We start from the raw sequence: 72,089 nt of genomic DNA, 5'->3' as shown, positions 1-72,089 counted from the left end.
GGGACTGTCAGAATAGCATACAGTCTGTCGAGAAAATCATAGAATATCTGATTGGAAGTACAAAATTGATATACATCATAAGAGAGAATTTTCATACTGGTAGGAATATAAATTTAGCATTGTAGCTGAAGCCAATAGCTATTAATAACTATTAAGTTCTTTGTTGTCTACAATTTCTCCTTCCTTTCTCTTTTTTCCCATTCATATCGCTGGATAGTACCTTTGATAAACACATTACATAGCCCCCAAAAATCTCTTGTTATTTATGCTTCTCTTGAGTTTAGTTGTACACTGGCATCATTCATTGCATTTCTAAGCAAGAGTTGTGGTTAAAGTTTTGGCAGCTGTCCCAGAGGCCAGGAGTTCAGTTCTTAATTCTATGGCTCCCGATTCCATTTAGACTGTCTCACAGTGAAAGATCTCTTACCCTTATTGTGGCTAAGTGCAAATTCCCTTGGCCTTTGATTCCACTTTTCTCCTCCTAAAACTCATGACTGTGGATTTGGCTGACTATTTAGCACTTTGCCCTTTTCTATTAATCTTGCTCTGCAAACCAAGACCTGCTTTCTAAATTCGGGTGCAAGTCTTTCAGGGTGAGCTTGCATCTGCTCTATGCAGAGATCTCTTCAGTTGACATAGCCATAAAGAAATCCATGTGACCTTCAGAACTGCTGAGGCTGGCAATGGAAAGAATCTTTGTTAGGCCAATTCGATCTCTAATCAGATTTCTCTGGCTGGCAGTTGGAATGGGGAATTATTACTAGCTTGATGATCATGTAGGCAGAGGAAACCCAAGGGAAGTGAATGCTTCTGTCCCTTCACCCTATTTTGTACCTAATATCTCCTACTCATTACCCTACTGTCTTGCCTGTGCCTATTGTTAAGTTTTTCTCTCTTCAGTTCAGGCATCTTCTTCTAAAAGCATTATACTGTTTAAAAAAATAAATCTTTGTTTCCAAATATTACAGAATCCTCACTTTCTTTGCAAAAGTCATTTAAAGTTCCTCTTTGAGACTATCCTTAATAAAATGAGGCTATTACATCCAAGCTTCAACATGCTCTTTAAAATGCAGTTATACTAAAGTAAGGTAATTCCTTGATTGTTCAACTGCAAATGGCACATGGCTTCCAGGCACTGTGGAGTGTTCTGCGAATACTGTAAGACGTGCTATGGGTGAATTTTTACTTTTAGAAATATTAAAGAATTACATATGCCAAATGTGGTTTGCATTGCAAGAAATCCAGCTAAATGATGGAACTCTGAGTCTAAAACAAGATTCCTATTTTAAAACATGATTGAGGCATAAATTGCTATTAGTCACTTGTGTGTCATCATTTCTGAAACTGCATCCCATCCCCAACATGGCATCTGTAGATCTCATGCCTTCATAATATACTATGTACTACAAGGAGTACGCTGGTATGATAGCACATATTGCATTGTGTCCTAATATTTTTAAAATATCTTTCTCTTGATACTGACATTAATGTCCTAGAATAGAGAGAATGTGTCATAGTCATCTTTGCACAATGTTTGGCAAATAAAGTTTATAATAAACATTTAGTCATTGTAGAAAGAAACAACTGAGGGTAACTTCTCAAGCAGATTTAAATAGACCTATGAGAAGTATTCTAAATGAGTGTGTGCAACTTTGTTTATTTCTGGAACTTACTGTCATTCTATAATTTCCAAATTTTCTAAAAGAAGCAAGGATTACTTTTAAGTCAGAGAACAGAAAGCTAAATATTAAAAAAAAAAGTGTAGCAATGTTAACAGTTTTATTCACCATGCCCACAATTAAGAAAAAAATGTCTAAAACAAAATAGGATCAGTTTAGAAATGTGCAGCTTGCCACTTATTTTCTCTCTGCATGGCATTTACTATACAAACATTCTCAAAACACATGATCCAAAAGTGAAAGTGTCTAGAGAAGAATGATTATTGCACGAGAAACTTATTTTTCTACGGTGGTTCAAGCCTGACTACTCAAAAATTTCATGTATCTCCTCAAAAGACCCTCCCACACAGCAATAAATGAAATGATTTCAGCTCATTTATAACTGAGACTTAACCCAGATAAGACCACTGAAAAGCTGACCCTTTATGGGAAATACTTTTGCATCCATCTCTGACTCAAGTCATTCTTTGCCTTGGAGGGACAGTGTACAACTCGCCCCTGCATGAAATGAAGAGCCCCATTTCTATGTGCCCTCTTACCTCAGTCATCAACACAGTGACTCACCCTGAAAACCGAACATAATATTCATATGGGAAGTTTTGTGGTAGTTTGTTATTCTGGTTAGAGAGCACTTACACTTTACAAAGACTTTGCAAAATGTTCTTTTAGCAAACATAACAAGTATAGGGCTGAGGCCAACCAAGATGGCTAGAGCCCCACCAGACTTTGCAGCCCGTGTTTTTTGTTTGTTTATCTTTTTGCTTTGCTTTTTTTTATTTAATTAATAAATAAACTAGTTTTTAAATGAAAAAGAATAAAAGTGACACATAATTTCAAAACAAAATAATAGGAGATTGCCACTGCTCAATATGTTGCAAATTGTTATCTTCAAAGTCGTTCAGATAACAGCATATAAGCATGAAAAACTGATCAAACAATTTAACAATAAAATCGCAAACTGTTCTTTTTGATTAACTAATAGGTTAGTAGTATAGTTATCTCTATTGCATGTATTTCAGTGTTCTTATCCTGAAACTGTGCCTCTTTTAAAACCACATGATTTCCCAAATCACTCACATTTCCACTCATAGGACATGTTTTCAGTTGTGCATGGGGTTAGCTCATTCTTACACTTATGAGGATTAGTGAGCAAGGATTAATGTTCTAACCTTTGGGTACATGAATTGTCCTTGGAATTCTTGGTCTCAGAATAAATTCTGTTTCAGTTTTTTACTCAGGAATTCAAAGATTTTCCAGTGTTCATGAAATAAAGCTTGGCGATCTAAACAGTTGGCCCAAAGGAAGCTCTCAATCCTATTTTCCAGATTGCCTCTTTCTCTTATCTGCTGTCCAATTCTCAGAGTGCTTAATATTCCTTGAAATAATCACTCACTCATGTGTTTTCATGTTTCCCCTTCAACACTAGTATTTTAACTTCTTATTTACTAATACAAACACATTTCATTTCAGCTCAAATGCTAGAACATTTTATTAGCTTTTCTCTTATTTTCCAAACACCACAGAAAACATGCCTTCTTTTATACAAAAGCCCTTTTATTTTTGACACTCTACACTCATTGAATTGAGTCATAATTATATAGGTGTCTAAATCTATACTAAATTTTAAATTTACAGGAAGCAAAACTATTTCCTTATATCTATTCAAAGATTAATACAGTAGCTTCCTTGTATACAGAGTACAAAGAAATTTTAGATGCATTCAGAAGTATTTAAATTTTTTCATAAAGGAGTTAACACCTATTCGATAGTGTCCAAAAATGGGAAATATCTTGGGGCTAGTTACGTTTTCCATTTTATGATCAAAGAAGTTTTATTGTGAGTAAATTTTTCCCTTCTAAACTATAAATGCAAAAACTACACTAATATGGATATACAGTCTTTGTTAGGCAGCTAATGGGACTACACAGAAGCGGAAAGGCAGGTAAAGGAAGAAAAGGTAAAAAAAGTTTCCAAGATTGTACGGCTCTATGTCCCTAAGTGTTGTATGAGTGCAAATAAAGAATAACATGAAATTGCCCTTTAACTAATAAATCAGAAGATACATCACTATAGAACATAATGTTTTTAGATTCAGGTATGAACTCAATGATTTGAGTTCAAAAATGAAAGAAATAATAACAATAATATTTGAAAATAGCTTTAACTAGTGGTTAATAGAGAGTAAGCACTATATGCATTTGTAAAATAACAAAATAACTGATTTGGAATTTGAAATAATGTTATTCTTAACCTCTTTCATGGTTTACTAGTCTTTTCTGCTTTATTAGATACAGTAAGAGGCATGATTACTCCAGGGTGCTAGATCAAAACTTTTCATGACTTGAATATAGTAAAGGGATGTAAGAATTTTATAGTAAAGGGATGTAAAAATTTGAGGTTATTAAGGCAGTCATATTGGCTAGATAAAGTATCTACATTGAAGTTCTTTAATAAGCTGGAAATCTAAGCTAGAGCTATGTTATGGAAAACTGAACTGACCATTACTAACAGTACTGAGTATAGGTTTCTGAAATCACATACATGTGTGTTTGGCTCAAACTCACAACCTTGTGCTTGTTAGGCAGGAGCTTATGCCACTGAGCTGAACTCCCAGCCCCACGTTCATGCTTTTATACATGAATAAAAGAATTTGTGAAATAGAAGAAGACAGTAGGAAAAATATTTTGGAACAAGCCTTTCCAATGCACTGAAGGAAATAGTTTTTAAAACTTGACTGGGTGAAGATTATGCAAAAGTGAAAAAGTGAAAACCAAGCCAAAATTTTAGTCCTTATCAAGTATTAGGAAATTTGTTTATGTAAACATTTCTAACAAAGCCAGTGATAGTTGAATGAGCCCATCTTTAATCACACTTATAATTCCCAACCTATGTTCTGTGTTAAAGATGGGTATGAGGATTTCTTAGCAAAATGATAATAATGGTATGATAGTAAAATTGATGTAATTTCTTTCATATGAATGGATAAGACAATGCATTAGTCACAAATATAAGAAAAAAGATAAAAAGTATAAGAAAAATCTCACACATCCTAATTTGTGTAATTAAACTGTCTTGGTTTACTGTTTACACACATATTCACAACCAAGATCACCTCTTGTCTTTTAGATATTTCTAATGGTTATTGTATCCTGCCATTGCCCAATAAGGAAACTAATCATAAATATTAAAATAGTTTCATTTTTAAAACTAGCAAGAGCCAGGTGTGGTGGCACATGTCTCTAATCCCAGCACCAAGTAGGGCTGGGGGCTGATGCAGGGGGATCTTTGTTTTAAGTTTGAGGACAGCCTGGGCTACAAAGTGAATTCAAGACTAACCTGAACTGCACTGTGAGAACCTTTCACAAAAAGGCAAAAGAAAATGAGGAAGAAGAAGAAATAGAAGAAGAAGAGGAATAAAAGAAAAAGAAAAAGAAAAAGAAGAAGAAGAAGAAGAAGAAGAAGAGGAGGAGGAGGAAGAAGAAGACTAACAATGCATAATCTAAGAAAAAAACCTAAGATTCATTTCTAAATTGCAAACATATCCAATGTTCTAACTTTAATCTCTCTTAGTAATGTCAATTATTAGAACAATTATCACAATTATCACTAAAACGTGGCTCCTCCCACTGTAGATTCTTGCCAAAATCTACTCGTGGCTCATTATACCCTTTTCATTACATGTGTGTAGTGACAAGTAAATCAATGACTCTCTTGGCTTTGTAAAACTTAAAAAAGTGTACTTACATGTCACATTTAAAAGTAAAATTCAAAAATAACAGTTAAAGAAGTAACTTTATTTTGGCATTAGAAACTTACTTTTTACTTACAGAAACTATTTCCCATAGTTAGGCTGCAGTATGAAAAATTCTAGGTTACTTTAAATGTATGATAATGATGTTCCTATCCAGCACATGTTTACTGATGGTAACTAGTCCAGTCAAATGATAAATCTGGTCAATTTAACAGATACAAGGGCTTGTTACTGACTTACATATGAGTATGTGTAACCATATTCCACTTTAATAAATTCAATAAATGCATGTTACATTGAGAATAAATTTCAGTGACTTTTTCTTTTGACTTTCAGCCATAGACAAGGACAGAATATAGAAATTAATCCTGTAATTCAACTACTATAGATGGTCAATTAGACGAGGAATCTTACAATTAAATAAACCTGTGATACAGAAAATATTCAAAGATAACTAACACCTTAAATCAGCTGAAGGCTGAAGACACTATAAATGTGATGAAAGCTGGGTGAAGGGATATTTCAGCCTTGGGTAGAACTCCAGAAAGGCAGAAACTGTAAGTTTATTTAAAAAAAAAAAAAAAAAAGACTTCTCGATGAAAACTAGCATGATCAGAAGGGAAGAATTATGTCTACGGCCCTAAGATGTGACTAGTATGAGTGATGCAGAGGATATGGTTTAGAAAATAAGTTCAGATTCTCTGTGACACAATATGCAAATATGACAAGGTCATGTATGGAGGCATGATCGTGTTCAAAAAGCCAGGCTGTCAGCTGTTTCTCCATCCTTGCAAAAGAGCAGACCTGGCAGGGAGTTGCAAATAAGTTGAATTTGCCTGAAGTGTGTGCAGCCCACGGACTTGGAAACAACACAAAGTGTGATATCAAAGCTCCTCATCCATGGCTTTCTTATGCTCTGTGTTATTTTGTGAACAGTTTCCAACTTGTGCTCTGATTATCTTCTCTGTTCAAACTTTAAAAGCCTTCTCCTCAGGGTTCTCTTCCCTATCTCTCCTACCTTCAATAACCTCCCCATTTTCTGAATGTCACGATTTTGATACTTGATTTTAAGAGAGTTGAGATGGCTTAGGGTGTGAGACATTGCCTGAAAAGGAAGGAAATATAGATTGACATGGAGGCCATTGAGAAAATTTTGTCTATGTATGTATTTTAAGACATAAGAAGATGACTGTGAATAGGAGTGAAAAGAAAAAAAATGTGTAAAACAATAACCATGAATTTGCTACTAGATAAAAGAGAATTGAGTGAAGAAAATATAATTAAAGTTCTGAATTTGGGAAATTACTATAATAACATTATGAGAATCCCTAAGGAAAGCAGAATCTAGGAGAATGTACTTGAAGAACTGATTGGAGGTGGAGGTCTGGAGCATCAAAAGAAGATACTTAGAGGAGTGGGACAGGTGAAATCTTCATGATAACAGGTTAGAAAGAAATGAACAGAAGGTCTTGTGAGAGTATTATGCTTATAGAAGTAACAGCTACAGTTTTAAAATGTGAAACTTCTATTGTCTAAATGTTTGTGCCCTCAGAATTCATTATGGTGAAATTTAATACCCAAAAGGATGCTATTAAACCTTGACATCTCTTTAGGAGGGGAGCATGTCATTCAGGCTCTGTCCCCACAGAAAGAATTAATAACGACATCTGTGAAGACTTTCCTCACTCTCAAATTTGCTGGTATCTTGGCCTTTGACTTCAAAGTCTCTAGAAATGTAAGAGATAAATTCTATGTCTATAAATTACCTAAGTATTCTGTTATAGCAGCCCAAAGAGAGTAAGGCAGCAGGTTATCAGGAAAATGAACTAGTCACCTAATTATAGATATTAATCAATTGATGACTATGACAAAAGTGTGACCGACAATACCTTCAATATAAGGAGAAAACCTCACTCCTCTCTATGGGTTATTAAACTCCAGCCTGCAACAATCTCAACACTAACACGTCCTTTTTCTTTGTTCCAAATTCAGTGATTGCTGGAGTTTTTATTCCAGAAAAATTATTTTTCACAACTCAAAAAGTTCAATGTGTAATTTTGATATATTTGAGGATTAAATATATGCTTTTAAAATAAACAGTTTTTTTCTATTATTTTCACTTATGATGAGGGCTTCTGGTTATGTCTAACAAGAATGCTTAGGCAGGTGACATAATTATTGGTTTCTTTAAGCCATTTCTTTCTTTGGATCTATGCACTTTTCTATCTTCTGTTCTAAATATTAATATACTTTTCACATACACAAAATACCGACATACAAATAATAAATAAGCAGTTCCAAACTTGAAGCTTTTGGGGGATTTCAATTTGATTGTTTTAAAAATAAAACTGCTGTCAGCTTTGTTTGTGGAGAGGGCTTAGCAGCTCTGTTTACTCTAAAAGTAATCACTTCTTGATTCAAACCGCTTCACCAGTAAATAGAATATCTTAGGACATTAATTATATGGGAGAGAAGTCAGCAAGAAGTAGCTGTTACAATTCATTACTGTACAAGAAATAGCAAGAGATGGGAGAAAATGTAAAGACGGAGATAATTGTTATTGCTTGGCTGTGAATAGGATTGGGGTAGATGGATTGGAATTGGTTTATCTTTCTTCTTCATAATAAACTAAAACATAGGCCAGAGAGTGAAGCTGAGAAAGAGAGCCAGTTTTCCACAGGTTTAAGACTGAAATACAGCAGACAAATGAAACAGCAGGCAGTATTTTTTTTTTTGATAAAAATGTACGAATTAAAGTTTTTATGCAAAATAATTTATTTCAGTTCATAGCATATGCAAAGTCTCCTATATTGTACTACTTTGGCTTGTTATTTACAAACTTCCGTTTACAGAGATCCTTGTGAAATAGGAGTCTGCTGATGAGCATAAAGCATGAAACCCGCTTGGGGTGACATGGAAGCTCACTTAGTCTTTAGCTCGATTCCTGCATGCCTTTTCCTGTCTTTCCCTGTTTCTGGAGTCTTGACAGATCTCTCGGGAATTCTTCCATGCCTCCGAACACAATATAAAGGTTCGTCATCTGAGTTTTTTTCATTTTATCCATGCTAAAATCAAGACCCAGAAAGAATCAGCTCTTCACTGTAACTTACACACCATTGGATGGTGGGGAAGTTGAAAAATGATGGTCTGTTGACTCAGGTATACTGTCCTGGGCTGTAATTCTCTTCTGATTTAAAGGCAATAATGTCTGAGTATGATATTGATATGAGTGCATAAGTTTTCACCATTATCCTCAACTAACCCTCCTTTCATATTGTCTCACACTTATATACTACCATAAGTAACTTTAGATATTAATATCAAGTTTATTGTAAGCATTAAGATTTTGATATATCACTGACTTGTTCTTGATTTTAGGCCAGTTCTTTCAATGTGTGTAACAATACATAACTTACCAATGCCATGGAGTTATTTCTAGAATCAACTTATGTAATGGTAATAGGATATTTTTGGAAAAGTATAGAAAATATATCCATATAAAGACAATTTATATAATCAGGTTAAATATTTTTATATAAAATAGAATTCATTATTCACTTTTAGGTTATTTATGCAAATGCTGCAATTTCTCAACTTTGTGGTGGTGCAAAAATGCTAAAAATTCATAAAAAACATACTTTAAATACTGAAATTTGACCTTTTTAACAGCTAGCCACATGCAGTATGATACTGTTTTGTGATTGTGGACCTCGGAAATTTACAATCAAGCAGAAAGAATTGGCTTTCTACAGTGCATTGCTTCACTAAACTAGGCTTTTCAACAGGTTGTATGCATTGATGTATTTTAAACATGTGACATTTTCAACTTACAATGGATCTGTCAGGACAAAACACTACCATCAGTGAATTGTAAATTATAATTGTATAATACAGCAAATTATTGCAATGCAATTTAATTTTCAAGCATTTTTGGTTGAACAAATTTATAAAACATAAAAAACATATACAGTTTACAGTGGAAGAATCCATAAACACATATACTTCTTTTAAAATTATATGGATTAGAAATATAGAAATATCTTAATCATCACCCAGAGTCATTAATTTATTTAACAATCACACAGTCCCTAAAATATTTTTCAAATTTGAAACTTTCCTGAAATAGCTGCTGTGTTAGGTTTGTATTATTAAGTACCTTGTTTGTGAATCAAAGTGGCAAATTATTACAATAAAAATTGACAAATTTTGAAACATAACAAAATATTAATACCACAAATTTTCATTTTGCTTATTAAGTGGCAATTTGGTATCTTTAATTACAGTCATGCTATATGATATTTAAGAATAAAAATTTTTCTAAACTCCAAACACAAATTATGTATTCCATACGCAAAATGCCTTGGTAACCTCTAAGCTATTTTCTGTAACTCAGAATATGCACATTCTAAATTTTTCATATAAATGGAATCACAATATATATCTCTTTGTAGATTGGGAATTCAATATTTAACTTTTTGAGGAAATGCCAAAGTATTTTTCAATAACTAAACCAAATTATATTAGTTCCAGACGTTCAACTTTCTTTCCCACTTATTTTTAATTTTGGGGTATTTTTATTACAGCTTTCCTAATAAGTGTGAAGAATAATATATGACTTTGATATGCATTTTCCTTATGACTTATGATCTTCAGCACCTTCTTATGTCTTTGCCATCAATTTGCATATTGTTTTGAGAAATACTTTTTTAACGTCATGAGCCTCCTTGTAATTTATGTTGTTATTCTTTGTGTTATTGAATTATAGTTTTTATGTATCATTAGAATTCTCACAAAGTTTGTGCTGAATCTGAAAATGAAGTGGAATAGTATTGAGATCTCAGTCATATTGTTTGTCAGTCCATAACGTAGGATAACTTTCAATTTATTTATGCATTCTTTAATATGTGCATTAATTTTTATAATTATAAACGTACTCAGGAGTATTTTATTTTTAAAGCTATCATAAATGGGATTGATTTCTTAGTGGCCTTTCAGTTTGTTCATTGCGAGCATATAAAAATAGAAATATTTTTGTCTTTTTCTTCTAATTTAGAAATTTGCTGAATTTGATAACTTTTTGTGGGGTTCAAAAACCTTTATATATAAGATCATATCACCTGCAAATGTAAATTCTTGTAGCTATTTGTTTTCAACTTGTTACGTTTTATTATCATTTCTTCACTAATTTATCAGGTTAAAACTTCCAGTACATGTTTGAAGTAGTGGTTTAAGTGACAAATGTGATTTGAAGTAGTGGTTTAAGTGACAGTGCATGTTCTGTTTTCATCGAAGGGGCAAATATTTTAGTCAACACTGAATATACTGTGAGATATATATTTCTATAGCTGTCCTGATCATGTTGGAAATTGTATTGCTCTTCTTAGTTTTGCATCATGACATGTCATGGACTTTGTCATATGCCTTCTTCTTTGGCAGTTAAGTAGATTGTGTTATTTTACGTTTGTTCTATTAGAATGATACATTACACTAATTGGTTTCCATATGTGAGACACATTTTAATTCTATCAATGCTCTTTCTCTTTTCCTGTTTATCTTTGTTTCATTACTTCTTAATAATTTTTATATTTTTATATTTTGTCTTGGTTTCACCAGTGGCGACTGCAATACCTGTAATGATAGAAAGTTTAAGTTCTGTTATTACAGCGATATTTAGTAGGGTTCTGACCATCAAACATGAATGCCAATTTGACTGGTTGAAATATGCTTGGCGGGTTCTTGAGGCACACATCTGGAAATGTCTGGAGGGTCATAGAGGTGTGACACTGGACTCTATATGTAATTCCTTACCCCTTCTTCTCTTACACTATTCTCTTGCTTTTTTTTTTTCCCCTGGGTACTAAGAACTAAATATTTTGCTCGGCCATGCCTCTCCACCAGGAAATTTAAGCGCAGAGCCAGCTGATTTTTAACTGCATCCTCTGAAACTATTACCAAGCAAAATTGTCCTTTAAATTGTGGATATCAAGCATTTGTCTCAGGAACAAGAAATTTGATAAATACAATGCCAAATAGTACTATTGCTTATAGAATTATTTATTGAGAAAGGTAGGTATAGTAGATTGAGTAAGCTAAAATTATGCAATAATGGAAGAACCTTGAGAGAAGACAGCATATGCAACATAATTTTGACTTCGTGTGGCTACTGTACATGTATTGTCTGCCCTAACCTAGATCAGGTCTAGTAATACTAATTACATACTGGAGACCATATAAAATCTTATAACATTAACATTTTCCTATACATAGAAATGTCTTGACAATTACACATATTGACTGACCACATTAATCCTTGCCAGTTGTTATAAAACTTTTAAAAGTAGAGAAAAGTGATTTAAGAAAGGCAAAATAAACTAGTGTATAGTAAAATAATGTAATTTATGTTTATATTGAAATGAAAAATGTCTTTCAGGAACATACATTAAAAAATAGGTGTAGATAGGAAAGGAGAGACATTCTAATAATAGAAACAATTGAAAAATAAATAACTTAGAAATTATGCAAACTAAAAATTCTTTTTTAAAATAATGAAGGGGATGTCTCTAAATTCAAGAGTGGTAGATGAATATGCATGTCCACATCAAAAGATTTTAACCATATTTTAGAGACATTAGTAACAGAAATTACAAGTTGATAAATGTTGGAAATTATTTTCATTACAAAAACATGAAACCATATGGCAAGACATTACGGCAGTCATTGTTGATTCTTATTATCTTGTTTTGAAGTCCTATAATGCTTTTATTCTTTTGTCTTGATTGGTTTTATTCTGTTGTGTTTTATTTATTATGTGTGATAGTATGGATGACTGCTTTGAAGAAAATGAGACATTACAGTAACCATTGTTCATTTCTCCTTATCTAGTTTTGAAGGCTTGTAATGCTTTCATTATTTTATTTTGATTGGTTTTAGTCTGTTTTTGTTTTCTATTATTTGTTTTCAATATGTGTGAAGGTATGGACAGCTACTTTGAAGAAATCAGGTGACATTATGATGGTCATTATTAATTTTCTGTTGTCTTGTTTTGAAGTCCCATAATGTTTTCATTCTTTTGTTTTTATTGGTTTTATACTATTTTGTTTTTTTTAAATTTACTGTGTTTGAAAGTATTGACAATTATCACACAGAAAATAAGAGACATTATGGTAGTCATTGTTAATTTCCTGTTGTCTTGTTTTGAAGTCCTATATTGTTTGCATTGTTCTGTTCTGATTTGCTTTGTTTTATCCTCTTTAAAATAAGTTTAAAAATTAAAAAAAAACATGAAACCATTTATGCAAAAGGCCATGTTGAGGAAAAACTTAAACATAATGGTACCTGCCTATTCATCGTTAATTCACTCTGGAAGGCAGGATAAATATCCAAATTGATGACTATCAAGCCAATTATTTTGCCTGGAAAAGTTAGTAACAAGGAGCTGACAAGTAATAAACAAAAAATGAGTACTGGAACAAAATGAGTTGACTGGGACAAATTTTGACTAGTTTCAAGGCAGTTAGGGTCCAGGTATGACTGTACTAAATGCCAGTAATTACTGGTATCAGGTTTCTCCTCTCCAATATTAAGTTTTGGAAGATGACAGAGTTATATTCTATCAATTTTATCAGTTCATGAAAATAACTCTTGTATTTCAAATGACCAAGAGAGTATGCAAATATTGAGAAAATAGAAAGTTACAACAATGGGAAGATTAAAACTTTACCCAGTATTACTAAATTGACTGATACATGAAACAAGATTAAGACCTGAAGGTCAAAGATAACTGGTTATAAAATTTTGTACATCTTATGTATTTCTTTCTGATTCGCAGCTTGCAAATTCACTTGGATAATACCATATATTATAGGATTACCAGGTAAATGGTGGTATTCCAAAATAAAACTCTCTTTTATACACTCCCAGAATCATAAATATACCCAGTAAAATAGCCAAGCATAACTTTGGTATAAACAAAAACTGAAGAATTTGAGAGATGAATTAACATTATAGTTGAAAAATCTCTATCATAAAAGAAGAATGTATATACATTTATCTTTAAATATTTTATGTTGTTTAGTGTTCATAGAATTTGTATTTTTGTTGTAGAGAGCACACTGCAATGTTAGAGACATAATGTGAGCAGAAACAGGTGTTTCCTGATTTCTGGTGCAGGTTTCATCTTTTAATACACAAGTGACAGCTGTACAAGTCATTTTAAATCACATAATGTTTAATATTCGTTTTCAAAGAAAACATTCAAATCAACAACATGATACCATTTTATGACATATTAATAATCTCATACATATTGTTAATTATAGCTAGTCATCATAATTCTATTAGTTTTTCCATAAATAATATACAAATATATATTAATAGCTACAATTTTCAGTTTCATTATAATTCAGTTTCCAAAGTCATTTAACTCATTATCTAGAAATATGAACTTATCAGAATTTGATTCTCTGGAATTTATGAATTGTATCTAGAAACTACAGAACAGCAATTGATCTATTTTTATTTCCTTGAAGAAAACCCATCTGCATATTGATTCTCCTATCTGTGATATTCATGAGGCCAGGTGTAGGTGTTTCAACTTCTATACTAATTGCTTTTAAATAGTTTGATATATCAAATATAGCCTGAGATTATAGGTTTTTTTCTAGAGTATTGGAGAATAATTTAAAATGTAGGCAGTGGTTTGTTGTTAACGTCCAAATGAGTTGTTCAAATAATGCTATGCTAATTGCAGTTGTTAATTTGGGAAATTAGCAGCGATATATTTGAAATTCTTCTTGACAACTTCAGGAAAACTATTTTCTCTTTAGAGATCATCTTTGCAAGCAATAACTAAAATGTTTTAGTAGACTGTAGGAAACAAATTTAAAATAAAAAATCAACTTTCTCAATGGCATTTCCAATGCTTAAAATTTTATGTAAACTTTAGCGTGAAGTTTTTGAATGAGGTTATGAGTATTCAGGGATTATTTAATTTTTTCAGCTTTATTTCCTTATGAGCCAGGAATAAACCACACTTCTGAGTGTATGTGAGTAGGTTATGGAGACATGACCTTGGATCCCCAGTTGCTTCAAATTTGTCACTGACCTTCTGCTGTGCTTCCTGGCTAGTTTGACCTAAGCATCTTTGCTTGTCCATGCTATTCCCTCATTATATTTCTGTCTCAGAGTTAGTCGACAACAGAATAAATCTTCTGAAACTGTGACCCAACTTCAACATCCTTTTCTCTAAGTTATGAATGTTGAATATTATTTTTCAGTAGGGGGAACTCTAATAGAGAAACTTAGTGTTAGGTTACTATGATTTTGCTTGGTCAGTAGATTTAGAAGTTTTTGGGATTGGTTTGAGGAAGGAGTTTGGAAAGGCTGTGGGAAGTGAGCTGGCAAAGTAATAGAATACTGTAAGCAGAACCTGGTTGGTGATTCTGGTCAGAGCTCAGAAGAAAATCATCCTGATAAGAATGAAACATTAAAGGCCAGACCCAGAAAAAAGAACTTATTTAGAAATTGTATAAGAAACTATTTGTGTTAAACTCTGGCAAGACGAATTGTTTAAATTTTTCCCAGAACCAAGACTGTGCTCAAAGACTGTTATTTTTGGTGGCTGATGGATTGTTCTTGGAGAGGACAATGCAAAGCAGGTCAACATTTAAGATATGGTACAAGAACTGCTGCCTGAATCACTTAGGGAGGCCCTGTCTGAAAAAAAAAAAAAATAAATAAAAGTTAGCAGGATTTGAGGAAGAAATCCAGTGCTAGATCCAAAAAAAAAAAAAAAAATGTTGGAGGGCAATCCAATAATTTTGGTTTACATACAAAAATATGTATAAGGATAATAAATTTAACTCCATTTGTTTTCAATCTCACTTTATATCATCTTTACCACGTAGTCTCTTACATAATTATCCTATACTTTATGTGCAAATTCTTTACTATAAATTATTTGGGTGTTTTCAATTTTCTCAATTAAAAACAAAGGAAACATCAGTTTTGTATTAATGCAGTAGAGCTTATGGCATTGTGTAATAAGCATTTACTTATTCATTTAATCATTTCATATTTTATATTTTGATTTTTCTTTCCCTATGACCACTGTTATTGAAACTGTGTTGTCCTAATATCCTTAAACATAAAAGAGAGAATTTAGAGGCAAAAAGCTGAGTAGATAACATAAAAACTTGAATTTTAGCCCAAAATGAACTACGTGAAAAAGAGAAGTTAAAAGTAGTTAGGCAAGTGAATATACTAACTCTATTAGCAAGAAAAAAAGTACTTTGTATAGGAACAAGAAAAAAACATTCTCAAGGGCATCTATGGAATCAGCAAGACCTCAACTACTGCAAATTCAAGATGGAAAAGTGGCAATCTGTTATTTGAGAAAAAAATCTCCCAGATTCCTGCTTGAGAAAACTCCCTCAGGAATTATTTAAATGTGGTTGTCCATTCTTGTACTCAGAGGCCAGTACAATCATGTTCCAAGGGGGACTGGCTATTACTTCTTCTGACAACACACATCAGTGCTATCCATATGGTGTTGAATTTGGTGCCATGCAGGATGCAAGGGTTGTGAGGTCAAGGAAGCTTCCACCTATAGTTCAATGGAAGGCATAGGCCTATCAAAAAGCCTCTCAGGGGACAGTGTGTAAGAATAAAGCCAAATATGCAGTTGAAACCCCAATTTAGACATTCAAAAACTTGGAACATAGGTGGTTGATAGCTATGGGTCGTACATATGGGCCAGCCTGAGACAGCCCAGCTGTGCTTCAAACGTTCATGCCATAAGGGTGGGGCCATCAAGCTCTTTGGAACTCACATCTCATCACCATGTTCCCTGGATGAAAGACACAATGCAGGATTAAATATTTTCTCTGCTGGGCTTTTATCTTACTTTGCTGTGATTTTTTTCTGTCCTCCAATTTCTCCCAATTGGAATGAAAATGTTTACTCTGTACTAAGATACCTTGAAATTACATAATTTAGTATTTTTTTTATAGATCTAAGTGTTTACTTTGAGTCTCATGAAAATATGATGAACTTTTGAAACATTCTGGAACAGTTGATATTTTGTGAAGAGATTTTTGCCTTTTTGATTGTACATAAAATTAGGTGGAATTATTAATTTATTGTTAGGTTTATTGAGTAAATATGGTTTAAGGAAATGTATTTGGGTGTGAGATTGACACTGGGTAAAATGTGATTAAACTTAATTGTATCACTTGATTGATTTAGAAATAATTTACTGTGGACTGAATCTTCTGAAACCATGAGCAGAATTAAACTCCTCCTTTAAATTATGTTAGTCATTTTGTTCCAGAGCTGTGAAAGCTGACTGATACAGTGAAACAGATATGTAGTTGATTGCTTCTCCTTATTATATATACATTATCATTTTAATGGGATTCTGTAACTGAATCTGAACCCTAATGTCTCAGATATAGGCAGAGAGAGTAGGACCAAGTCTGTTGTTTAAAACTTTAATAGCATTTTAATTAAGTAAAGGTTAGTGATGATCTAAAAAAATTAGCAAACTGTTTTAGGATTATAAGTCATAGGCAATATCAATGATTCTAGGAAGAGAAACATTTCATTTTAAATTGGGAAAACGGTAGAAAAGATTTTTTTCAACTTTTTAATTTTTTTTTTTTTTTTTTTTATCGGTACCAGGGAGCAAACCCACAGCCGCCTGCTTGCAAGGCAAGTACTTATGCCACTGTGCTAAATCCACAGCCCTAGAAAAGATTTTTGTAAAAAATTGTAAATAATTTCTCTTCCTTGTAAAAACTAAGACTGCTGTTGAAGAAACAGATAAATTTCATTTTTTTTCCCTTCCCACTGGTTTGAAGAAGTTTGAGGTGAGAGTTCAAACCAGGCAGAGATCGAAGACTAGAGGTACATGTTTTAGGAAAAAGTTCTTCTCCGTGCTTGACATCGAGATAAGGAAACAAAGCAAAAGAGGAGGCGGTGAGAGACAACTCTGAAAAGACGATGACTTGAAACTCTAGCAAGTTGTATCTAGTAATCAACAGAGGGTTTAATTTCGTACCTTTTAATTCCCTACTGTTATTCCCAAATCCTCAGTGAAGCTTTCTTGTTTTCAATGATCTGGTTTTAACTCTGCCTTAGGATGTCCACAGGGTCTGGATCCAGCTATATTGAGAAGTGATAGAGATAAACAGAAGGGGAGAGCTAGACGAAACATGATTGCAGGTATCTTCTGAGGATAGACGACTATACATGCAAAACATCTACTTGTCTTGATCTATGATGCATATATCAGATTGTTAGCTGTGTAAACATTCCTTAGTGATATCCAGAAATATGTGGGAAATTGTGTGAAAGGAATTCTATCAAAGATAAACTTCTTATTGACACATGGATGTGGAGTCAAAGTGGATTTATTGTAATACTAAAGACACAAGAGCCTGAAAAGCAATATAAATAAGTTGGCAAAGAAAGTTGCTGAAAAATTTAACTTGCTGACTTCAAGACTGAGTGTGATACGTCTTTCATCGCCAATTCATGTTTCTCAGATGAAGTTATATAGGATTGCATAAAGAATGATATGTGAATTCAAGTACAAAGATAATTCACTTAAGTGATACACATTTATTCAGGATTGGAGCTGTATTTTCTAGGCATATTTCTTTTTCATTCTAGCATAGTACATAAACTAAAGTACACACTTTATTTGTAATAAAAATATACTATCTTTGAGTAAAACTACAAATACTTTTGCTAACACACAAGGGATTATTTCTGCTGTTAGGAGGAAAACGTCATAGGATTTAACTGTTAGAGAATTACTCAGGAATAGAAAATTCACCATTGTTCAAGACTAGCCATGACCTTATCTTTCAATTCCTGAAGTTCAATTTGGTTCCACTTATCTACTCATCAGATATTTTTTAAACATGATGTTTTCCCACACATTGCAAAAGGCAATAAGGTTTTAAGAGGAATGAGGAATTCTCTCTGCCCTTAAATGACTCTAAATCTAACTGAGGATGATAATATTCTTAGTTGATATTTATTGTCTACTTGTGTGTGTTAGGCGCAGTCCTAAATGTTAGCCCAAAGGCAGGGAAGAGCTAGTTCTCCACAGGTGATGAAGAAGAGAGAAAATTTGAAGTCAATCTTGAAAGGACAAGCAGGACTTTGACAAATGGAGAGGGGATGGAATACATATTCAGAAGGAATAGCATGTATGCGTCTATGTGTATGAAGATATAGTTCTGTAATGGTAACAGGGAAGTCAGTATAAGTCACTGGAAATGTGGAGTGACGAACAACATAGTCTGGGACAGGTGATAAGTAAATGAATGTGAATGTACTGGAAATTCAGAATTAAACCTGTTCTGCAGCAGCTACAATACTAGAAGGACTACTTATGTTATTTAAATCCTAAAAATACTACAAAGCATCTATTATTGCAACTTTCATTCAAGAACAGCATAATTAATAGTAATGTAAAGTAGGAAGTACCTTATTTCAGTTTATATAACCAAAAAGGGGAAGAGGGTTCAAATTTTTTTCTTCCATTTGACCATCATACATAAAGGGACACATGTGACAGATTTAGGTGATGGTGAGCTCTTTTACTGGCCACTACTTAGAATCAAAATAGCCATCTTTATGGTACATCCACTTATGCATTGAAAAGTAATTATATTCCTATTATATGATCTATGAATCCTGGGATATTTTTTGCATAGTCTACTAGAGGAAGCTTGGTATATAAAACTGTACATTCAATGAGATAGTGTAAGAAACATTTTGATGTATGAATGTGGTATAAAAGATGAAGTGATAAAGATCACCATAGAAGCACAACTGGAATTTGGTAGGAATGACTTCACAATAAATGATGCTTGAGAAAATTATTCGTAACATATAAGTAGGGATTACAAAATTCCTGGCAAAGACAGAAAAAAATATTGAAGTGCATGTAATTCAGTGTAAGTAGGTTGGAGCTATAGATATATGGCTAATATAGTCAGAAACTGTATTATAGAAGATCTTTGCAAACCGCAGATGGCAGATGAAACTCAGAAAAATTTATTTTTCTTTTATTGCCTATATACATAATTTTTCCTCCTAAAGTTAGTTGCAATCAAGGAAAAGCAGGAAATTTCATATAAGATTCAAACTTTTGCTTCTCTTAAAAAATCAGGAAAATGACCACATTGTGCCTGAATTTCTGGATAATAAAAATTATTTGGCACTGAAGAACAGTTTTCTTTTTGAAATGGACATGTTTATTTCCCAAACTACTATTTTTCTGCTAATTGGCTGTCCTTTATTGGCTTCTATTTATAGGACTTCATGTAGGCCTTGGGTTTGTTTCAAGATCATTCATGTCTCTTCCCATTTGGCCTCAAAACTCTTTTATAACTATTTAAAACCTAGGCCCTCTGGCTGGACAATTTTTACCAAAGCAGAAATTTTGAATTTGGTTTTCTAAAGAAGACCTAAATCAGGTAATCAAACTAGAAGTAGAAATAAAGACAGTACTATAGTCAGGGTTTACAAAAAATACCAATATACTATAGGGAACATAATGTATAGAATTATTTTATAACAGTCACCCAAAGAGTCAAACATAAATAAATGAAGGAAATCTGTCCACACACTAAAGATTCCGAAAATATAGCGTAGGGCTTCGATCCCATGGCAACATCTTGGATGAGTTCAGCTGAAAGGTAGAGTCCATGGCAATGTCTCATGCAGGTCTGTTTTACAGATCTGCTCTGGAAGGGCCCACAGGTCATCAGTGGAAGCTAGAAAGTCTATGCCAGCAGGATGAAGAATTTGTGCCAATAGATCGAAGGCTCTGCACTGGAGCCAGAAAGCCATGCTGAAAGGAAGGACCAGGGCTTCCCCAAAAAGTATCACAGCCACCCTCAGTAACAAAGAGGTTCCAAGATCCTCCAACAGTGAGAACAGCAGAGTACATATCAAGAAGCCAGAGGGCCAAGTTTCTCCTGAAGACTGAATAGCACATCATCTTTCCTTCTGGAGCCAGGAAGGAGTAAATTAAGGACCAGAGTTCTCCCAAAATGAACTGCAGTCATTCTCAGAGACAAGATCTTGAGCTCCTCTGACAATGAGAACAGCCAAGTTCTTAACATGAAAGAAGCTCAACAAGTTCCTCCAGGAGAACCAGTAGCAACAGGAGAACCAACAGTGATCCGGCCTGCAGATCAACAAGTTCGGAACTCCTGGAGGAGAAACGGGGATTAAACAAAAGACATGGGGGAGACAAAAAGAGACAAAGGCAAGTTGATGTAACCCAATCAAGCCTCCGGTTTATTGAGAAAATAATCACACCTTTTATAGGCTAAGGGCGGGAGCTGGGACAGGAAGAGGTTAAACAGATGAATACAACAGGGTTACCATCACATCCGGATAAGTGACGTAAGCAGAAAAGGATTATGGTTAATGTAGGCAGACGCAGTGCCCATAGAAGAGAGAGAGAGAGACATCTAGGCAGCAATGCCTGTCACTCGGCTCCCTACACAACAGCACCATCTCTTTCTCTCCAGTTCTCCCTTTCATATTGGCAAAAGTCCTCAAGTGGGCCATCCACACAGTATCATGGTGATTCAGTTCAGCTAGTATTACAAATTGACCACCAGTTACCAATCCACTACAACAGGAGCTAAAGGTACTGAGACAAATAGAATACTGACTGACTAGCATTTAAATGTTTTAGTTCTATTTATTTAATTATAAGTGTATAGCCCCAAGTTAGGTGCAGACTACTATGTTGAATATATGAAGGTTTTTTATAAGATGTTTTCTAAAAGTGGGTACCAATTACTACAAGAGTCTATGTTATTCTGAAGTACAGAATTTAAGCATAAACTGGTAATTGGTAAATATTTAATTTGTTTCTACTAATGATTTTCAACATACGATGGTAATCCTAGAAGCTATACCTTGTCTAACAACACGAAATTCCCAGACACCAAATGGTTGTTCAATAATTCTGTCCAATTCTTACACTACCGAAACTCAGTACAGACATTAAAGCCTGGGATTCTGTCCTGCACGACTGCTTCCATTTGAGATACAGGATGCAAGATCGGTTGTGCCAAGTTACCTGTGTTTTGTCCAGTAGATTATAGGTTTTGAGGTTACCATAACGCTCCATGTTCAGGTTGCATGAGTTCATAAAATGACTGATACCATTTAAGGAGGTTCCACATTGAAAATTACAGTTTTATTGGAAAGCATACAAACAAAAGGAAGGGATGCACAAGTGCACAGAACAATATCAGGGGAGAGGGGTGCACAGTTCCCACCATGCTCGCTTGAAGTGTGCCAGCCCTGAAACTCCACTCTATCAGCAAATTCAGAAACTCCACAAACCTTATCAGTCATGGGGACCCAACATACAGGAATCCAAAACTCATTTTAGCAAAATAAGCTACTCCTCTCATTCAAGAAATTTCAGTTTTTAAAGGTCTGGGACAGACCCTGAAACCAGGAATAAAGAATATGTAAAGTTTTTATTATGTCACAGAAGCTTTTTAGAAAACAGATGTATTTTGTTTAACCTATAGTTACAGAATTTTCTTATGCAGACTTCATGGATTACAATTTTGTGTTACATGAAACAAACTTTTGAAAATATCAATTTACAAAATATCGAAGGAACTGATGTAACATGCAGAAAATGTTTCCTTTATAAAATTAAGCGCAGAAAGAACAAGAAAATTTGGTTGTGCATCTGAATTCAACCATTTCCAGATATTACTAAATGGTGCTGTAGAGCTAAAAATATTTACCTCCGGTGCTTTCTGATTTCCAGCTATTTGTAAAAGAAAAATAGAGATTAAAAAGACATTTTTTTCGGGTTTTCCTGTTGTGCTTTCAGATTTACAGGCAGGGATAGAGTAGGCAGCAGCCCAGGGATCTTGAGTTGGCTTTCTGATATGTTTTTCCCTCTAGCCTGGTCAGAACATGCCAACCGATGTTAGGATATTTTCTCATTTCTGCAGTGTACTCAAAGATTAATAACCCATCGGGGGCTACAGAACATACACATATCAAACCCACGCTAACTGCAGCCAATGTCCACCATACTGAGAGCCCCTTTTGCCTCCCAGGTAGCAGGGAGGCTTGGAGAACTGGGCCAAGAGTTCTGGAGAGCTATGTGCAGCCGGGAGCAGCCCTTGGCATGCCTGCTACATGCTGCTGTGCTTGGTGACACGGATGCATTACTCACCACCAGACATAGGAAGGCTTAACATATACAGTAAGTGGTTTTGTTCTGAAATCCATTAGATTATCTTCTTAATGTCTGTGTAGACTATTATTTAAATATGAATAGATGTTCTTCTTTTACTTTCTTTTGTATTTCAATTTCTTTCTTGTAATATTTGTTCCTTTTTTCATTCCTATTGCACACTATCATTATATCTCCACATAACCAATAGCAGAATAACTGGCTTAGGACTAGAGAGGGTTTATTAAGAAAGCAAGAAGCACAGTCCATAAATACATATCACCGCAAGTAATAACATCTAATAATCAGTCTTTATTGAGAAAAGGTTGATTTACATGATCCTTCTTTTTGTACTGTACATACAATTAGCTCATTTAATAAAAAGCAAAGTATATAGGTACTTGTATTATTGCACTTTTACAGGAAAAATAGCACAAAATCTTAAGTAACTTGTTCTGGGTCACCTAGTTGATGGTTGTTATAGCTTGTGTCTAAATGACCCTTAAAACTGCACATGGTGATAGGTGGTACATTTTAGAGATGACTGGATTTAGAGTATGTGATGCTGGGATCAAGGGTGTGTGATTAACTTAGTTTATCATAGATCTGGGAGTGGATAATGGGAAGATATTCCCTTGGTGTAAGTGCTACCTGATCTAAGAGAATGCACTCCGGGTAAATTATAAGGGACAGAAAGAGGGGTGGTGTGGTTTCTTGTAACTTTCTGGTTGCTATTTTGTTGCTTTCTATCTGCTATGAACTATTTCTCCTCTGGGATGGCCCTTTGCTATTCTACCCTTTCTGGAGCCAGCCAACTATGGGCTGAAATGTCAATAAACTATGAGCTGAAAAGGTTTTCTGCTTTAACTTTTGGTGCACAGTAATTTGTCTCACCAATGAGAAAAGTAACTAAGACAATAGCAAAGTTAGAATTCAAGCTCAGTGATTCTTACTCCATCATCAATATTTTTAGTATGACCCTTAAATAGATGTTCTTCTTTTACTTTCTTTTGTATTTCAATTTCTTTCTTGTAATATTTGTTCCTTTTATCATTCCTGTTGCACACTATCATTATATCCCAAAAGCTTCCTTTATGAGAATTATGAGGAAGAGAAGAGACCAAAAATCTTTGGGAAGTGTAAGCTTTTGTTATGCATTACCAATGTATTACAAAACAGCTTGTGTGTGTGTGCATTTATAGATGTATGTGTATATGTCTACACATCCACATATACGTAAATATGTGTGTATGTACATATATATAAATTGTGTGTATGTGATTTAAAAATAAGCCAATTGGCCTAAGATCTAGTACTACTTTAAATGTATTAGTAGATCCAGTATTAGCGTACTGTACAAATGTACGTTTGGGTTGAATACAACAGTGCCACACCATTATGTAAATTTTATATAAATTAATAAAAGTTTTGTTTTTACAATAATCTAAATTCAAATTGAGATGAATCTTCTGCAGCATCTTTAATTAAATTGGCTTTTCTTCTTGATTTTAAAATCTGATCCTTCCATGCGTATTTGAATCACTTATCCCTTGGGTACCTCTACACTAGAAGTTGGTCACTTCGCTAGGGTAGCAGGAGGGGCCCATCAACCCCAGGAGCCTCGTGTCTATCCATGTTCCGCAGCTGTAGCATCTGCACAGCCTTCCTTGGATATTTCCTAGGCTACCTGCTCTGCTGATTTGCCTTCCTGTGTACACTTCACAGAGGCTCCTAACTATGTGTATGTCGGTTTTCTTTCACAGCCCCACGTTGCCTGAAGACTGGGACTTTCTTTTCACTCTGAATGCTATAGCAGATAGAATATAAATAAAAAGCTCACAACAAACAATAGCCTTATTACTGATCTTCCAGTTCCCTATTGTGACAGTGTAGGCAAGGCAGCCACTTGCTTTTCTATCGGAGCTTTGATGATCCTCTCTGTAAAATGAAAGGGTAAAACTATAGGTTGTCCCACTCTGAAGGTCTGTGTGGGGAGTCACAGAACAAGTCACAACAAAGCAGAGGAAGCTCCATGATGGCTGGTTGGTCCACATCTCGTGCCAGTGCTATGTTCCACTGAAATCCTAAATCCCTTGATAGAAGTTACTACCCTTTGGGAGAAAATTGCTCTAATGGTGGAGTCCCAGACTGGCTCATTACTGTAAAAATTGACAGTGGCCTAGATCTCATCACCTATAGGACTCCTGAGTTTTATCTGCTGTAAAGCACAGTCATAAAGGGATAAAATCAAGAAGGTAACTAGTACTTACAAAATGTTGAATATGGCCTGGACAGTATGCTAGGAGCTTTCAACGCTGTAGTATTTAAGCTGATAGCAATCCCATGTGTTGTGTATAATAATTTACTCACATTTTCTGAATAATAAAAGTGAAACCTATTTAGTAGTAATTCAATATCAAGTGGCCAAGAACAGTTATAATGGATACTCCACCTGGGGTTTATGTGACTTGCAACCTTGTGCAGTTTCTTTTTATTTAATTAATTAACTTATTAATTAATTAATTAATTATTTTTTGCCTATGTTTTCCAGGATAGAACCTGATGGAGGGTAGCACTCCAGTTGTATTTATATGGAACTAAAGGTTCATAAAGTTTGTGGCTTTCTAAACCTGGCTTAGCCCATGGCGTTTTTGCTGCCCTTTGATAAATAGATGGGCTCATTACACACAAAAAACTATCAGTCTTTATACAAAAAAACAATTTTAAACAAAGACACAACTCTCAGGGAAGCTGATGCCACAAAACTTCATTTTGCTTCACCAAAGTATTTATTTTTGTCTGTAACACTTGGAAATCTTCTAAATCTTTTACTTATCTGTTGAGCAAAAATATTCACATCTCTTCCTCTCCACACACACTAAAATGCAATAGAATTAGGTTTAAAATCAGTGTATTCTTTGAGGCAAAATGAATTACAAACAAGTCTTGCAGATAGTAGCTAGGTAAATTGATTTCTGTGTACAAAATGTCCTTTTCACGATTTGTTGATAAAATTTTAATGTTATACATGTTAGAACTATTAAGCACATCCTCTAAGCATGGGACTTTTATTGGTGTCACAGTTTCCACTTTTATCTCTTCTTTCGTTAAGAATTTCACATTAAGTTGAAAATGGGCAGATCATAGTGCTGCGAAATAAGATGCTAACTATTACCAAAGGGACTTTATTGCATTATCTTTACCTGCTATTCTGAGCACTAGGTCCAAGCATGGAAAATAAACAGACTGTCTTGGGGATACTTTAAGGAGAATTGATGAATAGAACTTCAAAACCTATTACCATTTGGATTTACTATCAAGGCATAGTGTTCTATGAATCTGGAGGTTTAACAAAAAGTGTAGGAAAACCAGATGGACTAAAATTATATTAAAATCTAACAGATGGTCAAAGGGAAGCCCTGAAACCAGTGGAAGCATTTGCAGATCATTGTTGGACAAAATACACAGCAAGGTTAAGGGCAAGTCTGAGGCAAAGCAACATGCAACACCCAGCCTATTCCAAGCTCTTAGACATCTACTTAATTCTTTTCCTGCTGAACTTTTAAGTACCTGTTGGGCCATATCACTTGCTGATGTTCTGCACTTTTAATTACTCCTCATTCAAATCTTTCTCATTAATATCTCGCTCTGGACCATGCTTTACATGTCAATCAGCTATCTTATTTTCTGGACATTATTATATTAACATATGAAAAGGATAAGTGGAAAGATACGCACTAAAGTTAGAGGAACCACCAAATCAAAATTTGTTTGTTTAACAGACCTCCAAGATGTATGTGAGATGAATTGCAAGGGTTTAGAAGGAGTGGTTCTCAGAACTATAATTACCAGCTAAACTACTCTCATTTTCAATTAATTAAAAATTGTATTCTTCAACAAACCACTTTAGTTAGAAAACTTCATTTGTTTGTATCAGTTGATAAATATTATGCACATTTGCATGTATGTTTTTTCCTGAATTTACAGCCTTAATACAACAACTAAAACAGTAAAAGTGAAATGATATTTGGAAATGCCACTTTGACCCATTACCCACTGAAAGCTTTGATCCTAAAGTTTACTCTAATTTTGTCAAAAGAAAAACAAGCCAGTCACTGAGATATAGTGACCTCTGATTCCCTCTAACTTTTGTCTTTCCATCATCAGTAGGATAAAAGGAGAATATAAAAGGAAGTAACTCTCTCCTTAGAGGAGTCAATGATATTTTATACCTTATGCACTCAGCATAGGAATGATTGTAGATTTTGAACCTTGGTTGTGTCAGCATTACACATTGGAAACATTGAATCATAAGATCAGAAGGAGAAAGTTGTATTAAACTACAAAAAGTCAGGCCATGACTAAGATATTTCTAGATGATCATAAAGCCCTATTAACCAGAAATACTTTTCTTGCTTGAAACTTTTTTTGTACAATAATCTAAACTTGATTTAGATATGATTTATGTCCTATAGAATAATGTAGGTTTCTTTGTGTAGAAACAGCATTCTTCATTTATTGTTGACAATGACAATTACAGAACAAAGGACATAACATATGCACATGAAATATGGATTTATTGCAGTCCATTGAATAAGTAGGCATGCTCAAATATAACTAAAATATATTCAGAAAACAAATTTGATTTCTTTTCTGAGACATATGATTGAGTCCAAAAGGAATTCAGCATCTCAGTCCTAGATGTGATAAAGAGCTATAGCTATATAAAAAAGAGAATTAGGTGACTAAGAATTCCAGTTCTGATCACATGTCTCTTTTCAACTTATTTATCTATCATATTCTAAAATGCTAGACAATGAGATTTTCTTGACATGAAATTTTTCAAAATGGATCCATTATTACTCAACATTCGGTATGCAATGGCTAAATTTACATTAAACCGTTTCTGGGTGTGTGTCTGTGAGAGCATTTCAGGAAGAGATTAAGATGTGAATCAGTGGGATGATGTCACCATCAAAAGCATAGGGTGGCAAATTCTAAGTCTTTGATGACTTACACAGAACAAAATGCCAGAAGTCAAATTTATTCTTTCTTTCTCTCTGTCTCTGTCTCTCTTTCTGTCTCTCGCTCTCTGTCTCCCTCTCTCTCTGTCTCTATCTCTCTCTGTCTCTCTTTCTCAATTTAGCACACAATTCTTTTTGAATCTCTCAGCTCTCAGGCTTTCAGACTCAGACTGAATTATACCACAACCTTTCTTACTGCCTTGCTTATACATGGCTCATCATGGGATTTCTAGATCTCCATAACTGCACAAACCAATTCCCATAATAATTTTTTGAGTAAATGAGGGATATTTATTTTATTTTTCTGAAGAATCTTGATTAATCTCTACACACTAACTAAATCAAGCATAGTTCCATATTGCAAAATGAGATTATCTCTCTAAACATAACAATTTATGAAAACATGAAAAAATACTATGGCATCATGAATAAGAATCACGTTGTATAGTAAATATAATGAGATTACTTATGACAGGGATATAGTTATATATGGAGGGGGAAATGATAAAATTTATAAAAATAGTTATGTATAGAAGCAAAATGGTTAGGAACAAAAGGAAAATAGTTGTATGTGGAGTCTAATATTTTCTGAATCTGTGTCTCTTTGTAAAGGATGTTGTGACCTCAATCTGATTTGCATCTCTTCTAAGAAGCTACAGCACTAGATACTATAAATACTATAGAAATAATTCTACATGCAGGCATGCATGGGCACACATGCACTCCCACAAAAAATTGCAAACACACATCACTAACTTGTGCCTGAAAATAAAATAAAATAAAATAAATAAAATCCTTTTTAGAGAGTGTAACCGTGGCAAACCTTCAACTGTCTCTGGCCCTTTTGCTATCTTTGCATGCCATGCCTACCTCTGTCCAGAGGGAGAGGAAAGGCAGGCTGCTTCTATAGTTCCTTACTTTAAGTGAGATAAGATTCTCATTCTGCACATATTTTCCCTTTATCTCTACAGCTTGTTCTTCGAGTTTAATGACTTTATTTCTTGCTTTGTTTTGTCCCTCCACATATCTTTGGGTTATGAGATCTTTACAGATTTTAGGACTTCATCCCTTTTTTTTCCTCATTGAATTCTCTCTTTGCTCATTTTTAACTGGTTTCTTTAAAAAGTGTGTCCAAGGAATATGGAAATTCTATTTTTCTTCCTTTGTTAGCTGAAATTTAGAAATACAAACTGAAATAAATTTATTTCTCTGGATTGTTTTGGTCATTTAGTGATATTCTATTATTCATTTTTCTAAATATTGACATAGTTTCTTTCATGAAAACCTAACTTGGCAAATCTCTTTGTGCAAGCTAATTTTGAATTTAACAGTGTACCACGCTTTGTGCTTCTAACTACCACATTCTTTCCTTCTTGGTACCCCACTCTACAACCATATGTACATTAGATACAAGATGTTAACTCTTCAGCAGCCTATCCTTGTGGATATATTGTAAGTATTAGTATTTCATATAAGGGAAAAATGTTTTAGGATAAGAATATGTTCATTTCAGAATTAACAATATTTTCATATCACAACGTGGGGCTTGGGAGACTAAGTCCAGAAAACATACTCTCAGGAAGGTAATGATAAATTGAATAAAGTACACAATTGGTATATAATTATATGTTTAGAAGACAGTTTATATATGAGGTTGCCATGGCACAAATTACTGAAATCAAAGGCCTTGCTTAGATAAGAATTTGAATGAAGAATCACCCTTTAGTTATGACAATATGATAAAATTGAGTTCAAGTGAAAAAATATTTTGAACATATATTATGCTTCTAGAAATGTCCTAAATGCAAGAGGGATATGGGATAACCAACAATTATCGTTCTTCACTTCCCAAAAGCTTATGGTCTAACTGGAGAGCTGAGATTGAAAAATATGAAAAAAGAAAAAATTAACTGCATAAGAATATAATGTGGAAAATGTGCAGTAGAGTTTATGCTGTAGCAGTCAGGAAAGAGAAAAAGAACATGTGGAGTATCAGTACTGAGGAAGAATTGCGGAAATTCAAAGATGCAGGTATAGATAACATTGCTATGTGGTGAAGATATTCTATTCATACTTTCAACCTGACGTTCTCTACTTGGGCATAATGGGATTGGGACAAACCAAGATCAAGATCAAGAAATTTAACCTTCATAATCTATATTATGTCTTGTCAAATTAAAGTCATAAATCATGTGTCACATTTAAAAAGCTATGTTAATAAGAAAAACCCATCAGGCTGATTTAATTAGGGCTATTATAAATAAAAACTATCTGCCTTATACAGGTCATTTCTCCCGAGTAACCAATGAGATTTGTTTCCATTGACTGTTTTAGCCACTTAGTCCATTTTTAGGACGCATAGAGGATATATGATAACCATGTGTAAGGAAGACTTCCCTGGCACCCCTCCTCTTGAGACTGTAATGTTTTCAATACACATTTTCAATATCTTCTCACTCCCCAAAGTACCTCACTTGTCCAATCCTTTGGTTAAAAGATAATTATAAGTAAGTTTGGTATATAATACGGAATGAAGTTCTCTCTATATTTTAAAATTTGGACTATATCTTGAACCAATTTATTTTTTACAAAATTCATGTTACAGAAAAAATTCTTATCTCAAGAATGATGGAAATATATGATAATGTCCAAAATATCTTTGAGCTGGCTAATTATGTGTAAGACCATGTGCTGGAGATTCAGTAACCTCACTGAGTTCTGTGTGTCCCCAATTTACTGATGATTGGTGGTTCTCTTCAAATACTCCAGTAACCACGCCTGGCAAGGATATTACTACAGTAGCCCCTAATGAGCCATTAAAACAGAAGAGATAAAATTTGGCACAGATAAGTTTAAAGAATTAGTGAGATCTTAATAGGCCTGTAACAAAGCACTCAAAATAATCATGACATTTCAAAGATATCAACAATGTCAAAAATTAAATGAGCTGTATTGTTAGTTGATGATCCCATCATCTCTGAACATATCCTAAACTGTGGAATGGAACTTACAAAATTTGTGTGCTAAGCTTCAGGAATTTAGTGGGAAATCCACTAAGACAATTGCAGAGGTTCCTAATATCACTCATATATGTGTGTTTTACCACACAAGTGCCTTGATATAAGGTTACCATATTACTCAAACTTGGGATTCAAAGACTTGGAACTCTTTGGTCAAGAAAAATGGGGTTAGCAAAGGAAAAAAATGCAAAAAGAAAGAAACAGGAAAATTTAAAAATAGCCATAATATGCAACAGCCCTTTGAACTGCTAAGGACTTTCTCTTGTAATTCAAAGGACACTGGCTCACAGCTGTGTTATTCTCATGAATAGACTCACTTGTGGTCAGGAAATTCAGAGGTGGATTTCTTATTTATCTCTGGCTTCATACAAAAGTAACCACATTCAAACCACCTGCCCAACCAATATTAGTAATGTCCTTTTCCTTCCTGATTAAAGTGCAAAGTGCTTTAAACATTCAGCACAAACACATTTGTTTATTTCTTTCTTAATTTGTGAGGCCACTTTGCTGGCAGAGACCAAAGTAGAGGAATCCAAGATGTATTGATTTCTTTCTTCATGACTATTTAATCGGTTAAAGTGTGCGCCACTTGCAAGTGCCAAGATGCTGGTTACATTTTAATAAATGTCCTCTTTGGTCAATCGATACTTCTCAGCCCCAAAATAAATAAATAAATAAAAGTGCTGTTCTCTCATAAGCTAATGGGGAGAAAATCTTTTTACTATCAGTCATCGTGACAAACAAGAATATGAAAAGTGTTAATGAAATGACCAACTGTCTATAAAATAAAAGACTTGCAAGAGAATCTCCTTTCTTCCCTTAATTTGATGAAACAAAATGGAAAATTACACTAGTGCCCATCCAGCGTGAAATGATGTTAACAAGCAGAAAACAAATGCTATAATGAAGGACTTCTAGGATGTACTATGTATAGTCTTACTTGTAAAGAAGGAATTATTGGGCAGAACTGTAGCCCTGAGCAACATCCCAACCCCTACTGAGGAGAATCACAGCTATCATCATGTCCCTGGAGAAGTAATGCCATTCGGCACAATATGACAAATTGATGTTCACTGCATAGTAATTATCCACGTGCTGCAAACAATAGGCCACACAATTACCAACCAGGGCAATGCCCTACACAGGCAAAGTGAAGTTCCAAAATGAAGCAATTGTACAGATAATTGAGGCAATAGACCTACAAAAAAGGAATGTGGACAACTTGTCATTTATTGAGCATTGTTTGGGAAGAAAGAGTTACAAATAACTGAATTTTTCAGAATACCAAATTTACCGTTTATGTATGAAATGTTTCATTTTCAAGATACATTCATTGTAGATGGATATCTCCCTTAAAATAGATGATTAATTATCTTTCTTTTTAAAATAATTTATTCAAATGCCATTATATTTTGGTAGCTCTTTGGATTCAAAAAACAAACAAACAAAACTTTTGTTAAGGTGACCTAGAAACTAGTACTTGGGATAAGAACTTAACCACATTTAAATATGGTTCTCTATGTTTCAGATAAGGGTGTTACAGGGATATCAAAATAAATACGTAGAGAACCATCATCCTAAAAGTGTTAATAGGTTCCCATATAAGCACCCAGGTGCAAAGCAATATAAACCAAGCACATGACAGACCTAAAATTAAATGGAATACAATCACAGATGTTTTTAAATGATTTGATTCTACTTTCACTGAACTATTTTTTCTTAGTGGTGTCTATACTATATATAGAAAGATTTTAGGATTGAGCAAGCCGCCTGATGCAGTAGATTTGCCCTTGTCTTGTGGCTCCTTTTGCCCGGGACAAACCTCATATAGTAACTAGGCTGCTGGAAATCTTACTTGAATCTTTCTAAAAGTTTGGATCTTCATGCACACAATAAGAATGATTATAATTCCTTTGGTGTTTTATTTTTTAAATAAAGTCATTCGTGCAAATAATTCAGCCCCATCCCAAGTACCTCTTAAGGACACTGTAAATGTTAATAACTTAAATAAGAAAATAGGGAACAAATTGAGTTCATTAAGAATCCAGAGATGCAAGTACAATGGCATGCAGATGACAGCAAAAGGAAAAAGAATGAGTACAAAAAGTAAATGAATAAGCAAATGTGTTTTTAAAATGAAATTAAGTGAGTTTTAAAAATGAATTTAGGGTAGGTTCTTCACAGAAACCCACCCTATGCTGTGAGGTGTATTTTTATTTTTCTCCCTTTTTATGGGCCCATTTTCTCTACCACTCTCTATTTTCCTACTTTTTATAAATAAGACAATTGTCACCATTTAAAAAATAAAAGTTAATTTAAGTGAACACTAAGTCAAGTTTGAGATGATAATGTCCGTGAGTGTTCGGGGAAAAAAACTTGGTTTTCTTATTAATAAATATTTACTGAATAGCATCACAAACTAGAAAGTGCTAAATACCATCAAATGATACAGTCAAATCTATTCTACCCCATATCTTTGCATAAAATTTGTCATCACCATTTTGTAGGTAAGAAAACCAAACCTCAGAATAATGAATGACCTTACTTGATAGGGAAGATTCAAACATAAAGTTAAGTATATTACACTTTGGATCTAACCATAACCCTATCAAAGACCTTACATAGATTTTTTTCCTTCCTATCCAGCTCTACTTTATATGACTCATTTTTGCTGAACATTATCTTTCTGTGAAATCCTAAACTAAAGGAAAAATGAAAACCTGATCTCTACTCTTAGAGAGATTTTAGTCTATTGGAGGACAGAATCGTGTAGAAAGCCACACACTGAAATAAATATTTCTAAGAGGACTGTAAATGGAGCATCGTGTTCCCTCCATGGTCTTCTTCCTTCTTCCTTCCCTAGCTCCTAGATCCTGACTTCTATCCATCTTCCAAGCATCAGTTCAATTGTATCTTTCCCTGGATAGCTCTGTTACAAAGCAATCATCATGTTATTTGAAAGTTTCTGAGGAATTTACCGCCTATACCTACCCAAAGAGCTTGTTACACAGTTACACAGTTTTCAGCATCACCTCCAGAGTCTCAGCTTTAATACTTGTGGTAGAAAAAATTCTTGTTTTTATTCTACAGATATTTTTCGCTAAGAAATCTTTTCTTCTGGTTCTAGTGAAAGTTCCCATTTACTCTCGCTTAGCTTAGCTACTAGTGCCTCGAAAACAAGAGGTATTTTGTACTATTCTGGATACCGTCTCATAGATAGTTGGAAAGTATGGTAATCAAAGCAATTATTCAAAAAATAAGTTTTATTTGACTAGTGGATTGATTTACTAAAAGGACTATTTCTCTCCCACAAGTTGTACCTCTCATGAGACTCTCTGCTCACAACAACTATTGTGATTTTGAGTTTCTTGTGGAAACAGAGGTGAGCATATGTGGATACCTGTAGTACGGAATCCTTCAAATAAGATCTTTCAAATAATGAGCAAACTTTCCCTCATGCTTATTTGTAGGGTAATGCATAGACTGTTGCCTTGGAAACACTGACTCTGAACATTCTAAATTTTCCATAATGGAAAATCTTGCATCAAACTAATAATTCATACCATCTCCCTCATTTTTGTGTTTTGCTGAGAATATATAATGAGATCCAAATGCCAATAAATGTCATTTTTGAGAGTATAATTATTGTATTTATGTATTACTCTTTTCTTAGCACCATTTTTTTCATCCAGGCTTCCTAAAGATAATTATCTAACAAAAATATAAAATTCTAAATATTCTTATTTGAAGTTGTATTTTAAATGCCTTCTCTCTAATGTCTAATTCTTTTTATTGGCTTGTTTAAAATAATAACTTTTTAAAATCCTTTCCTTGTAGAAATTAGAGTTAAATTTGTGCTTCCTGTGTTTGTAGTCATGAAAACCAAGTAATAGGCAATTTGGGGTGAATGTCATTAAATGTCAATTTGCCTTAACAATACAGAATATATGGTTCCAAAACCTCAACTTCTGGACATAATCCTAACATGCTGAATTTTTTACTAAATTCTTAGTTATTATAATTATTTACTCAGTTTTGAGCTAAGGACTCCCAGAGTGCCAATCACATCCTGAAAACAACTCCATGTACAAGGTGAAGGCCAAACTTGAAAAATATCTTAATTTGATCTAGGTTTACATATAGATAGCCAACACAGATAAGTCAGGGCAAACAAGTCACAAACATTGTATGCATTGCTTATCTACATAGATCAAATTAATTCCAATCACTGCTCTATTGTAAGTCTCATACACATAACCAAACATGTTTCTACCTGTTCTGGCCTGTTCAAAACAAATGTATAAAAGTAGATTTCAACTTTCAAAGTTATCATATATTAGCAGAGAAATCCTTGAGGTCTAGGAATATCAACAATACCTACTAATGAATCATTAAATTTATTCTCTTTAGACCAAGAAACTATATGTTTATTTATATTGCCATTTTCTGTTTGTATAGTATAAACATTGAGACTGATTTAAATATCTGTTATTGACAGAACTGTGGGGGACTGGTGGCGGCTAAAAAGATAATAAGCATGAAATATAAATGACCTTTATTTTGAGAATGTGGGGAGAGACACCCCTGATCCCCTGGGGCATGGCATCTCCAACCCAGGGTTGGCGATTTCTCTGTGGAACACGTGGAGTTGAGGTCTATATGTAGCTTAGGTTAGGGGTGGTGCCTGAGGGGCATTAGGGATGCACAGGTAGCCCATTGGCACTAGTTTGGTGCCAGAGGGAGATTCCTAGGGATGGGGGAGAAAAAGCCCCTTGGCTTTACTCGCTACAGTGTCTTGTCTGGTCCAAAACTCTTTCATATCCCATGTTATGATTATTATTATGAAAAGGGGTGAAGATTTCTTTCTTTAACTGCTTCCTGCTGGCAGAGGGTGCTGTACTGGGATCTACGGGAGTTGACGGGATGATGGTTGATGCCCAGGTAGATGCTGGTGCTAGGTATTTTAGCCAGGACAACTTCACTGGTGAATGCATGTATGTTAGACTGGAAAAAATAAAGAGACAAGATGTTATGAGGAAGCATGGCACTGTATATTTAAGGACCCAGGTGAGGTAAAAGGAAAGATGCCTTCGATTTAGACATGCCATTATATCAGGACCATGTTAAGGTCCTGACATTTGCATGGTAAGGCATAATTCTGAAAAATAAATGTGGTGTTAGGAGGAGTGAAGTTATGAGAGGTGATTACTCCCCCATCTGAAAGCATAAAAGTTAAAAGGGTAGGTAGGTAAGGCTTGTCTCTGGTATGCATGACATAGGAGCCTTTAGAAAATACTTTTAAGAGTCCTGCTGCAAAAAAAAGAGTAAGACATTAGAAAACCAAATTGGATAATGAAACATGACAGCCTGTGAGTCATGGCTGTGAGGCCTTGGTAAGGCAGAGATGAGTAGGAAAAGGATGGTCAGATCTAGGGCCTGAGTGATGCGAAACCAGAATGGCAGTCTAGCAACTCCAATCACTGTTGAGGTTGCCAAGAATATCAGGTAGGTATGGGTCGCTGTAACCCGGTTGTAGTCTTTGAAATGGTTTGCTGTAACAGAGCTTTAGCAAGTATATCATCAGTTTCCCTGGTTGTGGGAAAGGCCTTTATGTATCCTGAAAAAGTATAAATAAAGTGAGAAGACAAAATGTATCTGTTAGTCTTGACCAAGGTTGCCTGAGAAATTGGTGAATAAGAAAGGAAGGAAGTGGTCTTATATCACTGAGGAGAGGTAGTGATAACAGGTGTAAGCTGTTGAGACCTCAGTGTCTGGGTCAGCCTGTATAAACACAAGGGAATGAAAGGCATTTTAAGATTTAGGACTGGGACCTGCACAAAATAGGCCCTGTTTGTAAATGGCATAGGTTGACCACCAATACCCCGTCAGAGAGACTGAGGACTTAATAGAGCAGCCTGAAAACTCTGGAAGAACTCTGTATATATGGCCTCTGTGTCCACAAATATAGAGAATGTCTTACCTGAGACTTTTAGTGGGACTTGGACTCTGAGATGGACATGCATAAAGGGGGCTGCTGGCCCTGAGCCCCATCAGTCTTCGACAGCAAGGTCAAGTAGATCTGTCGGCAATGAATCTGGCAGTGCTGGCATTTCCTGTGAGGACTAGAAGTTAGGATGGCTTACTCACTCTCTGGTGGCTAGGACAGTCCAGTATCCCTGGAGTAAGGTCTCAAAGAATGCCAGGATGGCACACTCTTTTGCCCAATGTCTTCTGCTGCATTTGAGCATGGTCCATGTGGGGGCCCAGGCAGCTCCACCTTGTGTAGGTTTACCTAAGAACTCCAAGTGTCACTGTTGTCTCTGATGTTGAAAATATCAAAAGCCATATTAAGATCTCTATAAAGTTTGAAGGTCAAGGTTTGCCTTTTTTGGGGGGATTTGGACTACAGTAGAAGGTATCTGTAGAATTAAGTAAGTATGCAGGAATCAACAGGGTATTTAAAATAACCTTAGTAATGACTTCCCATAAGGAGGACAAGGTCCAGAGAACTTTAGGAACTGACATGTTATTTATGTCATATATATAAGTATCTCTTTATGGTATTAAAATGTCTAATGCCACCTGATTTTTCAGAGGATGGCCTGTTTATTAATTCTTACCTCTTTTATTTAGGAGAGAAATCAGCTACGGTGTTATATATGCTGGGAAAAGGTTTAAGTTTGGCTGGTCTTGCTGTTTTGCATATATCACGCAACCCCTGTCCCAGAAAAGAGCCAGTGGTTCCCAGCAAAAGGAATTCATAATTATTTTTAATTTTAGTTGTTAAACATCTCTAAGCATATATCTGCATCTAAAAGAAAATGTTTGTCATGGCTGGAACACACACAAAAAAAGGCAGCAGAAGCAATTGGAACTTTATATCTGAAAACATGAACAGCATCAGATCAGCAATGAGTTTATCCATTGTGCCTGTCTGTGGCTGCAGACAGCGCACGCCTGCGTAGAGAGCATACCACACTTGGGGGCGGGCCCTGGATCTCTCTGGCATGCAGCATGTAGGTGGGACACGCAGAGTGGGCAGGATAAGTGTCAGGATGCAGCGCGCAGGGGCAGGCTGGGACTGCCCTTGGAAATGTTCAAGGCAGAGGGAAAGATGGTGCACAGGGGGATGGGGTGGGGCTGGGACTGCCCCTGGAAACGTGCAAGGTGGAAGCAGTGCCTTGGTGGCAGCGGTGGGATCGCAGTGGTGGTGGGCTGGGAGGTGGCCCAACACATTGTGAAGCTGGGGCTGCTCCAGGAGTACCACCGCTGGTAGCAGACCAGCACAGAGCCGAACCGCCATGTGGAGGAGCTGCTTGCAGGATGCGCAGATTAGGGCACAGTGTTAAAGCATAACTGCATGGACCTGGCCACATGAGAGTGGAGACACGGCACGGAGCTAGGAGGCAGCGAGAGAGCCCAAAGCTGCCCAAAGCCTAAAGCAGCTTAAAGCAGTCCCACTTGTATCTCTCAATACTGCCTGGGTTCACCCCCTACCCCAGCGGGGAATGGGCTGGCCCTCATGGTGGGTGTGGTGGGCGGAGCGGAAATGGCGAGGAGACAAAGGGGCAGGGATGCTGGTGGGACAGGACACATTCTCAAAACAAAGGCTTAAAGATAGAGAGTTTTGTAAACTTGTCGTCAGTGTGATAAGCAATAGGTAGGTATGGTTTTTTTTAGGGGGGAACAGGAAGTGGTCCCCAAGATAAAATCTGGTGTGGGGTCTAGCCCATGGAGTTACAGCCAGATGAGGCAACGGACTGTGGTCTGCCAGGTTCAAAGTCATCACTTTTTACTGCAGACCGATCGGTATATTATATGGCTCCAAATCTCCTAATAATTGGCCATCACCAATATTGTGAGTAGACTTCACATGGGTCTAGTAACAGCTCTGCCCATGAGAACTTAAAAAGCTCTGAAGGACGTGAGAGTCTCCTAGTGTGGGCTGGCCCAGGAAAACTCTGCCTTAGGTTATCTGAACCCAAAGGATGTGAGAGTCCTCCAGTGTGGACACAGGTTGCCCAGAAAGACCCCTGTCTTGGGCTGAGAGTGTCACAGGAACCCATGGAAAGGGGGAGAAAACCTGCCTGGGGCCTGGGCCAGTGGCAATCTCCGGGAGTTGCTCACCTGTGGTAAATTGGGTCGGTGTTGTTTGCAAACTAGCAGTGAGAAGCTTACAGCTCCTCAGTGGATTAGTGACGAATTAATGCAGGATGCAGTCCAGTCCTGGTCCTGAAAGGCAGGAGACTCAAACTGGAAACCAGCCCCAGGAGTCTCTCATCTGCCATTCACAGTCAGGGAACCGTATGATAGTACTGTGGGGGACCAGTGGCGACTGAAAAGATAGGAAGTATGAAATATAAATGACCTTTATTTTGAGAATGTGGGGAGAGACACCCCGATCCCCTGGAGCATGCCATCTCCACTCCGGCGTTGGCGACCTCACCGTGGAACACATGGAGTGGTGGCCTATATGTAGCTTAGGTTAGGGTGGTGCCTGAGGGGTCATTAGGGATGTACAGGTAGCCCATTGACACTAGTTTGGCACCAGAGGGAGATTCCTAGGGGTGGGGGAGATAGAGCTCCTTAGCTTTACTGGCTACAGTGTCCTGTCTGGGCCAAAACTCTTTCAGTTATCAGGGTCCATCTGATCAATATTGAATAGATGTCTCCACATTGGAAAGTTTATTTATTTATTTATTTATTTTGGAGCCAGGGATCAAACTCATGACCTCACACTTGCATAAGCAGAAAGTTTATTATACTTGACCACCTTGTATTACCTATGGGAAAGTTATGACAAGATCATTAAAATAATCTAAGAATACAATTTTAAAAATAAATACACAGGTACTCCTTTTTTAATTATTCTACTATGTGGCAGCTGAATTCTTCAAAGGCAATAAAAATAGTATTGGTGTTTATACTGTGGACTCTTCCAAATCATGGTAGATATTAAAGAAATGATTGAACACTAGTTAAAGTATTAAAGATATTAAACACAATCAGTATAACCAGAAAATGATAAAGAAAGGGAAAAGGAGATAAAGGAAGAGAAAGAAGAGGAGGAAGGGTGAGACCAATTGTTCACATTGAAATAGCTACTATTAATATTATAAATTAGCATGTAATTTTAGAAAAATTCAATTGTATACTTTAAAATGGTTTTAAATTTTTACATTATAGAAAATGAAAAATAAGTTTTGTAAACTTCGACTTCATAATCAGATCATCATAAACTCTTCTCCATGTAAGTGTGCTTTAATGATAAGTCTGTTTTGCATTCTTATTAATGTATTTTTGCAGCACAATTTCTGATCGCCACTGATGCTCAGAAACAATATCATCTCACTGAGGATCTGGCACCTTGCATGGAGTTTCTTTCCCTACCAACCCTGCATAGACTTTAAAACTTCTTGTACCTTGAATTCTGATTCAATTCTGACACTGAATTCTCTCTGAAGCACATTCTATGATTTCATCCACGTGGATGCCCTTTCTGTCACCCTATGCCAGGCCACCAGCTCAAGTAGGCATCTTTAATGGATGAACTACTCACCCTATTTGAATTGTAAAATAGTTTCTAAGGTGTCAGGCTTTCACCTCTATGTGAAAGCTTACCTGTTCTGCTATGACCTGTGGATTTAATTTGAATAGTTTGAAAAAAAGTTAGGAAAGAATGAAGGAACAGGATGGAGATATGTCATTTTTTAGAATAAAAAAGTTAATGTTAGTTCAGCATTTAATAAGGACCTAACATTGATAGTCTAGGATTTGTTTTTTCATTAGTGCTTAGATTTTCTGGGGGCTGCCCCATGCTTTCTAATGCAAAGTGTGGTTGCTAGGGCCACATTTTGAATAACATTGGTTTAAACTAAAATCAATAATCAGTGACAAAAATGTGATTTATTTTGAGTTATTCTCTATTTTCCACGTTAAACTTTAAAAAAAAATTAATATTTATCCTCAATGTGTTTGCTATGCCCTGATATTTAGAATGATTTTTTTTAACTTTTTCTAATGTAGCTGAGACACTTAAAATCACCTTCCTGTATGCAGAGATTAAAGGGAAAACAGTACCTTGATTCAAAATTTGATCTTACTTTGTATTATTACCCAAATTTGTTACTATATTTTGTGCAGTTCAGAAAGAAATCTTTAAGATGCACATGGACCAATGAACTGTTTGTATTCCATTTTAGATTTTTCAGCTTATTATTCTCCAATTAGGATGCACATTCTTTTTTTCTTTCTATTTATGACAGGAAAATTTAGAATGCAGAATTGCTATCTGTGACAGTTAATGAGTTTTTAGGAGAAAAACTTGTTTGTCCTTGTAGGTATAAATGTACCTGCCTGTGCATGTGCAAAGAAATGCTTTGCAGTGATTACCCTGCATAGTTTCTGTGATTTTAAAAGTTCTAGCCATGGAAAAATCTTTGAAAAGACTGAGTAAAATGCCAATAGTCAAAGTAGACTGTTTCAATTTATATAAAAATGTGCTAAGTGAGAGATTCAATTTTTGTATAAGACAAAAGAATATTTATACATTAGAGGAGATACTTGTCAAATCCAAAGGGACTGAAGTGTTGGTGATGTGTATGAACTTATTTTTGTAGAAACTAGAGGATAAGATGAACAAAACCTGGAAGAAGAATTTATGTTCCTCCAACTATGCCCACTGATGTAGAGAGCAGTCATAACTGATGATGTTACACTATAACATTCAAACAATTGAGCTGTTATTTTCAGAGAAACACAAAATGAACACATGGCAAATATTTTTTCATACCATTAATGAAGAAACCAATGCAATGTTAGAACCAGTTCAGACTAGTTTTGTAAGTATTTGAAACACACACACATATAAATTTAGAAATGCTTTATAAATTTGCTTAGGGGTAAATTTATTCTTTTTAATAATAAAATGTGATACTTAAACATCACTTTTACAGAGTAGAAATTGATTATATCTTTATTTCTAATATTTATTAGTGCTTCTAAGGGCAAAAATAATTTGTGTTACTATGTGTTTTACAAATTCTTTCCTACAAAACCATCACGCAGGCCTTTTAAGAGAAAGTTCATTAAGGTACACACACCTATTAATTCAGACTCCTAAAAACAGCTAGATCATGTCCATCACTACAAAGAAAGAAAATTTAAGAAACTTCTTTCTCATTGCAAAATTTAAGCATTGTTTTTTTTTTCTGTGCATAAACTTTTCAAATTTTCTTCTTCACATATTTTAATTTCCTTTCTCTATAGTCTCCTTAATCTTTCACTGAGACTCCTAAAACTATACAATTATTTTTTATTTTGTTTTATGTTTTGTGCAGGTCACAATGGGATAGGATGGAAATGTTATCACATGAGGAAATGTTATCACATGATATGTCGCTAACACTCACCAGAACTCTTTTTTCCTATAGCACAAACATCAGAGAGAGGAACTGAAAACAAGGCTTTTTCATATGCAGATGATATACGACCTCTAGATAATCCAAATAATATGAGGGAAATGTTATAACTCCCAGCCTACTAGATGTCCGATACACTGAGCTCATATTTCTCACAGTCAAAGAATGAATTCTAAGAAAAGGAGGTTAAAAGCAGAAAATATGTGTTGAGGAAAAATTGCTTCTGTTTAGGAGAGACAGGAGTCCAGGAAAGTGAGTTGCTGGGTTCCCCACTTCTCAGGGAAGGTTTATAGAGCAAAACTCGAGGTGAATATAAGGTGGGACAAAATTATGGTCAACTAAGAAGATTTCAAGTATTGTTGCTTGGGTAATATTGATCCAGTGGTGAAGCAAGTCTTGCAAGTGTACATGGTAGTAACAAGAATTTTTCCTGGAAAGGTTGGGTGAGGTGTTCTTCCTGGCCCTCCACTTTGGTGACTGATGTCTATTTAGAATATCAATCATTATAGTTTATCCTAGGCAAAGTACATAGGTCATTTTATCTTTTGCCTTGAGGTCTGGCCATTAAAGAATGTGCCTCCAACCACAGTTGTGATGTATTTTCATTTTCTGCACTGCTCCCTTGAACAACTAGCTCTGTCTGACTATCTGTCAGATTTCTGTCTATATTTAACTGTCTATAATATTTAACTGTCTATAATATTATGAATTCCAGACCATAGCCAATAACCAAAGTGTTACTGGTGATTGGAAAAACCAGTTTTGTAGGTGTTTCTGGCAAGCAAATAAAACTATTTTTGAGAAAACAGAATTGTCCCAAAGGGTACGCCTGATTAGTGATTAGATTTCAGGTGAGGACATACACTGGTGTTGAAAAGATTTTGGGAGGAAGTAGTCTGAATTAGAAAGAAAATTAATGAGGCTATTAATGGAAAGCCACTTGCAGAGGTATTTAATCCTGTTTTGCCCCCATGTATACATACCTGACTAAGAAGCCTAGTGAACCAGGAGAGTCCAGTGCCACTCAGGTGGATTGCAGTCCAGATCGAGTGAGAGATGTTATGAAAACTTGCCTTGATATCATACTTCCTGTTAAAAGATCTTATCACTCTGCCAGCTCTTTGAATGAGGTAGGCCATTCTGGGAGGGAAGAAAAGCAGGCTGACAGCCCTGATAATGTGCCCTAGGTTTTGCAGCTGGAAAAGACATAGATCAGAGCGGTGATTCAAGAAAATCCTGTCCCATATGGATTCTGAAAAATATGCAAGCACTAAAACATTAAGCTACCTTTGTCAGCAATCTCAGATTCTAATATTTTTTCCCTATCCTGCTAAGTTCTTTTATTAGCCACAATGATAATGATGCTAATAATAATCTACTTATTCCAGCCTCTGGAATGACTTAATAATTTATTATCTTCACTTTTGTCTAAAATTCAGCACAATTCAGCCTTAAAAAAAGAAAAAAAAATTATGAAGTTACATACAGAAAATGAATTATGCACCAAATTGTAAATATTCCATTTCTTTTGCTGATCTGAAACTCCCCAAAGAAATATGAACACTTGATTTAAAATTCAGCTGCAGTGACATTTCCTAGCTGGAAAGAATGCTTGCACAAATTCACAAGTATTTGCAAGCCGATAACTTTTTTGGTGGATACTAGTACATTTTAATGTGTTTTTAAAAAACCATCCTATGTTGAAATTCTCCAAAATGAATAAAATATTTCTTAGTGGAATCTTATTCTGTGAATAGACTTTTGCAACATTTCAGCAATAAGGGACTTTGCATAGCTAACTTCATGTTAGTAAAAAAGCATGTGACTGCAACATCTTCCTTGGAAAATATCGAAAACCATACAAGCACCTACTGTTGCACTGCATATTTAACTGTTATACATCTTGGCCAGCTGATATTCCATAACTGAGAGGTATGAACCACTGACTTATAAAAAGAAAAGGGAAAGTCAACCCACTGTGATTTTACTCTTTCCTCTAGTAGACTTTCCAAACATGTGCAAAAATAAATTAACCTTAAAGAACAACTGTTAATATTTTTTCTAATGTTTCTCATTTCTTTTGGTTGTTTATTACTCTAAAGTATTGTTCAGTCATGAGAAAGCTACTTTCCACTCTGTCCCTCTATGTTAAATGATACATTGGGGGCCAAATCTAAAACCTATGCAAGTATTTTGGACATGTGAGGCAAAAACAGTAAAGTAAGTGAGCCAAAGTCCATTATTTCAATGATTTCATGTGGAGGATAGTGGATAGAGGTATATATATATATATATATATATATATATATATATATATGATGGAGATGCAAAGATAAGGGCCTTTTAGAGCCACAAGCTTAAACCCTACCAGTGTGTATGGTCAAAGATTAAAAGATAACCCATTGTGGTCACACATCACACGAGGATCAAAATGCAATGGATTAAGATTGAGTGTTTGGCCTTCATCTTCCTCATATTGATTTATTATTTAATTTAGTTACAGAGTCAGTCATTTAACAGAGCATCCTCATCTTTTCCTGTTCTTCTTGTCACCCACCTGAGTTCATGCCCAGACTCCTTTCTTTCTTCTTTGATCCTTGTTTGCTGACTAAAAGGTCACAGAGGCTTCAACTTGGGGTTAGCATTTGAGATTTGCTCATGTTGAGGGTTCTTAGTTAATGTCAACCACTTTAGGACCTCTTGGAGTATGGATGGACACTGACTTTGGTAACTTTGAGTAAACTTTTATACTTTTGTGCCACACCATGGTTGCAAGTTGTGAGAATTTCACAAAGTACAAAACACACAAATATAAACTGAATACCTTTATGCTGCATGAAATAGAAATATTTGCATATCAGCAATAGAAGATGACTTATATATATATATATACTTATTGAACATATACGCAGCATATATTTAGTAACTATATACTTATTTGTAATGCATTTCAATCACATAAAGTCTATATAGTGGAAATAAATATACTCCCCAATCTGCTTGTTGTCAGATACACTGAGTTCATGTTCCTAAAAATTAAACTGAATTCTAAGGAAAAACAGAAGTTAAGAGAAGGGCATCTTTATTGACAGAGATAGCTTCTAAGGGACAGGAGAGGACCAAATAATATGTTGCTAGTGAGCTCATTACTCAAAGGGAGATTTATAGAGCAAAACTGAGATGCATAAAATTTGGATCAAAATCATAATCAACTAATAAGACTACAAATATAGCTGGTTAGATAATATGGATCGAATGGAGGAGCAGGCAATAGATCAAGGGCATATTGGAAAAAACAAAGACCTTTTTTCAGGAAGGGATAGATTGGGGGCTCCTGACACAAACCAAGATGACTGATGTATAACTAGACTGTTGGACCAGTTGAGTATCATCTTCAATTTATTGCTTATTCCTTATGTGTGTGTGTGTGTGTAAAGAGGGAGGATGTAGTCCTGGTCCTACCATCTTTATCTTAAGGCCTCTCCATCAATAGATTAACCTTCAGCCATAATTGTAATGTATTCTCACATTGTACACTGACTCCTTTGAGGTCCTAACCCTGTCTGACTACCTATAATGTTTCTACCAAATTTAGCTGTATAAATATTTCCCCCTCTGAAAAGGTACCACTAACTACCATGAAGAGGGCACTTATTTTGGTTTCTTATGGCTGGAAGAAGTTTCAGTTGTGATCAGCCATCAGAGATATACTCCAGAGGGTCTACAAAAGACTCTTGGTATATGCCAAGCATTTTTTTCTTGGGTAGACACGTAACTTTAAGTCTGGTGGAGACAATGTCAAGGAAACAGTTAAATATGCATGAGCTAAATAACGAATTGAACAAGATTATTATTAAGGCAACCAACAAATATTTCCACTAGGAAGAGCCAGTAATGGCCTCCCATCAGGGGGTAAGGAGAAGCTCCAGGAAACTTCAGAATCTGACACGGAATTAACCTGGAATTTAATAACTTGGACAGCCTTTGAGATATTAGCAGAAGGATCAGGAATGTACACAAAACATTCAGCTTTTACAATTGCTCAAGAACCCCCTTGTGCTGCTATTAGACTGTCTCATACCATCCAATTTATGAGGACCACTTGCCTAATTAATTGCACTTCTTCATTTACAAGAGAGAAACCAGTCTAAGTGCCTTCTAAGGCCTGTCAGGTATAGTTGAGCAGGGCTTTGATATGTTACATGACATCCTTTAATCCTTGGAAAGGGAGAAAGATAGATGCCAAATGATCATACCGGAGAAACATACTTCTAGACCATTGATGTCATAGACAGGATAAGTTTTCAGGTTTGTCAGTACTTTTAACACCACTGCCTTGTAACCTTCCAAATCCTAGTGTGTATTTTTCCATCCATACAGGGGTAGCCAGGGCCAAATTGGTTCCACAGGACTAAGGAGTGCTGTTTCGGGCTTCCCATCTAATTCCTGGGTGAGTAAACCAGTTTATTGCAAACAAGCCTAGTCTTAAATTATAAAGTTATGGTGTGTATACATTTCTCAGGAATTATCCCAAGTATTTTTATAGTAGAGTTAGGCAAATGAGAATAAGAAGGATTTATTTGTTCCCAACATAAGGGGGCTTTTCTGTTATGTTATTTCAATAGTTGGGATTGACAATATATGATCATCATCAATATAAATATTGACCTTCGGCCCTTCACTTAAAGTCCTTATCAGAACTATGAGCTTTTGCTAGATGGGCATTAGTTCTAGGTGCAGGTGAGGAATATTCAGTGTCAGATTTAGAGTCATTACTATGTACATTGCCTTTCTTTTCCCCATTTTCCATGAAGGAACTGCCATCACAGAAGAAGGTCAAATCAGGATCAGAAACAACTGTGTCTAACAAGACTTCTCTGATTGCATATGTATGAAAAATTATCTTATTTCAACCTCAATTTCCTCCATTTCTAGTAGAGTAGAGGGTATAAGGAAGACATAACTTTATCTGAATAACTGAGCCATATAGAAGTAGAGACTGGTATTTGTGTAGCCTCCCTTTGGAAGAAAGAAGTCCTGCCACATTGTGAGATGTATATATAGTATGATATTTACCTAAAGTCAGCTCAGATGCCTCTGGTACCAAGAGAGCTATGGCAGCCATAGCTATAAGGCACACCAATCATCCCTTTGCTGTAATATATAATTCATGACATGGATATCCTATAGGAGGTGTAGCAGATTCTTTATCTTGTATAAGCACTAACAAAACCAAACCCATCTTTCATCAACACATAGTGTCCTGTATGTAGACTCAGTGTTGGGACACTATAAGTCCTTGCTTAAGCTTATGGAATGCAATTTGTGAATCAGGTTCCCAGGTTAAAATTTGAGTATTTGCCTTTTGGGCTGCCTTTATAAGCTGATATATGGTCATGTGGTCTCACCGTATTCTGCTTATTCAAAAGTGAATAACTCCTGTGATTTCATGGAATCCCCTCAGCTATTACTACAGTTTGTGTCAGGATGTCCCCCTATAGCTTCATACAGTCACGGGGGCAGGCATCTAGAATTTGTGATTGATTCATGGTCCAATGCTAAGATTATGGTATGAGTGCTACCTATACCCCAGGGTGAGTGTGGCCTATATACAATACAATGGACAAAAATAGTCTGTGTGATACTCCTTTTTTGCTCATGTGACTTTTGGTATCTCATTCCGGCATGAACTGTTACCTTCTGCCATGAGGAACCTTGCCTTAGAGTCAGCCAAGTATAGACAGAAACATCCACAAACTGAGAGCTAAATAAAGCTTACCTTCCCTAATTTGGGTATTAGGTATTTTGTCTCAGCAATGAGATAAAAGTAACCAAGACAGAATTCAGTACCGCAGAAGAGGGATTGGTGCTGTGATTATAACCTGACCATGTTATTCAAGAGTCTTTTGAAATGGCTTGTGGGAAGACTTTGGGAAAGTTGGGAGATATCACCTGAAATAGCAGAGCTGGAAAAATGTGGGCTCTTCTGTATGGGAGATTCTAGTTAGAGCTCAGAAAAGCAGAAAGCTGATAGAAATCCTGTCAGTAAAGACAAGGTTTGGAAGGTTTCTGTTGAGAAGAAGGACTGCATTGGCTTCTGGACTGCAGGAGATGTATGTTATGGCTTGACAAAAAGTTTGTCTAATTTTGCTCATGTTCAGGGATTTTGCCTTTGTTTAGAGATTTTGCCTGAGACTAATATTAAGGGTGACAGACATGGCTATTGTTGGGGATTTTTAGCCAGATTTTTGTTGCAAATCAAGAACAAAGAACCCAGCAAGATGACTTAAAATGTTGTGAGTTTGGCCAGGAAAAACAAAAAACAAAAAACCTCCAATAAGGCTGTGGACTAAAAAGATAGAGCTGAGAATTGTCTTCATTGCTGAGAAAGAACAGGAGGATATAAAAGATGGCCTGAGGTGTCAAAAGAAGCAGAAGGACTCCACCATTTGTAGTCTCAAAATTGTTAAAATGAAAGACTTTGCTTTGAGGAGAAATTTGCAGAGCACCATGTTCCAGAATTATGTTCTAGAATTTCAACAGCAACCACACCAGGTTACAAAATAGTGGCAGCTTCACCAGGTTTAGGATTGACAGTTGTGGCCACACAAGGTTCCCAAATGGCCATAGTCACACAAGATTCCAGAATAGTGATAGCATAGAGAGTTTGTTCTTCTGAGTCAGTTTGAGAATGCTCAATATATAGGTACTTGACCTCTATAGCCAAAGGAGAAGAAAGCCTGGCTACTGTTCCAGCTGGCAGTGGACCTTGGCATCATCTATGTAACAATGGTTTTATGCACATGCAGAATGCATGAATTCTGAGGTTAAAAAGTCTCCCACTCTGATTTCAAAAGAAGACCTGGGAGAGCAGGCAGTGTGCTCCTATGAGGGCAATGTGTGAAGCTGAGAGTGAATCCAAAGGTGCAGTGGAGACCTCAGAAGTTTGATGAAGCCAGAAATATGAATCATCTGAAGAAATATGCAAGGAGGGAGCAAAGTGAGCTTATAAGAAAAGCCGTGGGAGCTACAGCCACTGGAAGTGTAGCCACACAAACCCTTTGGAGCTCACAGTTTATCACAGAATGCTTCAGATGTTTCCCATGGAACTACAGGACTTAATATTTGCTCTCCTGGTTTTTGGACTAGCTTAGGTCTATTTGTTTTGTGTTCCCCAGTTTGTAACTTCTGGAATGGAGATGCTTATCTTCTGCCATTTTATGTTGATAGAGTTTAACTTTTCATTTGTATATGGGGCTCACAGCTAAGAGTTTGCCTTAAATCTTGGAAGAGCCTTGGAACTTGGACTCTTCAGCCGTGCTAAAACTGTTAGAACTTTGATAATTCTTGAAGATTGATAAATATCTTTTGCATAAGGATATGCCTGAGTCTTTGGGAGGCCTGGGGAAAATATTATTTCTGTCAGCATGTCTCCCTAAAGTCTCATTTGGTCATGGGTACTGCCTTATTTAGCCTGTGAGCTAAATAGAGCTCTCCTTCCTTAACTTGGGGTGTCAGAAGTTTTGTCCCAGCAATGAGAGAAAAGTAATCAGAACATCTGTGTTAGGGTCTCAGATTGTGAGAAGCAAAATATTGTTTTAATTCTCCCTTCTCCCAGCCTTTGTGTTACCTTATATATGAGTAGTCCAAAGTATTTTATCTCAAGGCTGCAGAGTTGTGCCTTAGATCTAGAGACCTTATAACTTTTGGCTGTTAGAAAATTCAGCAGAGCATAGGTTCCTTGGCTAGAGAGCTCTCATTAGGAAGCAGATAACAGTATATCTACATATTGCATCACTGTGATTCACAGCATCCAAAGTCAGAGAAAAGGATTTACACCAAAAGATGAGTATTGCCTGTAAATACTTGAGGAAGCATTGTCTAAGTCTTTGGAGAGGCCTGATTGTGGAGATTTTCAAAGGCAACAGGAAACTGATAATCTGTATATAAAGGAAACAGATAATCTGTATATAAAGGAAACAAAAAGAAGGCTTATTTTAAATCTAACACTGAAAACCAGTGAACATCTTCCAGTATCTGAGAATGAAGAATGTAGAAATGATTAGGTACTATGTGGTGCACTGACACTACTGCCTCATTTACCAATCTAAAGTCTTGCACCAGTTTGCAAGGGGATTGCTAGTGGTAAGGAAAAAACAGTGGGATATTTGAGATGCATTTCATCAGGGTTGGTCTTATTGCTCCTCTTAGTCATATTTAGGTCATATTTCAAGACTTATTTCTGTCTCCATGAGAGGGAGGCGCATATCTGACTGGTATGCATGTATGTCATAGTATTCAAGCAAGATATCTTTCCCCAAAGGAGAACTGGGCTTTCAGACATGATTATAAAGGAACAGAAGACGGAAAATCTATCCCAAATATAGCCTAAGGGTTCTTAGAAATATCGAGGTATCTCCTCTCCAGTGACTTTCCAGTGACCCCTTTCACTGGAATGTGATGACTGTGAAGAAGACTAGAATTGAAACAAAGGACCAAGGGACACATGCCAGTGTCCAGGAATAGGCTTGTTCCTTTACTTTTGACAGTCGTGATTATCCAAGGGTCTTCTGTGGAGATGGCTGTCTAGTGAGAGCGAGAAGCCAGGGAACGTTCTGGGCCCCTTTAGTCCTGTTGGACCAACTGGTAAGGTGGGTCTAATCCCTGAGACCTCCATCTAGGTGATGGTACTCTGAATTCAATGAATTACCTTTGCAATTAGGGTATGGATCAAGGGACTTCTTTGATGGCTTTCATCACAGTCCTTCCTAAGGTAATCTGGATTTCTCCAGTAACTTCAGGTTTGTTAGTCACCAAGTAACTAAAATCTGAGGACAGAGGTCAAGTTTATGCCTTGCAAGAGTTTAACCAAGGCAGTCACATTTTCTTGATCTCTTTGTTTTCTCCTCCAGGTCTCTTCCTGTCTTGGCCACAAAATACAGAGGATGCAATACTCACTGAAGTATCAAATGAGCTATCTGGATCAAAACCCACCTTTTATAGCTATTTCCAAGGATCTGAAGTTGACTAATTGCTGTGACCCATTTGACCCATGGTGGGTCCTAAGAGGATGCTGGCAGAAGATTAAGAAAAGACATATAGAAAAAGGAAGGCTGGGAACACATGGGACATAGTTCTCTGATGGAGACGCAGCAACAACCCAGTGTAGTTTGCATATTTATGTGCAGTAAAAAGGGGAGAAACATATGATGGGGTCCAAAGTGCAAAATCTCAGTGTTTTGCTGAGATCCCTGTTATGCTGTAGTTCACAGAGAGGAATACCAAGGCTGGACGCCTGCTGATATGTAAGTGAGCTAGAGGTCACTTGCTTACAAGGTCTATCTCTGGCATTCCACATTTCTGGGACTGGCTTTGCTCTAGCTTTAAAGAATTCACAGTTCTTTGACTCAGTCTGAGTTTAGTCACTCCCCGCAAGTAACAAACATATCTCAGAAGTAATCTGTGCTTGTATTGAATCAGGATCCAGGGATGTATGTTTCATCAATGCCTCTTATAAATGATCTAAGGAAACATAGGAGCTCTCATATTTTTCCTCGTGAATAGTTGACAATTTAAAATAATTGAAGGTTGGGGCTGGGGATTTAGCTCAGTGGCATAAGCGCCTGCCTTGCAAGCAGGCAGTCGTGAGTTCGATCCCTGGTACCGATAAAAACGAAAAAGACAAAAAAAAAAAAAAAAAAAAAAAAAAAAAAAAAAAAAAAAAAATTGAAGGTCGTAGTTCTTGTCCTCTCTAGACCTTCGAGCATACGTGTCTGAAGAAGTTTATTCCAATCTCCTGTCTGATTGGTGGGTCAGTATTAACCTTGTGTAGGGACTTCTTTGGCCCCAGCAGGAAGCACCTTTTTTCCAGGCTGTCTGTCTTTTAGCCTTCTAAAATTGATACAATATTCATCTCCAAATGTGATAGCAGCTTGTAATGCTGGTATCTCTCACTAGACATTAATGTTTAATGTAAACATTAAGTAAGTCCCCTAAATATTTCTATGTACTTATCAAGATGGCTTAAAAACTTTCTCTCTCTTTGAGGCCACTAAGTACAAGTGAAGGGAACCTCAGTCTCAGTAACAGTGGATGAAACTATGATCAAATCACCTTGGAAACTTCATGCTTAGGATCCAAATGGCAAGGGAAGGGAAGCTATGACTCTGAAGCATCTCCTTAAGCCTTAAGTGCCAAACATATCTGGTTTTCCTGTAGATTACATTTAAATTTTGAAAACAAGTGAAGATTATCTTTTGATGCAAAAAAGTCTGAACATAGATAATTCTGACCATTTTCCCTCACTCAGAGTACAATTCTAGCTGTGAAATAGTCTCATAATCAATACTTGCCTTGCATTCCATTTTGTTTCTAGGAGATAGGCAAGACATACATGAATGCAGAAAAATATTAAGCACCTCTTTTTCAATATGTAAAGGTCAAACAATTTCAGAGCTTAAGAGTGAAGAGTAAGATAATTTTGAGTGACAGAACTTGACACGGAGTTCCCCAAACACAGTAAAGGAGAAAAATAGTCATCCCTTTTAATCCATACTTGATTTTTATGTACTCTTCCCTAGGATGACCTCCTCCAAAGCAGATGGTTATTTCTGAAGAGTGACCAGAAGATAGATTGTGTTGGACTAGCCATCTTTAATGACTTGAGCTTCTATGTTCCCTAGAAACTCACATTCTTAATTCCAGCATGTGTTTCCAAAAGTAAAAGCTACAATTAATTCAAGCTGTAACAGTCATGTTTATAGAAGTGAGCATTGCTAGCAACCTTAAACCAATACTGAGCAACTGATTTCTAATGCTTTGAAAGAAAGTGAGGAAAAAATAAATTAAAAGGCAAATTGGAAGTGGTTGAAGCACTCCCCAACTTGCAAAAGAGACACAGCTAAACATAGACAGGTAATGGTTCTTAAAATTCCTGCCTTGGGCCCTAGGGCAAAGAAGACCCTCAAAGCATTTGTGATGTCTACTTAATCATCTAGGCAATCTTTCTCAGCAGTAAGACAAGGCTGTGTTTTACTCAAAATCATTTCTAAAAATTTTATATCTGTATCTCTACAACACATTTATGAAACTTGAAGGTTAAAATATTTCCCTATCGTTCAGCAACCATAACTTAACACATTAGCAAAAGTAGCTTCTTGTCTTTGGAAAAACAAACACTCCCCTTTCAATGGGTTTAACTTAAAATTTTTTAGTTGTTGAATAGGAGGGAATGGTTGAGACAGTTCAGGGTTCCTCACCTCTAATGTTTAGTAGAAATATGCCTCTAAAAGAAGACCAGAACAAAGTGACAGAAAAAAGATCAGAAATGAGATCAGAACAAGGAAGTCTTTTGTTTTCAAACCTATGGTAGGTTGTTGAGAGTACCTGCCCATGAATCATTACCCTCAGCAAGGAGAAATGAGAATGGGGAATCTCAAGAGCTAAGATCACCTCCTCTCCACTAGAAGATTAAATCTGATCTTTCAGTGGGGCAGAACAGGCTCAGCATCACCCTCTAGAATGTAAAGGGGAGATCAGACCAGTCTATCCCTGTGAAACTGCTCCTTCAAATATTAAGAATGGCTACTGGCTTATTGTTTTTTAATTGGAAGTTGAAGTTCCATTACTTATTAATAGACATGTATATTTCCTAAATATAAAAGATTTCATAAAAAGAACAATTTTATAGCATTTCATAAATTGACATTTTGGTTAGTATATAAGTTCACTAGGGGATGCTCTAACATTACTTTTTCCAAGTGCTGGTGTCTAACATAAGGTAACAAACCACAACAGTCAAAACAAGTCAAACAGCTCAAGCAAGAAGCGTCAATAGTCAGCAACAATTACATCAAAATGCAGAATATACAAAATAGGAATACAAGATTTTGCCTGCAAAAGTAAAAGATGTCATCAAAGAAATGTTATAATCATCCTAAGTTCTCAACTAAAATTTATCATCATTTTAACAAAAAAAATGTGTAAAAGCAGTCAAGACATAAAATATCAAGGAATAAGCAACTGACAAAAAAGGGTAACAATTACGATTACCTAAATGAGTTGCCATCCAAAATCTATGAAGCAAAAGCAAACTCTTACCTAAATCCAATTATTTCACTGGATCCTAAAAATGACATAGAGCCAATGACTGTAACTACCAACCTACTAGATGTCAGGTGTGCTAAATTTATGCTTCCCAAGGTCACACAATGAATTCTAAGGAACAACAGATGTTAAGAATAGGTAAAATTATTGAGAAAGATAGTTCCTGAGAGCAGGAGGGACCCAAAAGTGGGTTCCCAATGAGCCCACTTCTCAAAGGAAGTGTTATAGAGCAAAATCACTAGATGGGTACAGTAAGGTTCAAAACTATGATCAACCAATAAGATTACAAGCATAGCTTTATAGATAATACTGATCCATTGGGGAAACAGGTTACATAACCAATGCACATTGGAAAGAACAAAGACCTCCTTTAGCAAGAGAAGGATCAGTATTTCATTCTCCATTCCTAGAGATGTCATCTACCAAGGTGACTAATGTCCATTTAGACTTTATTGGACTAGGTTAATATAATCTTCAATTTATCACTTATTCCTTGAGGAGGCAAGTGGTCCTGGTCATACCATCTTTATCTTGTGCCTGGCCTTCAACAGATGCTATTCCAGTCATTGCTGTACATTTAACACTCAAGTTATGACCATCTGAAAATATTAATAACCTGGGATATGATCAGAATTTTAGGTTTAACTTATGTCCAAAGTCTTGAGTAACGACTCACATGTCAGCCACTTTTGAGGTTATGAACAAGGACTCACAATGTCAGAAAAGTGTATGTGAGTGTACATAAGCATCAGTCTGAATCCATGAGTGTGTTTGTGGATGTGATTTCAGTCAATGCTATACACGATCACTAACATTACTGCTACAAAAATGGCAAGGGAAAACTAAAAATTAAGCTGGGAAGGAAGGGAAGGTAAAGGAAGCAATCCCAAGTGGAAAGAACAGTGTTATAAAAAATACAGTAACAGAAAATGTAAGATCAATTTTTAGTCTGAAAAAATTGAAACCTAGTGCATCAGAAGCAAGTCCTAGTGAGATGCAGACTTTCCCAAGGAAAGCAAGACAACAGAGAGCCAGATTACTGATATTCTTATGGAAGGAGAGTCCCCTTCCAGACTATAACCACTATCTGTTTCATTCTCCATTCTGTAAATGCCAATTTGAATGGTAAGCACCATATGAAATTAATGTTTCTGATATGCTTGGCACATTTTATAACTTTGGTGAATATACTAGGGAAATTGTTGATGTTTCTGATAAATGAAACACATTGTACAACTCTTTTTTATTATGAAAAGGTTAGTTAGGGGTACTTGAGGGGATTCAGAATACATTATGGGTATTTGCATTAGTTTTTATGGGAAAAATAGTCTCAGCTTACATTTAACTTCCGTTACAATCAGCTTTCACAAAGCAAATGAATTTTTAAGTCAAGGGTCCACTGTAATGTATTCTCATATTGCACACTTGACTCCCTTGAAAGCCTAGCCTTGTCTGACTGTCTATAATATTTCTACCTAATTTAGCTATCTGTAATAAGGTGACTGATAGGAATAGTTTATAACATTTATTTTCATAAATAAAGAGTAGAGTATAAAGCTTATAAATTAAAGTGCTATGTTCTTGACTACTCTACTAGTATTAATCATAATTAACCATCACTCAAAAGAATTCTACAGATACCTCGGGTTCAAGGCAACTTCAATTTATTTTAAAGGCAATCTAAATGTCTATCCCAGAACATACTATGGGAGCAGAATATGTGGAACAAGCCTAATGATGATAGAATTTAATGATTATCTCCAAAGGCTTGCTGGTAGAAGCTTCTTAACTAAGTACCTGTAGGTTGGATGATTTATTAGTGGATTGATTGATTGATTGATTGACAGGAGTTATACTACCTGATAGAGTCCTATATAATTTTTTACCCTGAAATAATTGGTAAGTAATCAGGACCTGGTCTGGCAGGAAGACACAGAGTTAGCTTCTGTAAGAGGTATCTTTCAGAAAGAATTAGGTGTCTAAAAGAAATAGAAAGTTACTTAGAGTAAAGAATACTAGCGAGAGTACATTATAGAAAGGGTGATGCAGGTGTGCATAGCCTAAGAGATTGGATCCTTCCCCAATTTGATGTCTTTTGAAACAGTTTCAAATTAACCAAATGCCAGTGGAATAAAAAGTTGATTGATTTTGTGCAATACATTTTTTCTAGATAAGCTAAATTGTTTTACACATGGTGAAATTATATGCAAAACACATACATAGTTGCACATACCAATGAAATCTTAGCATTACTGCAGTTGACACAGTAACTAAAAGCAATAAAGCTTTCTATTATTCCATGAGGTGTCTGTGTTTGTCTATCTATATTTGTCTCTTTCTCATCCTTTCTGAATCTCTCACTCATTCCTTAATTCAGCAACTCTCCCATTTTGGTCTTTGGTTTATCAATATCTCAAAAGTCAAACATGACCAGTCCTCTATATATCAAATTTTCAGATTTTACATTAACCTCTGACCTATAGCCCAATTTAGCGCAAGTATTTATATTTATGCTATTCCCTAGACCTATACATTTTGATCAAAGAAAAGACACTCCCTGTTCAGTGCCTTTGGAGAGCACTTTGCAGGTACCATCCGTTCAGAAAAAGCAGTCACCCAATACATGAGATTGTGACAAGGTATAATGTAATGGTAGTTATGCGAACCTCCAATAAACCAGTGCTACTTCACAGATTACTTGGAGAGAAAGTCTCTTAGCGTGCTTGAAGAAGTATGAAATGAATTTCATTTCCTTCTCATTTGCCTTGCTTCTGAAAGGTTTCATGCAAGATATGTGACCAACTATTATAGTACTAATCCATCCATGACAGAGCTCAATTTTCTCTGAGAATTTACTTCTGAATGGGCTTCCGAAATACTTGAAAGCTCAAAATTAAAGTATACTGAACAGAGCAGCTACTGAGCTGTGGACAACTGTCAGTCAAGAAAACCAGTGAGAACAAAATGTAAATTAGATTTTATTTTATTTTATTTTTTAAAGTGAACTATAATGATGAGGTGGTAAAGTTTTATAGCCCATTTCCAAACAAGAACAATAAGTAGGGCAGTGGCAAGAACTGTTGTTGTGAGCTTTTCTCATTATTGCAAATGAAAATGGGAAATTATGTTATGGAAACTCTAGAAGGAATTTGCAAAGACTATGGCATGTCAGATGCACTCTTTGTTCTGGTGGCTGAGAAAGTGGAATGAGGGAAACTGTCTGCCAGTCACTTGAATAATGTCTTTAAAACAAGTGATACTGCTCATGGTATTCCTATACCAGAGTGCAGTACAGTGAGCCCAATTTATCAAAGACAGTTTAACATAATAAAATGGCAAGACTTTGAAAATTCAACACTATTTGAAACCACAATATTTGGGATATTAGATATATGTTGGACAAAAATGACAAACATGGAAGGATTTCTAATTATTATAATTTGTGGAAATACACAGGAATCCAAAGTTTATACTTAATGCCATTAAAAACCAACATCTGCATTATGTACAGTAAAAGTTCAAGAACACGTAAAGGCCTCTATCTTGATCTGAAAATCAAGCATTCTATTAGCAGCTGAATAGGCAGGAAAATATGAAAAAAGTAATGCTTTCATCAAGTTCCCAATTTTCAGTATGAGCAAAATAAATTCAGCAGCCAAAAATGAAATGGACTTTTTCACTGAAACAACACATTTAATTAAGAGGTATAAGTAAGAAATAAACCCAGGGATGCTTTATTTGAGTTAAGTGCTTCCAGATGTTGCTTTTTTAGGGTCGATGGAACATTTCAAGAAGGCAGTGACAAGTAGTTGGAAAGACATATGTGTGTACCAAAGTGGTTTTGAAAGACATATCAATCTCCAGCCTTACAGGAAGAGATATTTGAAGAGAGAACCGGTAGAGAGATGAGTATATTTGGGTGTGATGATGCTAAAGGGGTAATAAACCACAATGTAAGATATCTAGGAAGAAGCTGTCCTCAAATTTCATTCTACCACTGGAGTTGGATTTCCTGGATCTTGTTTATTGGCTACTGCTTTCTGCTTTTTATTTTTGTGTGTGTGTGTTTTGAACAAATAGAAAATTATATTTCCCCAAAGTGGGAACCCAATCAAATCCATCAGATAAAGGATAGGAACAGATTTCACAGAGTTGCATGAGCTCTCTCTCCCCAAAATTGTGTACTAGATGGACACAAATCTGTGTAATTAAATTAGATTTATTATATAAAAATTTCTACATTCTCTTCCCACACACGAAAAAGAGGAAGGCAGCCAAAATGCTAAAAAAAAAATCCTAAATATTCTATTATCTCTTCAGGATGATAGTCCAGGGACATGATTTAAAACTCCAGTTTGATCAGAAGCTAGGAACTGTGGAAAACTGGCTGATCATTTTGTTTTTATTTCTTAACTTTTTAAAGGCCAAATTCAATGTTAAAAACATTTTTCTGGTTTTAGCTGCAGAAGGTGATCTTTGTCTCACATCATCTCAGTATAATAACTTAAACTTGTCTTAATAACCTATGACTCCAGAAAAGTCATTGTGGCAAAAGACCCATTTAAGTATTCATATAAGCACAAGGTGCAAAATACCATCTTTCATAGAAGGCCTTCTATGAAAGTGAAAATTTCAAACGTGATATATACTTCCTTAGTAAAATGTTGGTAACCAGAGTGAATAAGATAGAGTGAGAAAGAGAGACAGTGAAGAATGATGTTTCTAAAAGCTGTAAGTGTATAAAAGAAACTGAAAATTCAGTGTTATACTGCTGCTCTAGTGGAATACACTCAACAGTTGAAGAGAAGAATTTAATTAACAGACCTATGGAAATGAGAGCCCCTTATTATAGTCAGGTCGAAATATTTTTTGATGGCTCTTTTTTAATCATTTCTTTTAGATTTGGGGCAAACTTTAGAAGAGTCTTTGCCAACTAGAGGAAAATTTGTTTGGTTTGTAGCCTGTCATGCTATTGGGAGGTGTGGGAGTCCTTAGCAGGTGAGGTTTAGTGTGAAGTCTTAGGTCACTGATGATGTTCCTTTAAAAAGGATCTGGGTTCCTTGTTCCTTTCTTTCACTTTCTTACCTCATGGCAAATGAGTTGCTCTGTCACACATTCCCACTGTGATGCTTGCCAACTGGATCAAAGCAACAGGTCAACAAACTGGACTGAAACTTGCAAATTGTAAGCAAAGTTAAACCTCTTTATAAGCTGTGGATCTTTTATAGCATCAGAGAGCTAAATAACACAAGGAGTGACACCAGCTGACTTACCTGTTCCTAATTGAAAATTTTTGCAAAAAGTGCTGAATTAGCATCCTGTTAGTCACATTCCAGGTGCAGCTGCAATAACTGTATACTATTTTTTTTTTCTGTTCTCTGCCAAAGTAGTGAAAGAGAAGAGACAAAAGACAGGTTCATATCATGCAGTCAAGAATGCTAATGTCAGCAGCACAACTCTTCTAAACAATACAGAAGAACCTAAAGGCGAAAGCAAAAAGTTATAAGCACATGTGTTTTACATGGGATCTGACCCATATTGATTTCTGGAACTTCAGGATAGCTAGTAACTTAGGACACTGCTCAGTCTCCAAGAGAGTGGCATCTCTTCCTGTTCCTCCTCTCATTCTTCCTCTACCACCTCTCCTCTCCTTCTTCTTTCTTCTCTCCCTTCCATCTGTATCAGTTAAGGTAAACTATGGTTTCAAATTTAAAAATATACTATATACATATATATATATATTATATTGACACTGGTTTCAAATTTAAACATATATATTATATATATATATAATATATATATATATATATATATATATATATATATATATAATGAGGGTGGATGAATGTAAAACAGCTCTGTACATGCTAGCAAGTCAGACCATGGGAGGATGAAGCTGAAAGTGAAGGCCTGGCGTGCACTGCAGACTCCAGTGTAAGTGTTGAAAGAGCTGAAGCATTTGTGTTGGAAGACTGAAGATTCCTCATTGGATGCCTGAGGGAGCTGGACACAAATGTATAGAAACAACAGCAAAGACCACGGGTGCTCTGAGTAAGCACCAGGGGATGATTTCCTTCTTCTTTCACTTTCCTTCCATTCAAGGACAAGCCTATTGGTGGGTGCCACCAACAGCCATTGTGGGCCTTCCCTCCTCACTCAGCATCCACAGACACACCCAGAACTACCATCCACTAATCCCCTAGGCATGCCTTAATCCACTCGAGTTGGCATCACAGTTTACTATCACAGGCATTATTATCACAGTGTGTTCAGGATCTAGAGTAGCATTATGTGGGATGCAAGTTTAAGAATCAAAAGTTCTGAGTTGTAGATACATTACTACCATATTTGTTGTTGACAAAGTCCTGTAAGTTAACTGAGTGTCAGTTTCCTCAGTGATAATTAACTCAATCCTATTTACTCTCCATAAATATTGTAATAAAAATTGAAGTATATTTGACTTATATATATTTTTAGTAAAAAAAAAAATCGTTGTTTCTATTTTTGACATCTGGAGCTATCATGTGGTACCAGAACACACACTCAATCATCTTTCCTGTACTTTGGGTTTAGCACATAATCAGTAGAGGATCAGCAACCTGTCTATCTATCTAGTTATGAAATTCGTATAACCTGTCTCTTCTCTGTATTTTGTCATTAGATCTTCTCAGACCAATTAAAGGACAAAGTCATTTTACTGATCTACAAACTTATAACATATGTTCCACAAAGTTCATTTGACAGTGCATGATACATATGAGACACTAATTTGATTTTGAATTGCTACAAAATTTTAAAATGTATTTCAATTTTGTGAGTCTCAGTTGTTTTTTAAACTTGGTTAGTACAAGTTTTTTCAGTGTGGTGTTGCTGCTTTTATTAAAAAAATTATGTCACATACATTTTTTGAATGTTATAGTTATCCAAAAAATGTCTAGTTAATAACAGTCGAATTATCCAGTATTAATAGTTCCATACACCACACTGTGCTTCAGTTGGTTGTTGCTAATTACCTCAATTAGTAGTCTCTTATATTTTTGTATGGAAGATATTCTGAAAGACCAAGAACTAAGACAAGTTGTAATTCTACTGATACAGTTTTTATCACTATTCTAGAACTTCTGGAACTTACATTCTCAGAGTTATCTATTACTGCATGCTTTTTGACGGAGATGTCTGAGCACTGAGAAGATAAGGCATACCGAAGCTGCTGGCACTGAGATTACCGTCAGTCAGCTGGCATCTCCCTGCTTCTGGTCTGGACATGTCTTACCTTCTCATTTATCCCCTGTGATTATGGCAGAATAACACAACAAAGAATTGTGTACTGTGAGTCACAGTAAGTAAAAATGGAGCATAAATACTTTTCATCTGCCAAGTAAGTATTTTTATTCCATGAGCATCGTGGTTTTTGTATTTAAAATGACAGATCCTGTCACCAAAGGTCTTAATATTATATTGAAAAGATATCTGTATTACAGCAGAGGTTAAAAAACTCATTTATTTATAAGACTCTCAGGTCCTGGAGAGGTCTTCTGCCTCTTTCTCCCTGCAGACAGTTAATATCATTGAAAATAAAAAGTTGTTATATTATATGACAAGGCATAGTGCTATTAAAAAAAAACACAGGCTGGCCAGTGCCAGAAATGTGCTCCAATGCTGGTAAGCCCATGGCTCTAATTGGAAAAAGTAAGTATTTTGCTTTTTTGTGATTCTTTTTTTCTTGTGTTTCTGTTTTTCTCCCATCCAGTTAATTTGCATTTTAGCATGCAGCTTTGATACAGTAAAAAGTCATAAAACAAGTTGTAGGAAACACTTCGGACTTTATTTTGGGGTTTCCAATTCAAGAAAAAATAAAACTACCCAAGGAGCAGATGAAGGAGGAGAACTGATGCTGGAGCCAGCTGGAGGGATGGCATTTCTTACCGAGGCTACAGAGAAGCTTGCAACCTTAGAAAGGCAAGAGACAGTAAACCAAAGGAGCTGGCTAAATTGAAAAGGGAGGGTCATTCACTCCCCTGCAGCTGGAGTGGCCTTTCATTGCCTTCATGCCTGAAGCTTTGGAACTTAGCTAAAAGAGTGAGGGGTCTCAGTGACTGACACTTAACACCTGCTGTACACAGGATAGGTCACTGTGATGCAGAGGCACTTTCACCTCCCATCAGACACCCACTGGGAGTTCCTCCACGGGACTCCTTGAATCTATATAGAGCATCCAGCCCACCACTGAGGCCAGTGGCAGCTTGTCCTGCTGTAGGAAAGACCACGGAGTGAATGGGTTGTGGTAGTCTAGTATTACGAGGACCAACAGTCACAGACTCAGAGGTTATTACAGGAGTCGCCAGGAAACACACGAATACACTTATCTATAAAAAGGAACATAAAGCCACAGTACAACTCATTGAAAAACTTGTTTTACAGTCCTACTTGAGGATACAGCTAGTGAGAGAAAACAGTATGTTTGAGTCCTTTTTAAAGTCTACAAAATTCCATTTAACTTTTCTTCTCTAAACCTAGACTCATAATAAGTGAGGAAAAAACAGCTGGAGGGGTGTTGATAATTTCATTTTTTAATTTGTCTTCCCTGCTGTAGGCATTCTTCAACTCAAAGCAACACTCTCAGCTTCTTTCATTCTGCTTGTGTTGGAGGTAAAACCAAATTAGATAGAGGATTTTCATCAGTCAAGGCCACAGACCACCTTGAATCAGTTCATCTAGAAGGGATTTACCTAGTGGTGCCGGACAAATGGTTTTGCCAAAAGTGCTGGGGAGAATTCACAGTCATCTACAATTAAGGAAGGAGGGGAAGCCTGTGAAGGTACTTAAAAGTTTATAGGAGGGTGAGATGGGTGATGGAGCTTAAAGCACAGTTTTACTGTGTCCCACTTAGGGGAAGATATAATTACAAGCTTAGAGTGTAAATATGGACATTTTTCTCTAATTCTAAAGAGAAATTGTGACATAGGTGTTTTGTATATTAAATTTAACGGTGAGATATAAAGTTTATTAGTGCAATTTGTGCTATGATTCTAAGATCCATTGTGTGAGTGGTGATCATGCTTCCTCTCGATGTAGTGCTACCAAAGTTATCACAGCAATATATAAAATGTTCATTTGCAGAGATTTTGGGTGATAGATCATACCAGGATAGATTTGAAATCATTTTCAGTTCACTAGGTCACACCAGTGAAGAGAAAGTTATAATGGATACAGGATTTGTGATTTGGACTACAAAACTGTTTCTTAGAGATTTACTTAATTAGTACACTCAGCGATAGTGACTACTTGAACCCACCTGGGTTTGTTATGGTGGTATTGAGGTTACCGGTAAGAAGTAAATATGAATACCCAGTTGGCAAAAAGTGGCACATGAAATGGCAAAAGAAGTATCCTCTATTTTCTTCCCTCTGTATGACTGCTAATCATAAAGTCTTCATTCCAGGTCTGCTCTTCTGTCAAAGTTGAATAGTTTTGCCAATGTGATCTACATTTTGAGGAACGACACAGTGTCATTTGACTGAACAGGTAGCTAAGATCAGAGTTCCCAGTGAAGTTTTCCTTTTTAAAAATCCTAGTTCTCTGGTTAGTTTATGTAGATGTCTTCCTCACTTAAATTTAGACAATGGTTTTGATATGATATTAGCCAACTTCACTGCTGCTTTTTAAACTTTGTCTATTGTGATTCACAAACATATTTTAGATGAAAATCTTATATGGTCAAAGTACAGAACAGCGGTTCTGATTTCTTTTATGATATCACTGTGAGTTATCTTCTGGGGATGAGCCCAAAACAGGTCATTAGAAGGAGGAATAATCAGTCTTATGGGTAGCTTAAAAATTATATGTACAAGATGCAAAAATATTTCAGAATGTGCTTTTATACATAAGATCAGTATCAGTGTCCTCCAACAAGCATGTGTGAAGTGCCTGCACAATGTAGTCAGCATTGAATCAAGTCCTGTGTTTTGAGCAGGGAATGAGTGTGAGGAAAACATGGTTCTTATCAAGTTGTTTTACTTAGTGGAGACAGAACTGAGCATTAAAATAACTGAGCTATCATAAAACACTCATGAATGCAAAGAGAACAATGAGTAGAAACCTAAGCCATAAAATGGTAGGACTGGAGGCAGAAAGATGAAAAATTCCAAATAATTTTAAGAAGGTAGTCGGAAATATTAAATACTCCCACTTATGCAAAGCTGAAGCCTATATGTGATTACAAGGGAAAAGAGAAAAAAGCAGGCAACAATTGGGATAATTATCCAAAATGGTGACAGAAATCTGTAAGTTTTGGAATATGCTAAAAAATCATTATTTTTTTGCTTTTTTAATCTAGTGCTTTCTACGCAACATCATTTATGACTGAATTGGCTACAAAAATATTCTGTGCATTCAAATTAGTTGCTTTCTTAGGTATGCTTTCTGGGGACACAGACTCCTGATTTTAGTAGTCTGTGTCTTAAGGTGTGTGAGGGATGCTGTATTGGGGGTCACAACAGCCAAATACAAGACTCTCCAGGACACACTCCCCGAGGTTTAGGTATTCTTTCTGACCAAATCTAAATATATAAAAATGTCCTTAACAGTTAAAATATGTTAAGAGTGAGCAACAGTTCATTCAAGTGAATGGTGGGAGATCAATCAGAGCCAGGGTTCAGATGTTTGGATAACAAAGCAGGCAATTTCATGGTCTTTCTCTCTCTCTTTTAAGTTCCTTTAGAGACCAAATGAGATAAATTGCTATCTGACCCATTGCTTGGGGATAAACATTAAATGGTTTATCTGGGCAACCCAATCACCTCCAGCCAGAGTGGAGAATTGGCCTAAATAATGAAGGTGTGTGTCATTCATCTCTTTGTCTGGCTCCTGGTAACCTTGACAGGAATGAGTGGAGACAAGCTGATTTGTATACACTCAATAATTCAAGGTGTTTGCTTATCTTTCCTTGTCAGATGCTGCTCATCCCAAGTCTGTGTTACCATCTAATTAGACATTTTTTTTTTTTACCTTGCCTTTCACATAAAGCTTTTTTTTTTTTTTTTTCATTTCATGAATTTAATTTGCAACCAGGCTTGCTTTTAGAAAATGTCACAGCTATTTGATTTGTTAACATGTTTATTAGTTTATTCAGGTCCTTAATATATCCTCCCCCCAATGTGTGATTCTTCTTCAATATAATTATCAGTTTGATTTTACTTTTTTAAATAAACAGCAAAATTTGGTCCTAAAAACATTATCCTTCAGCTGTGCTTATTGAAATCTGATGATAGTGATTTGTTGCTCTTGAATTCTTTTTCTGTCATACTTTCAACAGCTTTTAAAATTTTAGTGTTCTTGATAGACTCCTTTGATTTTTTCCATTGTTTGGAGTTTGATAACAATTCTTAAAAGTACAAATATGAGAGCTAATTATTAATATTTATAGTTTGTTTCTGAGCCATCATGTACCCAGTCCCTGCTTAAATTTTTGGGGTGGGGAACATCTATTACTTGGAAGAGTAAAATATGAGAGGTGGTGGGAAGGTTGAACTACTTGCCTAATACTGTTCTACATAACTATCTTCCTTGTTTGTGTGACCAGGGCTGTAGCACAGAACTGAGCCATTACACGCAGGATTACTATCCTGGAGACAGTGGAATGTGCTGGGAACACTGAGGAAATGAAAAAAAAAAAAGTTTTGTTGTTTGAGCTATTAAAATGAAGGCGGCTGTTTCTTATGTCAGCATAGCTTAGCATAAAACAATTAATACCCTATATTTGGAATAATTTTGCAAAAATATTTACTCTACACCACTCTAAGGTATCCATGTTATGTGCTCACATTTTACAATGCTGCAAAGGAAAAATGAAAAAAAAAAAATCTCTACCACAGGTGAGGTCTTAGGCTTGCTAACAGAAAAGAATTGAGAACATAATGGAAATGGAGAACAAGCCAGATGAGTGGGGAACGAACAGTTAACTATGATGTATGGATTTTAAGTATCAAGAGAAACCTTAAAAACATAATTTTAAGTGATGAAATGGGTCAGAAGAGAGTAGGAAAGAAGGCATTCCAAGGAATGGAAAACAATACTTTCAGCAAAAAAGCCAAATGCAAGAACAGTTCTTGTTTTAACTATTTTAGAGGAGAGATGTTTTAAAAAGTGTTAAATGAGTGACCAATGTTCTATGTCAAAATACATCTGTCTGTTAGGAACTTGGAGTCTAAAAACACAAAGGCAGATGCAATGTTAAGCATAGGAATTCATGATATCAGTTGTGAGTTTTGTTTTTCAGTGTTCAAAGTGTTAAGGCCATATCCTGGCTCCCTGTGTGCTGCTTTCTTTTCAGCTTTTTGAGTTGAGGATCAGACCCATGGCTCCCTTGCTAAAATTCTTTCTTTTCTTTTTTCTTTTTTTTTTTTTTTTTGTCTTTTTCCTTTTTATGGATACCAGGGATTGAACTCACAACTGCCTGCTTGCAAGGCAGGCGCTTATGCCGCTGAGCTAAATCTCCAGCCCCAAATTCTTTCTTTTTTAACCCTAAGAATATTTTGAAAAAACAACAACAACAACAACAAAATCACCTATTAAACAATAGCAACATTTAAAGTTTGAACAATAATTATCTAAAATATAACATACTTATCACATTGGTGGTCAAAATAACTTTGAAAATGTCTTAATTTCCTTGACGGGCAGCCTTCAGACTATAACAAGGACTCTAAAAGTACCCATATTTCCATTTATATATATGCAGGTGTATATATCATAACAAAATTTACAGTTGCACACACAGAACTTTGACAGCTAGACAGTGAGGGTAGCAGACATTCTTTGTCACATCATTTCTAAGTTTTTAGAGTGGTAGCCAGTTTCCATTTAAGATGCACAAAGTTTTGCCTCCTCTCTCATCCTCTCTGGTCATTTTCTATCTCCTAGGTTTCAAATCTATAGTAAGACACCAATATTTTTGGAAGAAATGCACATCCCCTTTCCAAAATAATCTCATTATCTTTAAAATAAATACTGAAAATGTGTTTAGGGCTATGCGTGGCACATATGTTCCCATTTTTAATTTGTAAACCTTCTAAGAACCACTGTGACTTAATCTTATGATCCAAACATGTGGACTCAATTGGTTCCCTACTTTATTTTTTTCACTTTAAAATCACTCTAATATACATTCCTCTTGTGCATGTGTCTAAACACATTTAACTAGAAAGAAAATAAGCCTTCCTTTGCCCCTGTTAAGACCTTTTTTAATTGGAGATGCTTTTGTCTGTCCAGCACTAAAGGACTCAAAATTCACTCCAAGGCCTATTTTGCAAGATGGTTTTGATCAGCTGGACACAGCGTCACCATTTGATCCAAGCCAATGACCCAAGTCTCAAGTGCTCCATCCATTAGACCTGCATAATCATCCAGCTTAGCTGTGCATTGTCCATTTTAATTAAGGGTGTGCTACACCCATTAGAGAAAGTTTATGGACCAGAGACTGAACTTATGTGTGCATGTACAGATCCCACAAACGGAGCTTTAGCACCTCCAAAAGAGAAAGAATAATAATAACAATAACAATAATAATAATGAGAGCTGAATCTCCTTGAATACCGACCTCCTGCTAAGTACCCTTTCTCTGTTTGAATTTCTTGCTAATTCAATGCCATTAAAATAGATTCTCTTAAAGACCATTCTGTCAAACACAAAAAAGAGAGATATATAGAGTGTGGGATTTAATTATCACTGCTCTATATCTCCAAATGTGAGTTTTTCTGAGTAATAATTGCCCAAGTTTGTCTTCAAAAGGCATTTTAATAGTGCTAATACTAGTAAATATTGCTCATTTTGATACTGATGTGCCGTTTTAATGGTTCCCCTGGTTTCTAAAAGTCATTTCTTATCGTTTTACTGTAGGAAGAATCTTACTTTAATTATGTCATAATTGTTTGGAAGCCATAGAATCTTAATTAATGCCAATGGCTTCAAGGCACAAACCAAATGTAGAGTTTATATTCATGTTTGTTTCTTCATCTCTTCCTGCTGGAGAAGAGGCCCCCCACGAGTTTTTTCACACTGCATTCATCGAGGTTTTTAAAAGATTCTGGTGATGTCATTTCTTTATTTTTCTAAGTCAGATTTTCTCAGCTTCACCTCAGATTTTAAAGGTTAATATGGAATCACCATTCAATCTATCACAGAGAAATCTGTATCGAGAGAATAGTTTGTCACTCTCCCAGTAAAAGCAGAAGCCTCATCTTGCTCCTTAGGTGAACAGCATGAAATGCAAATGTGTTCTCTTGGGATTCTGTGACTGCTGGCAGCCAGTTGTGCTGCTCTTGCACCTAACACATTATCCACCCATTCCACGGATGCTTACTTGGGTCACATTTGGTCAATCTGCTCCCTCTATTTGAATCTTACCGTGCCCCATTTCAAGTGCCAGAACCTGTCCTCCACACCACAGAAGACTGTTGAGCTTGCACAGCTCCTTTGACTCGCAAGTCAAAGATCTGCAGGAAAATGGATGCAACTGGAGATCGTGTTGTTTAAATAAGCAAGGCGCAGAAAGACAAGTATTATGTTTTCTCTCTTGCATGGAAAGTAAAAAAGAATGATCTGAAAGTAGAGGGAATCTAAGGAAAGAGAGGACAAGGGAAGGAGGAAAGGGGCAAGTTCAAAGGTGTTAAGGAGAGTAGAAATAAAACATGATATATACTGTATGGAGATGTCAGAGTGAAACCTATTAATTTCTGCAATTCATAAGTTAATTTTATAAGAAAAATAATGTCTACAGGTTTACTTGATTTATATTTATTGCTCTTTATTCTTTTAAGTTTCCTATACAAAGAAGACTATGTCTTAAGAGCCTTTGGCTTTTTGTGGTATTTTGCATAAAGCCTCATTTGAAACAAACGTTTCTTAAATACTGAAGTGGAGATTGACTATGGGCTTTTTCTTTAGGACATAGCAATGTTTTCTAGATATAGCAGGAAATTTGTTGCTATTCCATTAAGCAACAAAAATTTATTCTCCCAGTATTACAGACAGCTAATTTAGGTAGAACTATTATAGGCAATCAGATAAGACTGGCCCCTTGAGAGAATCAGTGGATGAAATGTAAACTCATTACAGCTGTGGCCAGAGGCACACATGTTAGAGGCCAGGCCTCTAGACAGACAGAATGACCAGGCCTAAGACAAATGGGAGTACCTGGTCTAATAAAGTCTCCATAGACATCAATCTCTTCAGTGGCTGACCAGGACCTTTGAACTCATCCCTTCCGGAAAAGTTCTTTGTTTTTTCTGTGTACGTTTGCTATATGACCTGCTACCATACTAGATCAATATTGCCTAAGCAGCTATACTTATAATCTTACTGGTTGATCACGGTTTTAACCCATATTGTTAAAACTCACATGGCTGTGCTTTATAAAATTCCCCTGAGAAGCAAGGTCCCTGGGGACCCATTTTCGAGGCTCCTTCTGTCTTTCTTAGGCAGAAGCTATCTGTCTCTCAATAAGTATTTCTTATTCTTAAACTCCTTTTTTCCTTACAATTCATTCTTTAGTCTTGGAGACCACAAACTCAGTGTATCTCAACCTAGCAGGTTGCGAGTTATATTATTCCCTTTCTATCACTTGAAGGTCCTGTGTCATCCCCATATCACTGGAAGCAGACATATATTGGTTATTTAGATAAAATACTTGTGGTCATACTTTTAATAGAAAGAAGTTTGTGCTTAGAAAATGAAATTACAGTTTTCAGAGCCCCATAACTGGTTATCTGTAGAGTTGTAACTAGACTGCAAGCTTTCTGATTCAAATTGCTTAAGTTCCTTCGTGTAATTTTCACAAGTGTCACGTCAATCACTTTCATTTAGCTATTCCAAAATCTCTCTGATTGTCTTAGTCACATTCCCATTATGCATGCTAGCTAGTAAGCAACACAGGGCTGCTTGGAAACCACTGCTAATCTAACATCTCATTTTCTCTTTAGTTTCAATCTCCTAAACAAACTGAGATTCCAATAACAACAATTTATTTATCTGAATTGATTGCCAGACATCAGGCTTTGACTGAAACAGCGAGGAGATTTGTGCCTAAAGTCCTGGGAATGAGTGGACAGAGGAAATAAGTGGCAGAGGGAGGGAGAGGGCATGAGGTCTATCCTGTGTTGAGTTCCAAGTATCTGAGAGTGTCTGCTTTCTCCTGAAGAAGCACCTGTCATGGGAAGGTCAAGATGAGAAATGTGGATGAAGTATTGCAGGGATGGGGAATCTCATTCTCCTAGGAAAGAGCCCAGATGTAGACTTAGATGATTTAATAGGTTTGAAAGTGGCAGGAGGTATTCTCATCAACCCAGTTTTCGTTGGCCATCGTAGTGGTCCCATGCATAAGACCTTCCAGGAAGTTTTATTTGAAAGAGGTAGGGTAGAAAAGCCAGGAACACTGGGGCAAATGCCTTACAGTGCAGCAGCAGACACTGAAGATCAGTGAAACTACCTCAGACCTACAGATTTTGTAATTCGGAAGATATTTTCAGGTGGTTGAATTTCAGGGAGATGTGTGATCTACCTGTTCTCATGACCATGTTCTGTCCACAATGTTGAAAGCCTTGGGACCTTGGTACTATGCTCTATAATTAATCCCCACAGAGAAATTTAAGGCTATTACCATGCATTTTAGGCAAAGCTGCAGCATTGCTCAGGGTTTCCTATCTAGTGCTCCCAATTACCTTGGTACCTCTTATAGGTGAGTTAATCCTTACCTCACTCTGCCTCCTGAGACCCTGTCAGCCTGACCAGTCTGGGGGCAGCAGAGATGCAGGAACAAAAGGGAATCCTGACATTTCCACCATTGCATTTGCAATTTTGGAAAAAAAAAAATTCACTTAAGATGAATTAAAGATTTTCAAAATAGGAAGACTACAAACGTAATGCTGTAATCAATGTAAGTCACTGGGTAGGGCCACTATTGAATACCACTGGTTCTTAGGACAGATTTTGGAGCAAAATTATATTTGAATCAACTTTGGGGAGCTTGTATATGAGAGTTATTATGAGCACATTTCTGGACTGTTATCTTTCCTCATGTTTACCATCCATTATCTGCCTTTGTTCTGGTTCATGCTAGCCTTTTTATAATCCTTTTTTAAAAATACAAAATCAATACAACTTTAATTACAAAAAGCCCATGGTGCCTCTTGAAAAACAGGACAAACAAAAAAGGACATTTTGAAAAGGGGGCTAGTGATCTAAGTAACGTGACCTCAGGCCATCCTATTTCTAAGGGGTGATGTTGTTGATCTGTTGGTCCCATTATAATGATTTACACATCCCTATCTGGCACCTTTTGTTCTCTAGCAGGCTTTGTGTATGGTAAATGGAGAATTGCATACCAACCAGGGGTTTGACATTTACAATGCTTTGTAACATAAGAGAGAGTCACATCTGGGCAAACATTGTCCCCGGTGGTTAGCAGCTCGTATCATCTGTGCATAGTCTGGCTGCCAAAATGATGAGCACTCATTAGAAATGTCCCATTTACTCCCAGAGCCAAATAAAAGCACAAACTAATCTAAAATGAACATTCACAGGGTGTGTATATGTATGTGTTCAATTTGTGTGCTGGCTTCTTCTAGGGGCATACAGCAGCTTGTTTTTTTCCTTTGGATATTGTTTATATCAATGGCCTGAATCAATGTAAGCAAAACAATGTAGAAAACCTAATTCTTAATCATGTGCTGCCTCCTGAGCCAAGGGACATCACACAGAACACCCCAATGAAACCTTTTGGCTGCTGTTAAATGGGGAGGTACTGTTAAAAACTTTGTTCGCCCCTTGACGTGGCATCAGGTTTATGAAG

The 72,089-nt window shown here is 36.0% G+C and overlaps 1 long non-coding RNA gene across 2 annotated transcripts; it reads left to right on the top strand.

Annotated features, from left to right (window-relative positions):
- The first annotated feature begins 22,400 nt into the window (after positions 1-22,400).
- LOC134471790 (uncharacterized) lies at positions 22,401-62,429 on the top strand. Of its 2 annotated transcripts, XR_010041447.1 has the most exons (4): positions 22,401-22,705; positions 46,520-46,589; positions 51,052-51,444; positions 61,361-62,429. It is a non-coding gene; the product is annotated as an uncharacterized LOC134471790 (long non-coding RNA). The 2 variants fall into 2 exon arrangements; XR_010041446.1 differs by lacking the exon at positions 61,361-62,429 and having other exon boundaries at positions 51,052-51,871.
- Positions 62,430-72,089: the final 9,660 nt, after the last annotated feature.

The sequence above is a fragment of the Cavia porcellus genome, unplaced genomic scaffold, assembly GCF_034190915.1.
Source record: "Cavia porcellus strain 051 isolate PalLab524CR breed Dunkin Hartley unplaced genomic scaffold, mCavPor4.1 scaffold_20, whole genome shotgun sequence".
Taxonomy (NCBI): domain Eukaryota; kingdom Metazoa; phylum Chordata; class Mammalia; order Rodentia; family Caviidae; genus Cavia; species Cavia porcellus.
The sequence above is the reverse complement of the archived record's forward strand: the minus strand, read 5'-3'. Positions and strand labels throughout refer to the sequence as shown.